We start from the raw sequence: 72,089 nt of genomic DNA, 5'->3' as shown, positions 1-72,089 counted from the left end.
TGCTCTCCAAAGGGCAATGCCACATCCGGTCCCTGTTTTGTGTTGCCAGGGCCTGGGTACATCCTGGAGCATCACTCATAACCATCTGTCACCCAGAGCAGCCCACAGACCTCTGGGTTTTAACAACTGGGGGGAAGGAGAAGAGAACAGGAGAGAGGAACAGAAGATGCACTGCAGCCCATGGACACACCTCAAGCACAACAGCATCAAGAAGCTGAATTTCGGAGTGACCTCTTCACTGCTGGCATGTCTGGGTTCACAGTGAGGCACTGGCAAGCACAGCCCCAAGGGGGCCTGACAGGGATGGAGGGCAGACATCCATCCCAAACTGGCCTGCATGTCAAGAGCTACTGCAGTGCCAGAAATTACCCCCTACAACTGCAGCAGCCAGTGCAGACCCTGGGACCTAGAGTACTGCAGCTGGCCAGTGCACTGGTGCTGCTGTCACAAGTAAGGTCATGAACTCCAGGGATGTGCCAATGAAGAAGGCTTGGGGAAGAGTGACTTCCCAACTCCACAGCTCACAGCCTGCCATGAAGTGTCCCATGAGCTGTTTCAACAGGAGGTACCTCAGAACCACATAGTCTGGTCCTGGGTCTACTGCTGGCAGTCAGCTTCTCAGGGAAAAGTGACCTCACAAGCACATGGCACAGCTCTGTGAAGGCTGCTGACAGAAATTACCTCAAGACCACATACTCCAGTTCATAGAATCAGAGCATGGTTTGAATGAGATGGGACCTCAAAGACTTGGTTTCCAGCTTACCTGCAAAGGACAGAGACATATTCCAGGTTGCCCCGTCCAGCCTGGCATTGAGCCCAGCAGTTCTGGCTTGTTTGGTGACTTACCAGGCAGAACTGGCTGCACCAGCACATACCAAAACCAGTGCCTACCTCTGACCCACCAGCTGGGCAGGCAACAGTGTCACAAGAAAAATAAACATCATCCAAGGTGCTCATTTGCTTTCCAAACACCCTGCATACACCCAGCCTTCACACCCTCCTTAGACCTCAGCAGGTTCTTTTCCTTGACAGGCTTCAATTCACAAATAGCATCTGATAATGGGTCTGAATACAGATCTTCTCATTACTGACAAGGAACCATCCCCAGCCACAGTCGCAGGGACTTCCTGACCATACCCACCACCATCAGTCTTTACTTTTCACCTTCATTCCTGAGGCACACTCTCCAGGTGTGCTACTAGTTCAAGAAGAGCCTCAGGGAAGTATTGCATAGGACTTGTGCCATCAGAGAGGCAGAAAACTTGCAGGAGATGAGACAGCTGCCACACTCAAGGAGTTACATGGTTCTTTCTAGGGAGCCACAAAGACTGCGCCAGGGAACCATCAAGGCAGGAGGAGAAAGCATGGAGTCTGTCAACCAAAACATAGGAACAAAACCATTTCCTCCAGACACAGAAAGAAACAGGGCACTTTTGTGGAAGAGACTGGCCAAGGGCCAGCAATGACCTCACCTCAGTATACTGGGTGTGTTTACCACTGAGAAGGAGATCTTCAAAAAGGAACGAAGGAAAAAAAATCAAAATCTGAGGAGATAGGTCCCATGTTCTCAGCAGCAACCTTGTTTGAGTGGTGAATGTTGGACTGAAATCCTGGGTAAAACAAAAAGTGCAGCCAGGTACTTGAGGCGACGTATAAACCTAAAATACATTTTTCTGTTTGGTTCTATTATTGACGTGGATCAAGCTCAGTTGCTGTAAAACTTTGCATCAGGCACCCTTTACCCTGTATTTTTTTATGGTCAACAAACATGGGGTTTTTTCACCAATACCTTAATTTAATGTACAGAGTAGTAAACAACAAAGGATAAACACCAAACTTTTATCTTGACAAAAATAATTAGAGGGCTGTAAACATTTTAGTTGACAAGTGAGGTCCTTGGCAAGACCTGTGTTGTGCCCAAGGACTGAATTCCCACTCAAACAAAGAATTTGTGGGTGAGACTTGGCTCCAGGCAGCTGCTTAATTGAATAACCTCACAAGCAGTGCAGATGTAACACGGATCTGCCATTTTTCAAATAAGAGAGGACTGGACAGTTCCCACCAAACTCTTCTGCAAAATGCCAGCACTTACACCCACGCGGCCCCTCTGTGCAGCACCAAACACCTCTCTCCTTATCTGGGATGTCCTGAGGACACCCTGGTTGTGCTGCCACAGCCCCTCAGTGGAGGTCTGGGACCCAGCCAAGAGCTCCCAGAGTGCCCCACAGGTAACTGAGGGCCTGGGGCCACGCAGGGACATCCCACCCTGCCCCAGCATAGTCAAGGACAGCAGGGACCCCCTTCCCAAGCATGGTGAGCCAGTTTCCTCCTCTCGTTTCCCCAGCACCTCTTGCAGGCTTATGTGTTTCCTCTCTCACAACAACTCAACTGCTGCCTCATTGTCTGAGGTACATCATTCAGAGAGCTAAAAAGTGAAAAAAAGACAACTCATGCCTCTCATGCAGTTCTCACAGCCTCTCCTAGCCCAAGGTTGAGCACCTCACAGGCTTGAGGAACAACAGAAGTGTCAAAAGCTGCTCCTCCCTTTCATTTTAAAAATTAGAAAACAAAATTCAAATTATTTTTTTTGCCTCCCAGGCAGGGAGTGACCCATACTCATTCTGCAGCATCTAGAAGTGGTAGGTTGGAGTCTGGGTGGGTGGGTGACTTTCATTGCTCCATGCCAGGATCAAGAACACCGAAAATAGTGGGTCTGCATATCAGGCAGCTTTAAGGAATCACTTCTCTGCCAGAGACGGGTGGGTTTGATCAGTACTGTTTATTGGGAAGAATTGAGAACTTTTCTTTAAATAAATATTTAAAAAAATTAAAAATTTGGAGTCAGTGTGTTTTCTCTCGCCTGCAAGATGCCTGTGAGCTTTTGTGTCTGTTTAGCTGCAATCTCCTGGTTTCTTTGTTGTCGGAGCGCATTTCACTCTCGTGTCAGAGTGTGTCAACTCTAACCTTTCCCTCCGCAGTGCTGGCACCCCTCCAGCCCCCGACCCTGCTGCCTCAGCCAGCCACAACACCCCCCCACGAGGCGAGCAGGCACCTCCTCCCCTCAGCACAGGCAGAAAGGTAATTAAAACTGTTTAGGTATTTTTGTTGTGGTGGTTGCTGTTGCTTTCTGAGCCTCAACAGCATAAATGTGACTTCTGCTCAATTAAGCTCTGGAATAAAAATAAAAGGTCTTAGAGCAATTCTTTATTTCTGTACATTAAAACTGGAGCTGGAGATTTACTGAGACCCCCTCCTCACACCACCCTCATTGAAGGAAAACTTCAAACAAATCTTCAAATAAAGATGTCTCCAGCCAAAATGACCATTGTTATCCACAAGCAAGCACATACATACATATATATACATTAAAAATATACATATATATACACATGCATATATATATAAACCCCAAATCTGTTTGTGCCTATTCCTGCTAATGCTAAGGGTACATTCCTCCCCATTACAACAGCATTTGCACATTTATAGGAGGAATAAAGAAGGAAAAGAAAAAAGATGCATGATACATGCGGAGGAGCCTTTCCTCTGCCATCCAGAGAAAGAAGAACTAAAAGGATTATAAAAGTTCAGATTAAAATGATATAAAATCTAGCATTTGGCTCCAACACTAGTGCCTTGGTCCTCTGTAGCTAATCTGTATGCACTCTGTGACCTCCTCGCAGCGAACCCTGCTAAATATATTATTCCCACGGGGGCTTTCACTGCTGCTTGGTGTCAGAAATCAATATGTATGAGGCGCGTGGATGGGAATTTCTAATAGATCTGCCTGGCCCTGTGCTGCTTTTCAATATCTGCCTTGGACTATTAGTGCCGGCTCGGTGCCTGTGAAATAACCGAGATAATCTTTTAAGGTGCACTGTTAAGGTGGAACCTAAACGTTGCCGTTTCAATTAAAACAATATATATATATATGTATATATGTATATTCATACATCAGTCAGCACTGTGCGTAACCTCACGTGTAGCCCGATTATAAACAATGACGGGGATTAAAGTATTAGGGCAAGTATGCTAATGTCTAGATTTCTGAGGAAGAGCTTTCCTTCCTTTCTTATTTTTTTTATTAACAGAAAATTGCATAGATTCACGGGAGGAGGGGGAAGGAATTAAAAGTGGAGGGAATGAGGGATGGCACATTGTCTGTGCAATTGCCTCCATGCCGGCAGAGGCGCCGAGGTGAAAGAGCGGGATCGCTGTATTACTGCAGATAATGCACCCATTTTACCTAAGCGACACCAGACTGTGCTTCTGCAATGCTCTCCATTTTAGACTGGTTCGTGCACAGCTGAGTTATTGCCTGGGTGATCCCGAGTGGATTTGGGGGGGGGGGGGTGTTGTTGGGTTTTCTCAATGGTGGGAGTGAGCCTTTTCCAGTTATTTGCGATCTTGTCCCTGGCTGTGGTCTCCCCTCACTCTTCTGAGGGTGCAGGCATGTGCAGGTTGAGGGGTGCCCCCCACAGCCCCCACACCCAGGGCAGGGTGTCCCCCCATGCAGGCAGGCAATGAAGCGAGGCTCAGGTCTGGGAGCTGGCTGAGGGGAAGGCTGCATCCTGCTCTTTCATTCCCCTTCTCACTCTTTGTTTTCAGTTGAATGCACAGAGGAAGCTGTCTCAGCTCAGTGCACAGAGGTGCAGCTATAAAAGCAATAACTTGCTAAAGGACCGCTCGCTCTCTGGTTTTTTTTTTTTTTTCCTTTTTATTAGGGGAAAGGTAATCACTAATCCATGCATCTGCTTCCCCAGCTTTACAGGCAGCCAGGCTGAGTTCAGCCCTGTGCTGGAGATGACAAGTGGAGAGTCATCACCCCAGAGGATCAGTTTTAGTCATATTTAGCTCTGCTGCCCTTGCGAGGTTGTCACCCTACCAGAGGTTGAAGAACCAGCACATAGCCCTGGTATTATTCTTTCCCCCGCTCTCTTCCCTGCACACTTCACTTAGCATGGCCCAATCCACCTGACAACTCTCCAAAGTGCCCTCAACTGATTGTCTGGCCTGAGCTAGAGGCAGCAGGGGGCAGGGCAGCATCCTGCTATTAAGGATGTGGGTCTAGGGAGAAATCTCTAACCTAGGAGTTCTCACACTGTGTCAGGCCTGTCCATCAGGATAAAAGCAAAAGGCTCCAAAAGGAGGTTTTACACATTCGAATTTCACAGCAACCCCTTGAAATGAGAGGAAGACGGAATTGGATCCATTTCGTTCTGTTTTACGTAATAACTGTGCTTTTCTCCACAGGTGCCATGACCCTGCACGATGCAGCCCTGCTCCCAGAAACAGAAAACCAGCAATGTTACCTGAGAAATAAGAACATGGCTTTTCACACACTTTTCTGGGTCTGCTTCAGTTTCTGGTTAAGCATTAGTGTGGTGCACAGACATAAAGGAAAAAACAAAACAAAAAAATACTCAGGGTGGGTTTTGGAGCTTATTGTTTTGTTTGTTTTCTTTTCTTATGCTCAGCCATAAATAAGCCACAAATCTCTCTAGTCCCTGAAAATTTTCACCTGAATATGCTTCTGCCCCACACACTGTACATAAATAGAACAGAGCAGCAAAGCTCAAGTCTGGATTTAAAATCCACCTGCAAAGATTGCAGGTATTTACACCCAGGGAACAGCTTTCCAGCAGCTCCTCTGGAAAAGAGGACCAGCCAGGGATGTGTGCTCGTCTCAGCTCTGTTACCTAAGGTCCTGGTCCAGCACAGAGGAAACACTGTTCATGGCCACGGGAACTAAATTCCAGGTGTGTAGTTCAGATTAACTATCCCTTGCATCTGGGAAAACACAAATGTTTATAAAGGGCTCCACTATCGCAGATGGTTTTATTCCAGATGCCGATAGCCAGCTCACTCTCTGCCTCACCTTCTCACAGTATTTATAATACAAACACTTCTAATCTAAGGAACACAATTCCCAATTGTTTAATAGGGCTGAAGTTCTCTTCCCACCTCCCCTTTCCCAACCCATCAATATGTGAAAACAAACAACCTATGTGTTTTCTGCATCTCTAAGGAGGTGTAATGGTGCAAAGTGCTGGTTATGTGCACTTACTAATGGGAAAAGAGGAGCAGAGTGGGTCTTTGCAAACTGCAGGTTTGGTTTTTCCATGAATGCTGAAAAAGAGCAGCTTTCAGCAGCACAGGGAGTGCTGGAGAAGGAAAAAGCAGGTGAAGAGCTTGCATGCATGCCACAGTTTTGCAGAGCCTGACCATGGTGTTGCTTATAGCAGAAGTGATGAGAATGAGACCCAGAACCTAACCCCGATGCCCTAGATGGGGCAGGTGTCAGGCTGTAGCCCAGAAAAATTCCCCTCCCTGATTGTGGAAATCCCTCATTTCTGTTTTCCTGATCCATTTAGTCTCCTGTCATATGTTCGTGGCAGCAGAGTAGGCCATGGGAATCCCTTACAGTCCACAGCTGATGGTCACTTCTAGTTTGCTTTGCTTTAGTCCATGCTGACTACCATAGCTCAGCTATAGACCTGAGTCCATATTTAATCAAAAGGATTCCTTTAATACATTTTTTAAATCCACACTCACGCTTAATCCCACTTATATAGAGAGGCTCACACCTCCAGTGCTCAAAAAGGCCTCCAAAGCAGCAAAAATCTATGTGTGGCTCCACCAAGCCAGCGAGTGCCACATGAGGCACCCTTTGGTCTTCTGAGTCATTTCTAACGGTGTAAAATATCACCAAGGTGTAAAATCACGGGTGCACATATCAAAACAGCACGTGAGCCATTACTGACAAAACCACTGGAGGTGCAGCAGCCTGCAGAAGGTGGACCAGCTGCTCCTCACGCTTGCCACTATCCCCTGCCATGTTCACACCATTGCAGCACCAGGACAAACACCCATCAAGGCAGAGCACTGCTTTGTCTGACCTTTTGCCACAACCTCTGCCTTATTGCCTCACAGACCACATCTGCAAAGATGGGATTTGACAAGAAGTGTCACGTCTCTTCCATCCTAAAGGCAAATAAATGTCCCTTTCGATCACGGCTGTCACACGCTGCTTGTGGCCGAGTGACACCCCAGCCCAGCAAATTACTCCCACCCTAGTTGCTGCCAGCATCGGGAATGCAGCTGGTTTGGAGATACTCTTGGATAAAAGCAGAACTAGAAGTAAACCCAGACTACAGTTCCATCCTGCAATACTCACACACAATGTAGATACCCTCAGCACCCCACTAAAACAAATCACTTTTGCAGTAAGCACAACCTTTTTGAAGGTGAGCATTCCACAGCCATGCTCTGAAGGGAAAGTTAAATCAATTTGGTAGAAACCAGCTGGTGGCTGTAAAGGAAGTCACACCAGTACAGGCTGATCAGCCCACTTGCTCTCTCTCTCCACACAGGTTGATAGTCCACACCAGGAGTGGTTTATTACCCCTTCCGCTGCACAGTGGGGCACAGGCACACTGCCACCTGCAGCTCGGCTGGCAACCACAGCAACCAGTGCCCAAGGGTCTGGGAAGGGAGTGGGAGAGGTGTGGTGGCCTGTGGCAGTGGCCTCTGCAAGGACAGCAATGCCTGTTTGGATCCTGACCTGGCAATGAAGCTGGAAGTCAAGCCCATGTCATAGATGAGGCATCAGTGTAGGAGGCAGCCACCACCCAGAGCAATCCCCGTCTGTTGTGGCACAGCTTTGGGGTTTGCTTGCATGGCCTGGGGATAAAAGCTACCACTTCTTGGTGGAGGTTGAAATCCTTTTTTCCACCCTGTTCCAGGGAGTTCCTGCCACACCACTTGACCACCATGGCAGCTCCCTGAATTCCTCCTCTAGTGTCTTGCTGAGGTGCTGCCCACACCCCTGTGGGCCAAGTAAGAGCCAGAGTAAAAACAGGCTTGAAAGCTGCTTGTCACAGGTGTCCATTTGAGTACAAATGAAGCAAAAATGTCATCCAAACCTGAAACAAAGATCCCAGAGCAGCCCCAGAGAGTGCAGAGCCATGAGGTCAGCACAGGCATTGTCTCACACCGCATCTCTCCTACGCCAGGCCCACGGCCAGAGCAGGGCATTTCCTGGAAACATGGGCACACACCTTACACTGCCAGACCCCTCAGACACTGGGAAGAGCAAGTTCCTCTCTTGAGGGGCCAGGGAGAGCCAAATGCTCTGATGCAGCATGGGAGCAGAGACCAGCAGGGGCCATGGGCAGGGCCAAGAGCCCAGGTGCTCCTACAGGGCCATGGCCATGCTTGCTTCCTCTACACACCCCCAGACGGCTCCTGTTGGGTTTTTTTCCTCTCCTTGCCGTGCTGCCACCTTCCCCCAGTGAAGAGCTGGGGGGCTGACTGACAGCACATTTCCCAGCACAGCAAGTGATGCACACATTCGATAAGGGATGCTCTCGGAGTTGGGGTTTTTTTTTAATACCTGCCTACGCCTCCAGAGCTGTAGCACCATTATTTGTGGAGGTGCATGTTTTAAGCAGTGTTTCAGCACTCCTTCTCTGGCTAAAGCGCCCTCACCAAAAGCTCTCGGTCCCTGCCACGGCTCTGGCAACGCTGCCGATCCTGAGCCGAACCTGGATTTCCCATTAAAAACCTCCCGGGAGCAGCTGCTCCCGGGGCAGGACCCGCCAGGGTGAGGGGCAGGCTCCGCTGGGCCCGGGCTGAGCTCCCCCTGCTCCTGGGCCTCTCGGGAGCCAGAGCAATTCATCTCCGCCTTTCTCGGCAAATTACTCCTGTGACCACACAACGCGAGCGGGCCATTCAGGCTGAACCCTGGCCGCGCATTATCCACACGGCGAATCCCGCTGAGCCTGGCATCTCAGCCCCGCTCCCGCAGCTCGCCCTGCCTCCCAGAAGGCAGCTCCCAAGAGCTGCTACCGTGGCAAAGGCGAAACTCCATCCAGTGGAAAACAGGCAAAGTTTTACATCCCCCAAGTCCCCCGGAAAATTATGAGCGCAGGTGCTGCCGTACTTGCATTCGCTCGCAGGTGCAAACTGGAGGTGCCAGCTGAAATACCCCAGGAAGGGGCTTTCTGCGTTGCTACACCATTGGTGCATGGGTTTCCAGGGAGAGCGAGGCCAGATCTCATGGAATTGCTCAGCTGCACTGATCAAGGTCTGTTTTCCCTCTTTTTCTCCCCATAAGGAAATGGGGGTCACAGAGCCATTCAGTGGCAAGGGCAGGAAGGGAAGGGGTGGGGGAGAGAAAGAGGGGTTGGAACAGAGCCAAATTACAAGTATGTCTTTAAAGAAGTAAAAAGTAGAGTTAGAATAACAAACCTAATCTCCAGCCCGGCACTGCCTGTTAACACTCACGTGTCCACACAGACGACAAGCAAATACAAATGCTCTGTGACATGGTGGCACTTTTGGGTCCAACAGCAGAGATGATCTTTGGGCTGTGCCTGGGCTGGCCGGGACACAGGCACAGAGGGGGCTGCAGGTGTGCCTGCGGTCGTGTGTGGCAACACATGCCCACAGTTCCACCCCTGCCTGGAGGTTCCCCTGGCCCCAAGCTCCAGGTGCAGCGAATCCCCATCTATACAGACCAGGAGAGTCCAGCAGAGCAGCTGCTGCCCTTCCCAGGTAAGCCAGGAGCCAGCCAGCTGCATTAGGTGATCTCACAATGCAGTACTCCTGGGCATGTTTCAGCCAAAAAGGGCAGTTTCTCCTTTCAGCCCCATGGGCCACACCAAGGATACTCAGCTCCTGTGGTTACCTCAGGCAAAAGCAAAATTACCAACCCCAGCGGCTTTTTCCTCTGTCTCCTCCCCAGTTCCTATGAGAGGTTTTGGGCAGTGCAGTCAGGACACAGCCTTGAGCAGCTTGCTACTGTTTTCCATGGCTATTGGCAGCTCTAGCACCCAGCTCAGCTGTGCCAGAAACTATGGGACCATAACAGTGATAGTATTAGGCACAGGCATGTCCCTAGTAGGCTCAGATAGGGAATAGCTTTGCTCCCTGAGATTGTCTCCTCCTGCAAATGTGGCAAAGACACAAGAGGTAACAAAAGTGCTCAAGGGAAAGGCACTACAAGAAGGGAATTCAGAAGACAACTATTGTTACAGCAGACCTCTTATTAGAGGGTAAAAATGAGCTGAGGCACAGACTTCTTGTTAAACACAACATTATAAGGGTCCTGGTTTACACCTCTTCATAGCTTGGGCATCTTAACTCCATGTATTCATTAACTCTGGCTGCAGCAATCTCCTACTGTAGGTTTCCCTTGCAGCCTCTGACTGTTGGTTATTTCCTGCTAAACTCTGACTGCAGGTACTGGTTTGCAGATTCTGAATGCAGGTTTTACCTGGCTAGATTGTAACTGGAGGTTCTAACAATAGGCTCTAAGTACACACCCTCATAGTAGTGATTCTCCCACTCCAAGTGGGAGTAGTGACTGACCTCATAGTAGTGATTCTCCCACTCCAAGATTCTTCTTCATGATTCTCTCCTTCATGCTCCTCAAGGTTCCTCCTCCACGATGCTCCTCCCCTCACCAGCTCAGCCCCTCTTTTATCTCACTCATCCTCATTGGCTATAGCTGTTACTCATCAAGGGCAAGGCTGTATCGGGTAATTAACACAGCTGTTACTTATTAGGGGGAGGTCAGCTGTATCCCTTCTCCTACAAAACATAATGTTCTGGGCTGAAAACAAAAAGCATTTCCCAGTGCGAGTTCCCCATTCCCATCTCCCTGCAGATGAAGTCTGACACTCCCCAGCCGCCTCCCAACTCATTTGCAGGCAGAAGCAGGGGAAAGCAAGCAACAGTTTGCATTTAGAGTAATCTAAGAAAAATGCTGACCGGCCAGACAAGATTGCTTTTGCATGGCTCTGGATTCTAGACTGTGCCACTTCGATGCTCAGAGCCTGAAGGACCACTGAGGCTTAGCACAGCTCAGTGCAGCCACTGCAGCAAGGGGAAATGCTTGTCCAGCAGCAACAGTCAAATGCAGCATCCCCAGGTGCCAAAATCTGCAAGTTTTGTCTCCTGCATCTGCAGAGGGGCAGGAGCAGACCTCAGTTCCATAGGTGTGGTAACGGTAGCAGAAGGCACTTGCTCTCCCCCCAAGAAAGTATGAAGAAAGAGCAAGGAAAAAAATTCTCCCTTTAGTTGAACAGACACCAGGAATTCCAACACCCACTTTGTTTAAGGGGAAGATATTTGAAGGAGCAGCAACAACCCACAGGAGGAAGAACCACGGTGCTGTACATCCCACATCTTGTGCAGATAGCTGCCAAATTGGTGGGAAGGTGACACACTGCAGGCAGAACAACAACTTTAAAATAATAATTAATGAATTATTACTGACAATTGGAAAAAAAATCCCAGTTGCTTATACAAATGAACATTGGCTTCTGGAGTTTCTAGCAATAATAAATATTTAAACACCTCCCTTGTTTTAACATAAAGCAGAAGAGAAATGTAGCAATCGTGGTGGGAGCAGCAAAGTGTCAGAACAGCAGTGTGGAGTGTTGGATCAAAACATGGCAGAGACTCGCACCCCATCAGCAGGGAGCAGGGAGGGGGCCACCCCACCCCTAGAATGGCACTGCCAGGACATCACCATCACTCCAGCATATTCCTATTAACAACCACCCTGGATATAACCTGCCTCTGTGCTCAGCACAGCAGGCCAGGAAGCTGACAATCTGGGTTGCTGGTTCTTTTCGGTGGAGCCAGAAACAGCAATCGTAGCCCTCATAGTGCATGTGCCGGGAGAGCATCTCTTCTGCCTGCTCCCTGGGGCACAGCTTGGCATCTCTGGGAAGCATTTTGGCTGGTGGTGCCACAGCCATGAACTTTCCTTACCCAGCTTTTCCTTGCCATCATACAAGGGGTATTTTATGCTAAAGGGATGCCCACCCCAAAATCCCCAACCCACTCCAGCTGCTTCCAGCCTTGCTGGTAGAGAACCAGACTGAGTCTCCCCACACAGCACTGCAGAATTGTTGCCCTTCTCACTCCCTCCTTTTCTCCTAGCAAAGCTGGTGGCAAAATCTGCAGTTCACATCACCTAAAGTGCCTATTACAAGGTCTCATTTTTGGCGGTTCATAGCTTTACTCAGACCTTTAATCCTGCAGGCTGAAGCCTTTCAGGCAAGACATCTGTCTCCAGCTCAGTGCCTGCCTCGAGCTAGGTGTGCTTTCAAATTCCTAGCAAAACCAACTCAGCTGTTTCCAAGGAAATAATTAAGGGAAAAAAATAGCTAAGACCTGGCTTTCTTTAATCTCTTTTCCAGAACTCTCACTGTGGCTGGAGAAAGTTTAGGACAGGCCAGTGATGGATCAAGCACATATCTTACTCTTTGCCTCTCAGAAGTTCCCCTAGATTTTTTCAGCACCAGCATTTTAGGGCACATGTAACCTACATATTCACTGTTATCATTGCAATCTGCATCAGCTTCCTGACCCTGCCACGCTGGGGAAGTAAAAAGTTCAACATTGACTGCTTCAGCCCAGTATCTGCCACCATCTCCCCCTGGAATCCAGTGGCACAAGCAGAAGAGCAGCAGTCCACACACTTGCTGGGGCACCACTCCACACAGCAAGCACCAACCTACCTTGCAGGTGCTCCAGCCTCCAGGAGCTCAAGCCTCTGTGCAGCTGCAGCCCTATCACCTTCCCAGGACACAAAGCACAGAGCTGCTGGCAGGAGCCACAGCATCTGCCATATCTGCCTCCCTCTATGGAAGAGAGGAGTTAAAGGAAGGAAATACAAGGGAAAGGGGAACAAAGGATGAGAAAGAGTGACCAAACGAGCTTTTTCCTCTGCCTTGCTGGGGAGCTGCAGTTTTATCTGGCTGCTGCAATTCTATCTTCTGTTATTGAAGGAAGATGAGCTGGGTCACAACAGGAAAAAAAAAATCATCAGCTAATAATCCTGCTTGTGCTTCATCTCTGTGGTGAGACTGCCTCAGGATCATCCTTATCTTCTAAAAGTCACTCTTTCCAGCAGAACTAGAAAGGCAGGGACCAGAGCAGTGGATCCCAAAGATCCCTGTCTAGGACAAGTGTGTCACTGGCAGGGTCACTGTACATAGAGGCTGCGTCCTGTCCAGTCCAGCTGCGCCATGCAGTGACACTTGATCTCACTGCTTGCATTCAAGGCCTGAAAGTTGACAAAATATGAGCCCTCCTTCTGCTCTTAAATTCCTGCTTGGTCTTTGGTGAGATTAAGATTACCTGTGTGACTGGGCCTCCAGTGACTGAAAAATACAATTTTTATGCATAATGTTTGTGACACACTTCAGATGAACATACAGAAAGGATGACATCTTCTTTACATAGAGAACTACATGTAGTTGTGTACAGACATCAGGCCAACCTATTTTAGCTTTGTTGCCTCCCTCTGCACAAAGTGCCATTCCATCCCAATGGCCTCCTTGCAGAGACCATGTAAAGGATTATCAATTACTGCCACCTTCCTCATCTACTGAGATCTCTTAAACAACTAATGACATAAGAATTCATGTTCCTTCTGTGTACTACACTTGGTATTGCCAAGCTGTTTGAGTCTGAACTAACCACCTAAAAAAAGAAAATACTCCACCACCTGCAGAGTCGTTTCTGACCAGACATTTGCCAGGCACAGCAGGTCAGGGAGCATCAGACCCCAGGAGCGTGAGAAGATGCTGGCCCCAGACCTGTGTGTGCTGAGAGGTCGCCTGCCCGCGCGTGCTCCAGCTGTGCCTGCGCCGACACACAGCCTGCAATGAGCATCACCCGGCCACAGCCAGTGAGCCACACTGGAGGCAAATGCTCTGCTTAATTGGTCTCAGCTGGAAGCTGCCCTGTGCATGTCAGCGTGTTTAAGAAAGCAGGTCTACAGGAGAGAAGACACCAGAGTAACCAATTAAAGAAAAAAAAAACCCGATTTCCCTTCCCCCTCTTTCCCAGCCCTAAGCTCTGGAAGTTTGTTTTATTTTTAAGAAGTGTTCTCACTGTTAATGAAATCAGCTTGAGGATAAGGTTTTGCTGTTGGTATTTCCAAGCTTAGTATGACAGCATTTGTGGAGATAGCTACAGAAACCTGGTTAAATCAAGTCAGGCTTTGCACCTTTATTTCTTCTTTTTTGTGTGTTGTGTGTAGTTTTGAGGTTTTTTTCTTAAAAAAGAGGAAAGAAGAGACACCAGGAAATGCTTCATCCAGTTCAAATCCAAGTTTATTAGCCTGTAAAAGTCTGTTTCCACACAGTAATCATAATAAATGAATGAATGTTTATGGAGCGTAGCATAAAAATATACGGAGTCAGCCATAGGTAGGAGTTTATGATTGCTCACAAAAATTATTCAGCAGATCACATGGCATTGCATCAGAAAGGCAAATTAATCCTAGGAATGCAAACAATCATGATAAAAAGGCAAAACAAGTAAGAGCAGAGTATCAGAAAGCAATAATTAGTTCACAGTTCCTAATGTGTGTGACAAATTTTGCTAGATCAGGTTATTTACTCCCTAATTCTCCAACAAAAGGTAGAAAGCCAGTTGTAATAATTTTGCATTAATCTCATTCAACATATCAGCTGCTCAAATCCACTATCAATCTCTAGGTATGACCATTAAAATGTAGGCATATAAGAGACTAGGTATATTCAGTCGCCCAGCTCCTTCTCCTACAGCCTGGTGGCCACCAACACAGCTATAAATCAAAAGCTAACATGGGACAAGTGGGTTGAGATATTCTAGTCCCTGTCTGGACATCTAAAAATCATCTCTCTTCTTAAATACCTCCAGCATGCTACAGGCTCCTCAGATCTGGGTAAATTCACCTCTCTGCTGGGCACAGCAAACCTGACCCTCTGCATGGGAAGGGTGTTGGACCCCTGGCATAAACCTGTCTGTGTCACATGTACCAGGGAGAGGGCAGTGGGAACATCCATCACTGGGTCCTGTTTGCTTTAGTGCTGATGTTCTGTAGGTTGTGTCCAATTGCCAAGCTGATGTATGGACTTTGCTCACAAGCACCATCCAATGCAGAGAAGACCCCTATTAGGAGAGTGGAGTAAGCACCAGGAGTTTCTGACCTAGACTAACTCTTCAGTCTCTTCCCAAAGGAAAATGTCTAGCCAAAAAGAGATGCATTTCTTCTAATGCTTTGGGCTTTCCTGAAGAAGTGCAGAGGGTTAGTCTTATTAACTCTGAAAAGAAAGCAGACTTAAAGGAGCGAGGGAAGAAAGGTGCTTTCTTTTCAGATGTAGGATGCTGATACACACTATAAACCAAGCTGGGGAGAACTGCACCAAAAAACTAATCCAGGCTCTGGCTGACATCATGACACCTGCAGATCCTTCTACCAGAATTCTGAATTATTTTCTATCAAAACCCTTGACTCTGCAAGTCAAGGCCCCTATGCAGGCCAATGAATCCACAGTCATAGCATCTTCTGTTGTAGGGAAGTCATATTACACTAAGAAGCACCTTCAGAGTTGGTTGGGAAATTAACCCATTAAGGCTAACTTCTAAAACTGGTTTTTCAGGAATAGGCAGTAGCATGACAAATTCTTCCTGATTATTACATTAATAATAATGTGACAATCCTTTAATATCATCTGAGAACTTAGAAGAGTAGTGAAAATCTTCCAGAACATCTTTTTTAGGCAATCTAGATCCTCGTCTTGCAAGAATAACGTTTTGCTACCTGCATTTCCATCATTCTGCCTGCCTTGGGCAAAACTGCTTTGCTGAAGCGCCCAGTGACCCAGCCAAGCATGTCCACCCTAAAAACCAAACAGCAAACCAAGACAAACCTACAGGAGGAGCAGATCCCACAGCACTTCATCTTTCTTTCCTCAGATAGATACAGTGGTTTCAAACATCATTGTATGTTCTGCAGTTATTACTGAGAAGAAGACTTTCTTTCCTTTATAGATTTTAGGGCCATCTATCCATGCTCAGTGCAGACTGGTAACTGAGTAGATCCTTACAGTGAAGTAAGATCAAACTTAAAACTAAGCCACCTATATAATATTCTCCAATTCCACAAGCTATCTGGAAAAGCCCATGAGAACGTGGGGAGGACTAGAGCCTCCCAGAAGGCACACTGCCCTGTATCACTAGACTGTTTATAACTTCAGACTTGTTCCTTGGAAATATATAGAAGAGCATTGGCATGGCTAGTGGCAAAACCAAACTGAGCCCAACACAGCCTAGAAGAACTGAGTTTCCACACAAAAGCGTATTTTCCTGCTTTTAATAGGCTCAGTACTAAGTTTGTCAGTTTTGGCTTTGAAGAATTACCTGCTTCTTTACTGGGTTTTTATTTTTAGTTGCTTGGTTTTTTTTTTTGTGTTGGGTTGTTTTTTTGGGTTTTTTTAAATGAAAAAATAAAAGCTATAAAAAACTAGACGTAGTTTTAAACTGCAAGGTTTATATCTGGGGCAAATATTTCTTCATAGCTGAGGGACGTTTTTTTCTTCAGACCAGTATAAAACAATACTTGAGGGGAAAAATGTTGAAAGAGAAAGCATTAAAAGAATAGGAACTCAGAGACCTCTTCCTGCTTCCAAATCGACCGTCTCATGAAATGAGTGTATTTCCTCCCTGTGAATTCTATATTTAATCCAGAGAGATCACTGAGTATGCCTGAGCAACCTAGCAGCCCTTTCCCTCCTCTTCAAACAGACCTCAAGATTCACTCTTGTCTAATGAGCAGTCTACGTCTCCCAAGAACATATATCCTTACGGATTTCGATGAGAGCAGACAGGATCAGTGGAAAATCCACTTCTGTTCCTTTTACTTTTGTTGCTTTCTTTAAAAAACAAAAGGATACACCAAGACTCCCCCTGGAAAATCAGCTGGCATTGAAGGCATCTCACAGACTAAGGACCTACCTCATCTTTCAAACCTGTTCAAAATTCTGTTTTGGCACCTAAGAGCAGACTTTCTGTTGATTAAAGGAATATTCGCAGAAAAATGACGTTCCAAATTTCACCAAAATCAGATTATGTGCTTGTCACGAACCTTCCCACCTATCTGAAGTTGCTTCAATGCCAGCAAGTAATATGGGGAAACAAAATGTCAAGAGGAAAACATTTCCTTAGCTATGTATAGTTTTTGAGACAGCTAGAGAGACGAACTTTGAACTGAGAAGCAGTAAAACAGAAATGAAGATAATGCTGTCATTCGCTCACAAACCATATCTGTAATTCCAAGTACTTCAACAGCAACAGGATGATCTATCCTCAGGACTACTGTTTGTTGCAAGAGCTACAGATGAGACTTTCACCTTTGCATGCTTCTCCATACAAAGCTAACTGCTAATTTATCACACCACTCTCACTAGTCCACTCTTTTTATACAACACAGGTCTGCATTAATGGGTTTAAGGCTGTTCTGTAATCAGTCTTGCTCCTACTTCACGAACCTTTCACAGCCCCAAAATCTCAAAGTAACATTCCTAGTTGAAAAAAAGGCAGTCTTTTCTCCTGCTATTTTAAAAAATCCAGAGTATGATGCTACCTTTAGTTATACAACTTATGGGGTTTCCATCAATTGCCAATTGAGAAGGAACAAGCTCTGTGGCTATTGTACCATCACTTCATAAGCATTCATTCCCATAAGCAAGACTGAGGTCAGCATTTGGACCTTCTCGCTCATTTTGAGGGTTCTTTTGTAAAAGAGGTTTTCTTTGTTTAAGATCCTACAAACAGGACCTGTTTATGGAAAAAGAGAGATATTTTGAATACTAAAGTCCTTTATTCAACAACACAGAAATATCACAAAAACAACTTTACTGGGCAAATTGAATGTTTTTATACAGTTTTGTACATGCCCCATAAGTGATTATTTTTTCATAAATACACTGTTTTCCAAAACTGGTTTTTTTTTCCATAATTGCACAAGCATACATACACCTTACACAAATATCTATTAGAAAATTTAATAGATAACTGCACAGTTCAGAAATAGGAGAACACTGTGAAAGGAGTACATTTCTGTGGCCCATGTTTCTGAAAATACCCTCCTAGTTCCCTGCAATTGTGAAAATGGAGTACTTTCTAACATAGGAGCTGTCTTTTGTTCACTAAGAATACAGTAGAGCTCAGCGTGAAACTGCCAAATTTAATAAAAACAAAATCTGAAACATTTAGCTGTTACATGAGAACCCACTGTTTGATATCACTATGCATCTAACCATGATCAAAGACCCACTACTGCTTTTTGCTGAATGCATTCGACCCTGAATGGTATGTTCATTTAACTACTTTCTTCATTATTTGATTACAGATATAGCCCATTTAAAGACTTTACATTCTTCAACATTAATTGTAGGACTTACATACTAGGGGGTCTGTACAAAAGGGAGTATTTTCCCTCATAGGGAGGGTCTGTTATTAATTGACAGAATGGGTACGTGTGCCCCCCTTTCAAGCTTACCATTTTTCATAAGTTTATCTGGGGTATGCCAAAAATGCATCCACTAGGCTTAGCACTCACACCTAGAAGACAGAAAAATTCTGCTTTTTTTTTTTTTGCCCACACCTTTTTTTTTTTTTTTTTTTTTTTACTTTTCACTGTGAGAATAGAAAATGAAGAAGAATACAAATTCTCACACTGGAAAACGGTATTGGACCTTGGGAAAAGCACAAATTTGGTGATTAGAACCTGACAATAATCTGACTGACAAATATGTATATAAATGGGGAGGGGTGGGGAGGGCAGTGGGGAGAGACAGGCCAGAAAATGGATTTCCTTATTCAAACATCACTAATTAAAATGCTCTATGTGCACTACATCATATAAATACTTTTTCAGCAGAATCTAAAAACCTGATGGTGCAAAGGAACAACATCTGAAACAAAAACCATACGGGTAAATCAAAGAAAAGTCACCTCTTGTTCATTTTCAGTAATTAACAGGTATGCTTGTTTGTGTGTTTAACCATTTTGAATTGACATGTAAAACACCACAATTACAATATACAGAGTCATCAGTTCTTTAAAACAAAACAAAACAACAAAACAAAAAAGGATCCACAAAAAGACATGCAACATTAGGGTATTAGACAGTAAGTACATTGCTATGGGTATCTTTGTACACCTAATGTAGCCTGAACTTAATTTTGCCTCTGCTTCTGTAAGGGCAATGAGAGTTTTCCAAAAAGCAAGGCAAGCTTACCAGCCAGATGTGCAAATAAGGCTTCAGTTTGTAAATCAATCAGCACTTTGGTAGAGAAGACCTTGCAGAGCTCGTATTGGTCTAGTGATCTGTAACAGAGGCCCCTAACCAAAACGTCTCTAACACAAAAAAAAATTCCATACACAGCTGCCATACAAACAGACACAAAGCTCATTGAATGAGCATTGGATGAGTATTCAGCTGAGGATCTCACAAACTGTAAGAGGGGCACCATGATAGAAGCATTTTAAGCGTGACATTCCACCTCTGAAGCCATGTATGTGACATCATGGGATGCAAGGACAGAGACACGTGCACTGACCCAAAGTTGAGGATGCAGGTGTAAGCCCAGCCCAACTGTGCCCTCCAGTTACCCTGGGTCACCCACACTCTGCCTGGTCTTTCTGACACACACATGAGACCTCAGGAGGTTTCTCCTCCTCCATCCCTTGGTCTTCACTTTCTGGGCAGTTCCCAGCTCCTGCCAGCCCTCACTTGCCAAAGCTGGCATCTTACCCACCTGCACAGGTCCCACACTGGAGCATTCCCAACCCAGTCCTCGTGCTTCACCAAGCGTGACCGGGGCCCAAAGGCTGAAGTGCTTAGCAAAAACTGGAGAAAGGAGATTTGCACGTGCTGTGCAACATTAACTAGTTATTTCCATGCCCAGCACCTTGTCTGTGAAACTACTGGTAGGTCGATCTTGTATAAAATTATAAATCTATCAAATACATGGCATAACAGCATTCACTTCCTTTAGTGGCATGGCCTTCTCACTTGTGAGTGGTATGAGAAAGCCAAGCAATAAAAAGTGATGACCAACTGATAGTAAGTGTCCCTAAGTAAAGAATCCTCTATATTTTTTAGAGCATGTCAGCTATATCCCTCTGTATGCTGCCTTTCCATGGAGTAGACATTTCTTCCATACAGCTAGCATAGGAAGAAGAACAGCAAAGCATTTTTTGGGGGGCCTAAGGGACCAGTCATTCAGCAAAGCCAAGATCAGTGGACCTAGAAATGTGTGGGGAGAAGTGGTCTTTTTTAAAAAGCATTAAAAAAAAAAAAAAAAAAAAAAAAAACCAAAACATTTTTTACCACAAAAATATCCAAGCTCTCAAATGAGCACAAGTGCAAGTGAGACCCAAAGCAGTCCAACTGTCAAAACTCCCTTGACTGTGAAAAGCTCCACCTGTACCAAAAATATGGCACTCCACTTTATAAAATATTTACTCCATTGACTGAAAATGTTACATAAGATCTTGTAAGTGAAGGGTAATGAAGCTGAGTCATCATTTTTCCTAAGGTTTCGTACTCTGTTTCGCATTCTAGAATAACCTTTATTTAGACGACTAGTTTTTGCACATCTGCCTATGCTGGGCACTCCAGCTCAGAGCACAGTGAAAAACGAGTCAGACACTAGACAGCATTTTGGAGAGATACCCCTCTGTAAAGCTCCTTTGGAAGCAATGCAAGTGCATAAACCACTATTCTAATATAGTGCTTGAAAGATTAATTTTAAGTGTTATGTTTTCCCCTCTCATAACAACACAACAGAAGGTAATTGCTAGATGCATCATGATCTTTTTATCTTGGAAAACTTGGCATCAAGTCTCTATGGAAGGATGCATGGTAAAACAGTGCTGCTGTTGCTGCTGCTGCTAAACAACTAGCAAAATAATAGTTAAAGCTAGAATTTATTGCTCCGGATTTAATTCGCAGAACCACACTGTTGTGTACAAACCGTATATCTCCATTGATGCTCAGACATGATTGTCTCCTTGTGTCTAAACACACAAAATACAAGCGGCTATCTGTACAGTTTACAGTACTGAAACACATATATTTGAAAATGAAGTATAGATATGTTACTTTTCAAAGATACATGACTTTATAGCAGGGGTTTACCCAAACTTTTTTTTTTTTTTTTTTTTACAGCCACTTTAAAAATAGACAACAACTTCACTAGTATAGCTAAGTTACATCAAAGAAAGAATTGGTGTACTGAATGTGAAGAAGCTGGCCAATTCCCCAGGCTCACAAATTTTTGTCTTTTACTTTTGAGGAAACCCCTATACATAAATGAAAATAGTATCTGAGTATATTCTTCAATGGTGGACTAAGCAGTTTCTTAAAACAAGACTTTAGCTTGCCATTCACTTCGGACTGCCTCGAAAATAAGATACACTACTGCTTAAAAGAACCATCGGAATGCTTCAGCGCTGGGAACAGGTGTTCTCTAAAAAAAAAGCAAGAAAACAAGTTAAGCTTTCTTTTGTGGCATTGGCATACTTGATTGAGTTCTAGTTGTTCTTTTCCTTTACATTTTAGGCATACTTTCAGTTATCTAGGAACAACACGATGCCTTCCATTGCTTGACAATTAATAGAAACATTCTTCTCCAAACACACACCATTTTAGGATCACATGCAATACATTGTACTCAGTATGTAACACACCTAACACGCTGTCTTCTCCTTAGTTTGTTAGCAAGGTAGTCATGAAAATGAAAACATTGGTAGAAAAAATATCTGGAAAACAGACAGTGCTTTTAGAATAACCACACGGTTGTACAATGGTTTCTGCCTAGACCCAGTATACTGGGCACATAGTTACAGCTTAGTGGGTTTGTGGGTTAAACAGACACTTTGGCAAGACCATGCTCATGACAGGGGAGTGGCAAAGGCACTGCTCTGTCACTTGGGAAGCGTGCTGTGTCTTCAGACACCTTAGGAGGAGACGTTGGCATTTTCAAGCCTCACCTTGTTTCACATTTAGGTTGCAATGCAGAAAGAACTGAAAACACATCCATGAGTTCATTCCAGTGAAGGAATCACCGTGCTGACTTAGGGGTACTGCCAAACTGCCCCTGTCCTTTCTTTCACACACGTGCAGGACCTTTGCTTACACAGAAACAGTCCTGTGTAAACAGAGCTACTACCCGCCTCCTTCCCCTACCTGCTGTACCCTGAAAATGATATCCACTTGCATCCATGTGCCTCCATACACATTTGAGTAGCAGCAAATTTCCTTCACATCTTTAAAGTACAACCTACATGAGAGGCTGAAGGGGCTGAGCCTGCAAAGGCTGTGTCATTTCTGTGAGGTACTTCTTGTCCTCAATTTCCTTCAGTCAAAACATGATGGAAGCACCCTTGAACCCATGCATCTCGACCCACATGTCTCCCCTCCAGAATTAATTACTGCACTGTCCAAGGAGGGGAGAGTGAGCCCTAACATGACACTATCAGTCCGTCCCAGCTCACAAGTACTTGCTTCATTACAAAACACCCACAAAAAAAATAGTGTTATATCTGAAAAAATTCTCCTAAAAGCAAAACTCTGGAAATTTGCAAATAAATACTTGTAACAAAGAAGTTCTCATGGATCTTGTGGTGCCACATTTAAGTACCGTCTCTTTTTGAAAAAAAATCTTTCATTTGTGTTTCAGGGAAGACCTTTTTAATGTTTTCCTAGTATTTCCGCAAAAATCCAACAAACCATGGACCCTGCAGTGTAACACATACATTGTACTCAGTGTCAGAATATTACTTTCTGAATTCCAGGGAACTGCTCATTAGTATGGCATGTATTTTTTGTTGAATAATTAGCCCAGTTTGTGATAAACAGGCTGAAGCAGTACACAGCTTCTCTTTTTGTAAAAGCCATATGAAAGGGGAGCTGATATTGTTATGTTTATTGCTTCTGCACTTGGAAATACCAGAGATCAAAATAATTCTGCTGTATTATCAGAACTCTGACCCGTTGTCAATTCAATATCCACTCCCCCTCCACAAATGTTACACTTCAATAAATCATCCAAAAATTAACTTCCAAGGACAATGAGCTGGTGTGTTGAATACAATCACCCTGACTAGTGTGAGTTCTCTTTGTGTCGGTGGTGCAAAAGCAGGAATTGCACAAATCCATCTTTACCATGCCTGTTCTGCCTTTTTACGTGAGGTGAGCACGAGCACAGGTAGTGACAGAGCACAGCAGCCCTCACACCCAGGTATGCCCAGGAGAGCTAATGCAATTTCTAGACCATTGACACCGGTCTGTGTGGGCTGTAAGATGGCTGCTGAGAGTGAGGTTTACAGATTTATAATTTATAAAGAGCTTGGCTGCAGAAGAGACTGGAGCTCGGAGTGGCAGAAAACAATCATATGACTAAATTGACCTCAAAAGAACAGTCAAACATGCAAACATATTAAACTCAATACATTGTCTTCACTTGAAAACTAAATGTAATATTCTGCTGTGGGTCCATCTGCCTGAACACAAAACCACAGCTAGACACAGAGATTTAGAGATGTAGTGGCTGAGACGGCTTTTATTTATTTTCTTGCCACATCAGGTTGAGTTACTGTCAGACGTTGTCATATCAGCTGGAAGTAAAGGTGTAACGTCTGATTAAAAGGTCATCCAGACCTTTAAATACACAGAATAGTATTTTTGAAGGGCAAGGCTGTGGTTTAATATGTGTGCTTTTGAAAAACTGCAAGATAAGGAATTTTTGCATCTGTGTACCGAGTTCTAATTAAAGATATACATTTACAATTAAATATCCATTGTGCTAACTACCAATTTGGAAATGAATTATTAATCCACCCTTTAAAAAAATCTTTTAAAACTTAATAGCTAGATCAAGTATATGCAGTGAAATCTACTGATTTCACCACTCCAAGAATCAAGGTTATTTCCAGGCAAAGAGAGACCCTTCAGCCCATTTAGAGGTTCAGCACACCAACACACACAAGTTTAAGTGCAATGACCATCTGCTGCTTGGCTGTATAAATCCAGCAGTCCCAGATGGGGAATCAAACTCTTGGCAAGATTACAGTGCATTTCTGGATCTCTGTGCTGCTGGTGGGGAATCATTATCCTGAGTGACAGGAAAGACAGATCTCCCTGGAAGCCTAGGGAGGGGTGGTGAGGAGCAGAACTAGAGCTGATCAGCGCCGTTTTGCTGTAAAAGCCTTCACTGCCTGTGCTGGTGCAAATGCTGACAAATGGCAGGCTTGCTCTCAGGAGAATGCTCAGAAACCTGCAGCCCTGGCTCCTCCAAGCAGGTAATGCCATAAAGCATGGCACTGGAGAGGATTTATCTCTACATAAACCTGGGATGAAATGTCCTCCACACTTCCAAACTTTCTATTCTGCTCCCTATGTGCCAGCTTTCACTGCAGAAGTAGCTTGAATATTTGAAATCTGAAAATCTAATTATTGCCTAGAAAAATGAGCTTCATATAGGGAACGAAGCATGCTACATTTTTGGAGGAGGAGGTAAAAAGCAGGCAAGAGAAACCAACAGAAAATCTCCACAATTAAGCAGAAAAATGACACCTACTTATCTAACCTGGAAGCCCCACAGGAAATGTAAAAGCAGACCCTTGCTATACACAACACAAGAAAATGGCATGCTGGCATGAGCTGTAAATTCCTCACCAAAGTCCGTTTCAACACTTGCATTTTCACAGCAAAACTTGTCATTAAAGAATGATGCCTCCCACTGCCCTCTAGGATGACCGACCGATGGAGCAAGGCACAGGATGCCAGACAGCGGGATTTGCTCATCCAAGGCCTGCCCGCTTGCCCAGCCCAGCCCTACCACACCTGCCAGAGAATCCTCTCTCCTGGCTCTTGGAATCACAGCTACTTGAAAGATGTGATACAGAGACAAGGAATCAGGAAAGTTGGCTGCACCAGCTTGGGATGTTGCTGCTGCTTAGGGTGCAGGAAAAATTCAGAGCTACCCAACCAAGACTCACTATAAGTCACCTGTATTACTTGGATACTATTTTCTGCAAGGCTAGGGGATCATCTGAGTCGAGGTGAACACATTCAGAAATAAAATAGAATAATATATCAGAGCATTACATGATTATGACCTAATACTTTACCAATGTTAAAAGATGTTGTATTATGTAAGAATCCTTTGATGTTTGATCTATGAGCAAAAATCCTGCTCTCACTGAAGTAAATTCACATGTTGGCTACAGAAAATTATTAGCCAGATGTGGCACTCCTCATTCCTCCTAAGGAGCCCTGGAAACAATCCAGCTCAACAGAGGCTCTTTGGAAAGAATATGGCAACTGGGATGTGCCCCAAAAAACATGGGCTACTTGGTGGTCTTTACAGAGACCCACACAACCACAGAAATAGACAGCGCACTAATGAATCTCAAATTCACATGACAAATTAAATTAAACTGGTGGATTTCCCAAAGCAGCGGGACTGCTGCTAGCAACACAGGGAAAACTGAGCCTACCAAGATCTGCCAATAACCCATCATGAGCTTCTCAACCTGGGGAACAATCCCTTCTTGAAATGCCTTGCACAAGAGGAGAAGTTTGGCCTGGTAAGTATACATGTACATGTACATACACATATACATATACATATGTGTTTATGTACATCTCAATATATCTATATATATTGAGAAAGAGATATGTGATCAGATTAGAGAAATCTTGTGCTCTATGGTGGCCAAAATGATTCAGCTGGAAAGTCCTGGTCCCTGCAGGAAATGCAATTTGAATCAATCAGCAGCCCAGCCCAGCAAACACTGACCACCACTGGCCATAAACCAGTGCCTGTATGCTTTCCTTACATGTGTGAATGCAGGCTATGCACCTCATCAGTCTGACAGAGCCCACATTATTGCCAGCAGGAAAGCAAACTGGCCTTTACTTCATGTCACACCTTGTATTGCTAGTGCCGCAAGCTAATTCAGGTGTCCGATGGTCACCCTGGAAATTACATCAGAATTGCTCATACATAAACAGTGCAAACTCTGGTGCAAGTTCAAAACTCACTTTCCATCCCCGATTTCCCTATCTCGAAAGACCCTCTCCCAGACAAGAGCCAAGCTCAGGGCACACATGGTGGTACAGGCACAGTCTCATTACTGGAATGGAGCTGTGTCACCCTGTGATGGCCTAAAGCCCAGCAGAGGGATGTGGTGTCCTGACCTGCAGAGCACTGTAAGATCACAAAATAATTTGGTTTGGAAAAGCCCTTACAGATCACCTCCAACTCACTTGCCATGGGCAGGGACATCACCCATTGCACCAGGTTGCTCAGATCCCCATTCAGCTTGGCTTTGAACACTGCCAGAGATGAGGCACCCACAGCTTCTTTGGGAAGCCTGTTCCAGTGCTTCACCACCCTCACCATAAGGAGTTTCTTCCTATTATGTAATCTAAACCTACTTTCTTTCAATCTAAAGCCATTTCTCCTTTTCCTACTGCTACATGCCCCTGTAGAAAGACCCTCTCCAGTTTTCTTGTAGGCTCCCTCTAGACACTGGAAGGATAACCATCTCCTGACACATAGGAAAGCAGGTGGAAGATGCCATCTGTCCTGCACCAGCCTGCTCTGCCACTGGCAAATGCAGTCTGGACAGCATCTCCACTCCTTACTTGCCTAAATGCTAAGCCACCCTGAGAGGAAAGCAGCTTTTCAAAGTATCTGCAGCCCACTTTGTTCCGCTCATAAATATACATTACCTACAGCAATGACTTTGGGGAAAACCTCATGACGCTCAGATTCGGCTCACACAGTCTCCTTGAATGTTTTTCTTCAGGCAAGGAGGCTTGGGGGCAAGAAACTACTGTGTGAGCTGCATCCCCTGGAAATGCAGAAGGAAAAGGCAGAGCCCAGCATGTGGCACATTTCTCCCAGCCGTTCCACTCCCTGTCCTGGAGGTATGCCAGGAGACCCACCATGCTGACCCGGCACCGAGGGGACCAGCTGTGGCTACAGGAGGGTGAGGCTTTGGTGCATGTGCACACCAGCTGGCACAGGGGAGCTCCGTGCAGGAACAGCCCTCGCCTCAAACTCCTGGCATCCTCCCACCCAGTCACAGGCCCAGGGGAGGGATGTGCTGCCCCAGCTCTGCATGAGGTGTGAAACAGTCCACGAAGCTGCTGCTCCCCACCGCTGCCAAAATCCCTGGCTGCCCACCAATGCCGTGCTCCCGCTCACTGTACATGTTATCAGGCAGTAACAGATGTCCTCTAATAACAAGCTTATTATTGGACTTAGCAGATAAAAAGGGACGTGTACTCTGGGTCAGAAGCTTGGTGGTAAGCTTTCTTCCACAGCCCACCTTAAAATATCTCTCCCCATACCTGAGCTACAGGCCTGTCTCCCTTCATACCAAGGATGAGATTTAACATTTATTTTAAAAGTCAGCTTTATTTGCTCCGAGAGGACACGCATCTGCGTGCTGGCAGTTATTTTTCCACTTGCGCTGCATATCTCTCAAGGCTGTATTTGAGACAAACCAGATTTAGAACATACCAGATTAGGAAAACTCATTTGACTTTCTCTGCCGCCAGCTCCACCAAGTGAAAAGTAAACCTTTGCCACAGGACATTGCAAGTAGAAATTTTAGAAATGTACTCCTAAGTCAGGGTCATGGTTTGAAAACCCAGCTCTTCTCAAATAGCTCAGAGGAAACCTCAGGAGATTTCAGTGGAGTCAGCTGGGGAATAAAGGATTTGTGCCAACGGCCACAGAGACCTGCCACTGTACAGCCGGATCCTGCCACTTGGACTTGACATCAGCAGCAGGCCATAGCTCCCCAGCCAAATCAATAGGATTAGTCAGAGGAGTAATGTGTTTCTCCACGGGAGAAAAAAGGAGCAAAGGTATCCCTCATTTACATTCACTGCGCACCACAGTTTATTTTATATATTAACTTTTTTTCACTATATAGATGAGATCAAATTTGGGGGAATGGGATCTTGATCTGAAAAAATGCTTAATGCCATTGGGGAAAACAGATGGCAACTAGAGACTAGAAATCATAAGGAATCCAGACTAATGCTGTCAAAGAAAAAACAGCTCAGTCCCAGGAAATGTTAGTGATGGAGCCCCTCGAGCCCCTCTCTGTGCCGGTGAGCATCACCTTCAACTCTAAGGAGAGCAGCTCACACGCTCCACCAGCGGCCTCAACACCCCCAGGGGTCAGCTCGAGTCACTAAAGCATTGCAGCGGTGCGCAGAAGGTACCGGCACACGGATGCAGGCAGAGCCCTAGAAAGGAACACATCACCTCTGCCCACCCCCTCCCAGGCTGGGAGTAGCTGGCTGTGGACGACTTCCAGCACACTCCCTCCCTTGTGCCAGTGCAGCCCTTTTGGCCAGCGAGGCGAGGGACGGAGCCAAGTCTCCACCTCTGTCGTCTCGCTCGCTCCCGAGGGGAGCGCGGCTTGGCCGCCGGCTTCCCCGTGCCTGGCATCCCGCACGCGGGGCTGGCAGCGCCGGGCCAGCCGGCTCGGGAACTCCTCCTGCCATCTGCCACCCTGCCGCCGAGCTCCAGCTGGCCACACTCCGGCCTCAGGCGGGGGCTCCTAATGGCTTCCTGGCAAAGGCAGCAGGGAAGGTACCAGAGGTTTGGCGTTTCGGGTTAGGGGTCTCCCACATCTCACCGTCAAAGGGATTCGCGTTTCTTTCCCTATTTCTACATCTCTCTCGAGCAGTTCATGCAGTTCCTTCATTTTTCAGCTACCCCTGTACCTGAGGGTGGAGGTGCTAAGCCTGCCGGAGTGCCTACTCAGCTTATGTTACTATTTTGCCTTTTTTCATTTATTATTTGCATTCCAGCAGCGTATGAAGGCCTCAGGCAGGATGAGGGATTGTTTCTGTTGGTTCTGGCTGCCTGGCCTCTCAGTCGGTACGTCTGACCTAACTCCTGCTTTTTCAGGAACTGGGAAGAGCTCATAAAAGCTTTAGGAGCATTACTTCAGAGCCAAAAATGGTGCTAAGCAGGTCAGAAAAGTGTCATTCAGTGCTCCCATAATGACTGTGGGAATAAATATCAATAGTCAAATGCTTTATTAGCAGAAAGCAGAAAGCTCTGTTACTGACAAAAGTTTTATAGAGAAATTCTTGGATACAGGTTTGTTACCACTGTGCAACATAAAACCCAAGATCCTACAATGCACAAGACAATAAAAATTAAATAGCCACACCAGTGCTCAGCTTCTGCTTTTGCCTAGGAACTGTCTGGTTACTTCTGCTGACTTCTCTGTCAGAAATTATCAACTAGAAGTGTGCCTGCCTACTGCAATGGATGTACCACCTGCATACATCTCCCCTCTCTCACACACACTGCCATTCACCTTCTCCCTAATCAAATCTCTGTGAAGACCATCCATCAGCCCCTATCATTTATCCTTCCCACACACACCAGCTCACAAAACAGAATTATTCTTGTTAACATTCATTCCATTAATGAGAAATCCCTGCTGGTTCATCATCCAGTGGTACAAGTCTTTGCACTCGCAGGCTGACATCTCTATCATCCTCCAAACTGCCGCCCTGGGGTACAGTAATCTCTTACAGACTGGTCTCCAAGCAGAGGAGAGGCACGTTTCTCAGTACCAAACCTAAATTTAAATCTCTTCCCCCTTGAGCTGCTGGGCTTCGGTATCTTTTTCTCCTGCACGGAACCTAAAATCAGCTATGATGCCTCATTGGTTAGCTAACTGCTTCTGTCCTTTGGGATTTTTCATATGCTGTTGATAAAAGAGCCAGTGAAAAATATATCCATTAAATTCTTGGTATCTGCTTGCTTGTTTCTTTTTCTGCAAAGCTTGCAAAAAAAAAAAAAAAAAAAAAAAAAAGGCGAAATATAGAAATACATCACTCAAATGCAGCACTTCATATCTGAGCTGAGGGAGTATAATCAGCCAATGCATAAGACTCATCACAGGTGCCAGTTTGGCTCTCTTGTAGCCAAGCATCAAGGTCAGCACCATGTATTGTCTGACTCTATGCAAGAAGAGGAGCAGCAACACATACTCTTATACAACAGGTCACCACAGTTCCTGACTGGTGATGGAAACATTAATACATTGCAAATGGTTTTGAATCCCATTCTTCCACAGGTACATCTTCTGAAATTTGCAAGGATGACAATTATGGCACATCTCAGTAATCATTTTGAAGACACTGTGACCTCCACTGGACTTTGACCTCCAATTTACTCTACATCAGCTTCCAAGCAACCAGCCAACCATTTCACCACCTCCCAGAGCTCAGATGAACTGATGATTTAGAGGGAGTGGGTTTTAAATTATTACTAAGATGGTGTCATGGAGTCCTCTCTCACCCCCTGTCATGTGGGTCGTACAACCCCTCCAAATATATTTTTCTCCTGTTTCGTTCGCTCTAAAACTAAAAGCCTTTTTTTCCACCAATACTACTTGCTTTGGAGATCATATATTTAAGAATGTATATTCCTTGAATTTCCTTCTGTTTCCAGCCTCTTCAATTGCCTCTTGCTCTGCCCTCTTTGTAGCTTCTACATAGACTCTGAGAGCCCTTCAGCTCTCTTCCAAACCTGTGACTGCCAAGGCTGCTGCACTCAATCTCCAATCCCCCACCACAATTAGGATGTGCAGAAGGACTGATGTTACTGAACTGCAGTTGTTTCGAGGTATTTTTTCAGGACAATTGGACAAATTCTTTGTGTTAACACAGTGCCAGACTGATATGCTCCAGCTTTCCTAGGAGACACAGTATACACCACCCAAGAAAACCTTTAAGACCAGGAAGTTCTCATGCAAGAAATCATTTTCAGCCTCTCCTTTGCAAGCTTTCCCTCTCTCTTTCACATCTGTTGGTTTTTCTGTATGTATGCCTTTATAATTTTCTTACCCCTCGAACAACTTGTTTGGATGACAAGACTCCACTCATAGCAAATTTCGGATACCCTGATACCTGAAATTCTCCCCATAAACTCCAGTCAATTTTTTGAAAATTAATTAAAGAAACTGGTTTATGATATCAACAAGAGCATGAGGTGCTCAGTCTGTCCCATGGTAACTGAATCACCCCTGTGGAGGAGCAGGCACACCCTTACTGAGGCTTCACACATCATAACCAACCCTCAGCCACTTTGGAATCCTCCTCTGTTTGAGCACTCTGCAGCTCTTCTTTCCTCCTCCTCTGCCCTCATCTTAAGTGATATCCATTCAGAACTCCCTTGGATTTACTCCATTTTCCAGTATTTATTAAGTTATTCTCCCCACCTCAAATTTTAATACTGCTTCTCCACTTCCTAAAACAGTGAGTAATCTCTCTCATCTCTGTCATAGATAGCTTCTTAGTCAAATATATAGAAAGATAACTTCTAGTCAAATGAAGTCTGATACCAGCTGATGGGGCCCTTATGTAGAAGTACAACAGACACCATGACCACAGCAGTCTGGAACAGAAAACAATATTGTCCTGAGAAAGGAGAGGTGCAAAGTTTTAAAATGCCCAACACTTCAGAGACTGAGATGAAGAAAAATACTGAGTAGAGCAAGGAAAAAATAAGATCCTATGGTGAGTACAGGAAAGGCACTTGATGAGTATGCTGCTTGACAAGAACACAGTATCCAGCATGACCCAGGCTGCCTTTATTCCTTTTATGTTCTCATATCTCGCTTGGCACCTCTGTCTGGTTAAATAGGAAGGAACAGAGAAACTCTAGAAAACTGTAAAAAAAAAATTAAACAGGCTTCACGCATACCTGGCTATGGATTTTTATAGTGTTAATTAAGAGGATGCCGAAGAGTTCCAGGGAGGAGGAAATATTTCCCATAACGTCTGAGAGTAGAAGTTAACAAGCCTGCTGGGATCTTTTTAGCCCCTGCAGAGCTAAGGCTTCAATATTATTAAATGGCTGTCGCATCTAAAGTACGGTGCAACATAACACAAACAGAAAGCACAGGATGCTGAAATGGGGGATGACTTTAGATTACACCACAGAGTAATTCAATTTCAGGACAGGTGTTTGCATGTGACTGAACAAGATATGACTGTGGAAAACAATAAAAGTACCCAAAAGAAGAGAGAAGGCAGACATGCTGTCAGGGCTCTCAAACAGCAAAAAAAAGCGTCAAAGGAAACTGCATGCTTCAAGACATTGTGGTTCAGTACAATCATCCAAGCAGGCGAGCTATCAAAAACACAGACACTACAGAAGCAGAGAAATGCTTTCCCTGGGTGGTGGTACTCCTCAGGAGACATGGTGTCTTGCTGCCAGTTTTTAAGCACATAGTTGGTGGCTTAGGAATTATTAGCCACCGAGGCTACAGTGACACGAGTTACTTACTGCTCCCAACTCGCCTGAGCACATCCAAAAAGCTTATCTTAAAGCCTTTCCCTATGCAAGCAGCAGACATTTCCCATTGCAACCAGTGATCAAAAGGATTATGCTGTATTTGATGAGTCTTTAAGGTGTACATCCTAGGTTTGCCTCCTTAGAACTATTTCACCAAGCCTAACCCTTACAATATATGCATGTCAAGAGTTGGAAGACTACTAGTTTTCTTTTTAACAAATACAAATTTTTAGAATATTTGGAAAAGACTCGTTCTTAGTCATTGCCACGCATAAATGCATGACACAGCATACAGAAATTATTTTCAACCTTTTTTTTTTAAACTCTCTGGGGCACTTTTCTTTGAAAACCCAAAAAGCAGTACCAGGATGTTGCTTTCTGACACACACACACAAAAAAAGTTTCTGTTCCTTTTCTTTCCTCAGTACTAAGGGATTGCTTGCTGACATCCTAATCCATTCCCCAAGTGAGTACGTTCTTCCCTGACTTCAGTAAAGGTGTTAGGTGGGCATTTCGCAAAAAGAATTGCACAGAAAGTGATCTCAAAATCTGATAATATGAACATACATGAACAAGCAGAAAAAAAAATTGAGATTGTTCCTTACTGTTACCCACCCATGGTATGAAGCATGACATTCACATATAGACCAACTTCAACACAGTCTCCCTATATGAATCAGGCATGATGTCTACAACAATTTGTACAAAGACAGAATTGGAAAAGATTTTCCAAACATCCTGCAGCTGGCACAGGACTCCAAGTCATGATGGTTTTATGTACGTCTAACTGAAATATCTAGTTCAAAGTGACCTAGATGATTGGGGGGGTAAAAAAAAAGAAAAAAGAAAAAAAAAAAAAAGACACTTATGCTAATTACTGCTCAAAAAACCCCCAAACCACCCTCATTCATCATCTTTCTCATGACACATGCAGCTTGCCCAGCCTAAACGATACATAGAGATTTCATTATGTCAGCTTAAAAAAATAGGCTAACCAGTCAAAACACTGAAATCCAGAGTCTGGCACAGAATCTTGATGCCCCAAGTGTATAACCTATACTAGTACTTAGAAAACCATGCAAAGAACTACTCAGTGCAATCAAAATTTGGAACCACCACAACCAATCAACCTCTCTTACCATATGGACAATTTCACTAGCAAAAAAATCATAGTTCAATGATTTAAAGCAAGAGATTTTCAATGCAAGTAGAAAGCAGTGTTTGTATGAAGGAGGCTGTTAGGTCCTTGACTGACCTACAGTTTTGCAGAATTTCTTGAAATTCTGTTCAGTTCAGTACCAAAATCCACCACTAAGAGATTTTCTTAGGCAGGAGCAACTTTATTCTTGTCCCCCCTTAACAACAGTACACACAGTCAAGCAGCCATTTATACTCCAAACTGAACAGTAATGTCATGGGGTTTGGACACTTACTCTCCTTTGCAAGTCTCACACAAGGGAAGGGAAATAACAACACATGAAACGGTAAACCAGGCACCATCCAACCATATTTCAGAGGAAATCACTTGCACTCAGTGATCTGCTAGAACTTCAAGGAGACCAAAAGTTTGTCTCCTTGGGCTCCAAACATATTCCTCCACTCCGTGACTCCCACCAACTGCAGCATGTTCCTGCCTTGCAAGACGTGAACCTAACTCAGAAGGTCAGCTCCCTTCAAGGAGATTTCTGAGCAGCAGAGATCAGGCATTGATGAGCAAGATGTAGCTGCTCTGGTCTCTGCTGGAGGTGGCAGTAGGTGGCCTGGTGTGTCCCCAGGAACCCCCAGAGGTCAAAAGGAAAACTCATAATTGGATATATGTTTATCCCAGACATGCAGCATCTGAATGAAAGTGACAAAAATGCATGGCAAAATGTTCAGTAAAGGTCAGATCTTGCCCTGCCTCTCACTTTCTCCCCTCCCTGCTCACACTGTCACAGCAGAATCATGCACCATCTTGGGAAACCCAAGCAAGAGCATCACAGTCACCCAGTGAGGGCTCTCTTATGGTGCTAGCAGCCAGTTCCAGCACCAGGCACACTCCCTGCAGGCTCAGGCCTTGGAACAGAAGAACAAGAGAACCGTGGCAGAGCACCAGGGACACAAATGAGGAGGAAAGAGGGGAAAGAAACAGCACTCAGGTCTGATCAGGGCTTCGCAGCCAATGCCAATGTAAATTGTGCTCCGGGCAGACGGCAGTTCTTGCTCCAGCTGTAAACGCCCAGAAACAAGGACTGCTTTTTTGCCCTTTTGCAAAGCATTCAACACATGCACAGAGGGATCCTTGGCCAGATGGAGGGCTACAAGGCAGTGGCATGCAGGAGAGAGAGCCTGTTATACAGCAGCACTGCTGATGTTTAGTGATGAACAGCAACATGAGCTACAAGGTGGTCTTTCTTTCCACCTTCCAGTTAGCCCGTTGGATCATGTTAGCCGCCTGCTTCTTATCAGACTTTACAGTTCCCCCTCACCACTGCTCAATTCCATCATGCCGTCACTTAACTTGTGCATGTAATTTAAAGCCAGATAGACAGCGGGGAAATTGCTTCCTCTGAGGCCCCTACTAATTGACCCCTATCCACAGAGCTCAGCAGTCTTCCCTTAACAGCGCTCACATGCGCTACCGCAACACGAAGTGCAAGTTCGGAGGTTGCCAGCGCAGCCTCTCTCCCCCGTGGCAACGCCATATGGTGTTAAGACTTTCAGGATCAGACGCCACTCCTGCTGAAATCAATCATCACAACCCATCCCTGGAGAAGGCCATCTCAAAATCCCACTGGCTTGAAGCTCAGCTCAGCGAAGTGCCTCGGATTTGGAGGCAGGTATTGACTCAATCAGGTTGGTATGCAAATGCTCACTTTAACAGCGCACATATCAATTAGCTGGGCTGTTACAAAGGGAGCAAGTGGTGCCCGCTAGGATGACAGCATGCCTAAACAGCTGATATTTCACATTTGGCAGGACCCTTCAGCCCCTGCCAATGCAAGTCAGCCTCTCTGCCTGAACTTGCTGTCATGCTAATAAGAATGAGCACTGGGGCAACTGAGATTCATACATTGAATGGGGTCCACTTAAAAGAGAGAAGGATGTAAACTACCGTCAGGCACCTAATCTTCATAACCTGCAGCAGAAGTTACAGACATGTACACCAATCAGAAGAAAATAAGTAGTCTCTATGGGTAAATAAAGACTATATCTCTTTATAAACTGATTGTAAATCTGAATGAACACAGAATATACATACACAAGTAGGCAGCGTGCAACGTGACGTCAATCTGATTTTTATACATTTATTATTGCCGTACATAAAATTTCCTAGTAATAATAACATTCTATGAAAAATACTAGAGCATTGGGACACTTTTAATGTGAAAACAGTACAAGGAAAGTAGGAAAAAATAATTCAAGTGCTTTTAAAAAAAATGCTGGGTGAGAAGCATTCCATGAAAAATGCAAGGGTCAGGAACAGGAAAGCATTTATGTGAATCTGTCTTCAACTCCATATACTGTCTTTGAGAGTTATATCCTATGCCTTCATTGCACCAGTAGAAGAGATTTAAAGGAAAAAGAGAGAAATAGTTTCTGTGGGATCAGCCAGCTTACGGTTTATTGGTATTTTTCTAATTTTTCATTTTTTTTTAAACACAAAAAAACCCTGTTCCACCTCCTGCCATAAATCACCCCTGCACTTTGCAGCCACTGTTGAGCCCAATTCATGAATCATCTAAGAGTGTAGTGGAATGCGAGCCCCTAAATCCGTGACACATATCCATGGGAGCGTGCCTACCGAGGTGCCAGGGGATCACGCATGCAGAGCAGTGCATTCCCTGCCAGCACAGGCCAAATGAGAAGCTTCAGCCACTCACTCCACAGGGAGGCTGCCCTTGCCCGCCCCCAACACCAACACCCTTGTGGAGGCCCTGTCACCCTCTGACACCCTTCCAGCTGGTGGCTGTACAGCCAGAGCACTGCTGCTGCACCTGTGCTGTAGGCAGCCCTTCTGTCACTTTATTAGCTAATTTAAATTTTTTATAAAGAAGAAAGAAGACATAAGGAAAACAACCATATAAGGAAGTTATTCTTCCTCTCCTACTGACAAACCACGCTTCTGTAAAGAAATTAGCCACATCCTGTGACAAAACTTTGTGATGGGTCATGACCTGCATAGAAGTGATGCCTTACTGACATCTCCACAGCTGGAAAGAGAAACCTGTTTCCTTCGAGTCACAGTACAGCAGCAGAGGAGCTTTTGTGTTTACGTATCTGACAGAGCACAAACAGGAGAGAGCAAGTGGGGGAAAGACAGAATGAAGAAAAGAAGTGAAGGCAGGTGGTTATGAGAGCACACAAATGGCTAATTAAACCATGGGTTTTACTAGTCACAGTGGTTAAACAATTTTAACAGGAAGCATTCTCACAGCACGCCTGAAAAGTTTTTGACACTACTGAACACCTTTGTCAGGAGAAAGGAAGTTCTGGAAGTGTGCTCAGAGATGCACACAGATCCATAGGAAGATCTGATAATGTACAAATTCGTTTCTTCCAGAGATAGCTCGCTTTCTGCACAAATCGATAAACCATCAGAACCTATCATTTACCACAAACATTAAATCCCAGCAGCACCGTAGTTTGCAAACCTAATGAGGGAATCGGGTACACAAAGGCACTCTCAGTGCTGGGTCTTCTGGGGGGAATTCTCCATGCCTCTGGGTCAGGGAGTCTCTTTTAGGCTGTACTCAGCATTAACAGACCAGGGCATTAACTATCCTTGTTGCAAACTTGCTACAAAACCAACAAAGGCATATTATTGAGAAAAACAAGAGCTGAAAACCCAGTCTAGTTTCTATCCCCTGGAGAGTCCATTCTGGTTTTTGTGTTAGCAATGCTGGGTCACCATTCACAAAAAAAAGAGCTAAAAGGATGCAGAGCTATGAATTACACTTTCAGCAAGGACTGTTCACTCTTGCAAGAAGGAATTAATTAGTTGTTTTGATGAGGCTGGTTAGGAAAGAGTTAATGCTATCAGCCAAATGTCAGTTAACCCCCAAATGTTGCTTTTGTCCCATGGCAGTGTCAATAGTAACACTATTATCTCAATTTATTTAACACAGAACAAATTAATTTGCTCTAAGTGTTGCTTTTTCCCTGGAATCCCTCATCCCATCTCTTCCTGGAGAGAACTCCTGCAAGAAATGAGCAAGGGAATAAACCACTATGCAAACACACACAGGCGCACGCACACACACACAGAGGGAAGTTACAATTTCTCACTTAGTTGCTGATTTCTGTGACTACAAATCTTGGTGTCACCCGCCACACACTACTGCTCTGTACTAAATCCATCATCCTCGACACCTTCAGACGCATCTGAGATGTGTGTCGAACCAGCAACACTATAATTTTAATAATGACAAGGAATTAAGTATGATTACTAGTCTTTCCTCTCACTTGTTTCTTTCCCCTAACGATACCATCCAATTGCCATTTTCCTCACGGTTGTGTATTTTGGTTCCTATTGTCTGTCATACCCAATACAATAACCGAAATGTCTGTGACACGGGATCTGCCTGTCTCTCACACGTCTGGCAAATCTGAAAACCTGTTGTTACAGCTTTGGGGAACACAATACATTGTCAGTTCCGAGGAAACGTTGTAAAAATAACCGTACATACAGTTCAGTCAGAAATCAGTTCAGTCATACCTGTGCTATTCTTCCATTGTGTTTAATACACCACAAGCAGGTTATTTCATAAAAGACATTGCCAAAGAAATCACTTGGGTGCGTTTCACCTACTACTGGGCTCCATGGCCCGTTATCTGTCTGGGACAAACTGCTACCAGCCAACCTGAAGATGAACTTGCCATTGCTTTCCCTGAACTTTCGACAGCAAAGAGCCTGGTGTTCGGCTAAAACTTTCCCTTTCCCACCTCCCCGTTCTTTCAAACCGCCCCGAATCGTCATGATTGCCGTTAATTAAAAAAGAAAGGAAAAAAACCCAAAAAAAACCCACAAAAAAAAACCCCCAAAAAACAAAACAAAACAAAAAAAAAACCAAAAAAAAAAAAAAAAAAAAAAAAAAAAGAGAGAGAGAAATAAAAGAAGAAAAAGGAACCAGAGAGCCAGCAGTCTTATGGAAACAGCACGGCAGGTAAACCAGGTTAGCTTCGTTCCGTAAGGGCCACGAGCCGGCGGGGCGGGGGCCGGCGCCCCCCGGCCGTCCCTCCTCGGCCCGGGCCCGGGGGCCAGCGGCCGGGGCCCGGCTCGGCGGGGCGCCGCGGGAGGCGGCGTTTCTCTTCCCTGCGGGGCGGAGAGGGGCGGGCGGCGGGGCCGCGCCGCGGGGAGCCGCGCCCGCGGCGGGGGCTCCCTCAGAGCCTGAAGGAGGCCTCGGAGAAGGGATGCTGCATCTTGAAGCTAGACAAGAAGCACTGGAGGGGCGGGGGCAGGGGGTTGAGAAGGGACGGCGGGAGGCTGGGGAAAAAGAAATCATCTCCTCTGACCTCTAACGAAGTGCCCGGTTTTTTCTTAAGCTCTTCACATTTCCTAAATTTGCAGATCTGGTGTCCCGTTTTGCGGTTCCTGCAACTGCTGCAGACTCCACAGTTGATGAGCCGCTTGCAGGGCACGCACACCCCGCAGCGTTTCCGCTTCTTCTTGGCGGGGTTACCCGCCCCGGCCCCGGCCCCGCCGCCGGTGCCGCCGGCCCCCCCTCCGCCTCCGCCGCCACCACCGCCGCCGCCTCCGCCGCCCCCCGCGCCGGCGGCGGCGCCCAGGGCGGAGGCGGGCGAGGCCGAGGCGTGGCTCTGCGGGCAGTCCGCCAGGTTGGCGATCTGGAAGGCGCTGTCTGTGACGGCGGCCGAGGCCGCGGCGGGGGAGTGCAGGGCCGTCATGACGATGACCCCGGGGGGCAGGGAGAGGCCGCCCAGCGCCGGGATAGCCGAGAAGGTGCCGACGCGGTCGGGGAGGTTCATGATCTCGGCTTCGGCGGCGCCGCACTTGAGCTTGTTCATGCACTCGCCGGCCAGCGGCCGGCAGTGCTCGGGGGCGAGGGTGGAGAGGAAGTTGCCGTTGGCCATGGGCAGGGCGGGCTGCTCGGCCGGCGGGCAGCCGGGCTTGCCCAGCCGCTGCGAGTCGCTCCGGTGGTGCATGCCGCCCCTGCCGGCGTGCAGCGAGGAGGCGGCGGCGGCGGCCGCGGAGGCGGCGGCGGCGGCGGCGGCGGAGGAGGAGGAGGAGGGTTTCCTCGCGCCGCCCGCCGCGCCGCCGCCGCCGCCGCCGCTGCCCCAGAGCATGGCGGTGGCGGCGGCGGCCGTGGCGGTGTCGCAGTTCCAGGGGGACATGCCGATGCGGGCGGCGGCGGCGGCGGCCGCGCTGGGGAAGATGGGGGTGGTGATGCGGGCGATCTTGGCCGCCTGGGGGAAGGCGCCGCCGTTGGTCTTGTAGAAGGTGGCGAAGGAGCGGTACCTCTCCATCTCCGAGTTGTAATCCACAAGGCTGTTGAGGGCCCCCTCGGGCAGGTGGCTGTCCTTGGGCAGCCCCGGCGCCTCGGGGTTGGGGCCGCTCTCCACGCACACGTTGGTGTTCATGGTGGCCGGGGTTGGGGGGGCGGCGGGAAGGGACGGGACGGGGGGCTGGGGGCCGAGGGGAGAGGGACGGGGCGGGGGGGTCGCTTAATCCTCCTCCTCCGGACGCATCCCCGAGGTCGGTGCTTGGCCGGGCAGCCGTTCCTCCGGCATCCTCACGGGAGCTGCCGCAGCTGAAACACAAAAAGTCATTTCCAAGGGGGTGCGCGCGCTCGGGGGGCGCTCACGGCCGCCCACGGCCACCCCGGGGGAGGGGGGAGCACACACGGGTGGGGGACACACGCCGCCGTACCCCTGGGCAGAGGGCTCGAGGCGCCGACCCGGGTGGAGCAAGCCCGGTCCCGGGACAATGTGGAGGCGGGGGACACGACACGGGGGCCGGGAGCTGCCCACCTACCAGCACCGGGAAAAATGAAAAGGCAGGGAGAAAGGGCGGGGGAAAAAAAATAAATAAAAGGAATTAGAAAAAAAGAAAAAAGAGGGAGGTGGGGGAGGGAGCCGCCAGCTGCCACGGTGTCCTTCTGAGCCCGGCGGTCATTAGCTGCCTGCCGGCACAGCTGGCTCCGCCGGGCGCTGGTTGCGGCGGCACCGGCTCCCCCGGCACCACCCCCGCCGCCACCTCCGGGTACGGGGGGGCTGCCTGCAGGCCGCGGGGGGCACGGGACTAGGTTAAAAAAAAAAAAAATCTTAAGCAATTTCACAGCCTGTGATCTCGGCGCCTGCAGCTGTACTAAAGACGGAGTATTTATCCCAGCCTCTCGGGGAGGATTCCCCGCCGCCGGGGGCTGCGCAGGGAGGGCTGGGGACACACACCGAGACGGGGACAGCCCCTGTGTGGGCGCCTCGGGGCAGGGGGCTTCTCCGAGAGACAGCCCGGGAACGCTCGGGAGGGCACGTCTCTGTACCTGCTGAACTTGCCCTCATCGGAGAAAGATGGCTTTCTGCTTCAAGCTACGAAAGTTTGGGAGGAGGCTAAGGACACGGCGTCCGTTTTATTTCCCACCGCCCCCTCTCTCCCCGAGAGAGGCGAAGGGGAGTATTTTAGTTCATGGCAATGAAGAACGTGTATTATGGCAGCCTGCGCGAACTAAAGCAAAACATAGGCATAACTTAAAAAGCCCTTCAGTTTATGAACACTGCCTCTTTGTTTTCCAGATGCTCTACCTGAATAGTTCAGATATTTCCAGCATCTTTTCTGATGTAGGGCGATCAGAAACGCTCACTCGTGAGGCGCTCGTGGGGCTACGTCTAGTTTCCAGACTCCGGTATGTTTAGTTCAAAATGGTTATCAATTACGGTAATTACGATCATAATTAGATTAATGAACCGTTTGCAGCCCAACCTACCGAGTGCAAAAACTTCGTCTTCTCCCAACGCCGTGCACTGAAAGCGGGCTTTATGTAAACAAATCCAGATGAAGGGAGCGTAAATCTACAGAAGGAACCTCACCCCCGGCTGCACAGGGGACTGGCGGGCGTCTTTCCGTCGGAAAAAAAAAAAAAAAAAAAAAAAAAAAAAAAAAAAAAAAAAAAAAAAAAAAAAAAAAAAAAAAAAAAAAAAAAGACCCCGAGCTCGCAGGAGCCACCTCTGCGTTTCCACGTCAGGGAAAAACCCAGACTCTCGTTGGCTTCAGAGGTCTAGTGGCAATACAAAGGCTGCCCCGGAAAGCTCTAGGCTAAGCGTCGTCTTGTGGAGGGATGCGAAGGATTTGCTTACAGCAAAAGAAAAAAAAACAAAACCTTTCCCATTTCCAGAAAGGAAAACCTAGCTCCATGTCCTCGATAACAACTACTCAATAAAACTAGTTTTGCCAGCCATGTGTACGAAAGCCACGCATCTGGTAAGGAATAAAATGTTAGCATTCAGCCTTTAATGCCAGAAGTCATATGCATTTTCTTGCCCTATTTCCCCCAGTATTAAACTGGCTTCTCTCCACAAAACCTTCGCTCGCTGGCTACCTTTTCTCTCTCCGCGATCCCCTCTCGGGCTTTATTGCCACCAGCAGCGAGAAAATGATGGTGCCCACCAACCGGGTCATTATTGTTTAATCGATGCATCTCCGGAGCATGAAAAGGGTACCCGAGACGCAGTTATTGATTTCTCTCCCCCTCTAACTATCGCCCTCTTTTCCACGAATGAAATAAATAAATAGAAATTGCTAGCCGGGCTTTGGGATTCTGTCCCTGCTTAAGCTAAATGTGACCGTACATGTTCAATATTGCATATCTGCTCTGCCAAAGACAGAGAGATCAAAGGTCATATTTAACATGCAGGAGGAGGGGCGGGTGCAGATTAATTAATAAATTAATATAGCGACGCCTTTTATTGCCCAAGTCTAGCATTAATCTACTTTTACGATCCCAGAGGACAAGAACAACAGAAAAAAAAAGCCCTCGACAAATCCACAAAATTAAAAAAAAAAAAAAAAAAAAAAAAAAAAACACAAAACCAATAACCAAATAACTCACCCCGCTGAAAAAAAACCCCCCACAACTAAAACCCAAAATCACACATACACACAACCCAAAAAACAAAAGAAAAAAAAAAAACCGCGAAGACTAAGGGGGGAAAAGATGAGGGGGGAAAGCAAACCAGTCACTTACCAGGCTCTTTATTTGGGGGGGCTTGAGTGTGCAGACGCTACCAGCCTGTCTGCCTTTAATTAGTTGCACATCAGTCCCTAACACAAAGAAGAAGAAGAAGAAGAAGAAAAATATCCAGATGTGCCTTGGCAGCTCCTCAATTACAACTTTGATACTTGTAAACAAACTGCGAGGGGCGGTGGGGAAGGTGGGGGGGGCGGGGGGGATAAATTAAGCCGCCGATCCACTAAACAAATACCTGTAAGTGGCTTTTTTCCCCCCTCTCCCTCTCTCGTTGCAGAGAAAGGAGGAGGAGGGGGGAGCAGGGGAGGCGGCGGGGGGCGAGGAAGGAGCAGGCACAGAGGGAGGGCGGGCGGGAGGGAGTGTGCGTGTGTGTGTCTGTGTGTGTGTGTGCGTGTGCGCGGTGGTCTCCTCTGCCGGCGCGCTGCTCGCCGCCCGTCTCCCGGCGCCCGCCCTCGCACACAGCGCCGGGAGTGCGTGTGCGTGTGGCGCTGCGGGGGAGGGGAGGGCGGGGGCGGGCGGGAGGCGATCGCCGCCGAGGTGAGGGAGCGCGCCGGGAGGACGCAGGGATGCGGACACCCGCCGCTGCCGCCGCCGAGCGCTGGCGGGGCCGCCGCCGAGCGGCGCGCACGGGCCGCGGCGCAGCGCGGGGGCCGCCCCCGCCGCCGCCCCCTGCGCTCCCCTCCCGCGGCGGGGGCGCTGCGGCCGCGGCCGCCCGGTGCGGGGCTGCCGGCGGGGCGGGGCCGCGCCGCGCCGCAGAGGGGAGGGGAGGGGGCGGCGGGGAGGGCGCGCCCCCCGCGCTGCGCCCTGTCACCCTCCCCGCGGGCGGGCGGAGAACTGTCGGCAAACTTTGTGCCCCGGGAAGTTTGCGGAGGGGAGCGGCGGTACCTCTGCCCGGCCCGGCGGGCTGGAGCGGCAGGCCGGCGCCCCGGTCAGCGCACGGCCACGCAGCATGTAATTTTTCACGCGCGTTCGCAGATCTCTAATGACTACCAACCCCCGCGCACGCTATAATTTTTTTTTTTTTCCAGACGCGTGAGTTGCTGCAGATTTCAGGCATATTTAGGCGAAATGGAGCCAGCTGAACCGTGGATGTTACACAAGTGTCTCGGCACTCACTAGAAGTGCTGTCCCAACATTTGCCCTTTGCAGGTGCCAGAGCCCAGGAGGTGCATGGCACCTGTCCGGGCAAGCCACGCACACCCCTCACCTGAACTGCCGACACTGAAACGCATCTCTTAACAAGCCACTGACGTACAGGTACTGCATGTAAACACACTACAGTTCCTTTAAGGATTTCAGCAAACTATTAAAAAAAAAAAAAACCAACCAAGCCCACCTGCCTTCCCCGGAGTTCTTGCAAGCACAAAAAAGCGCCTATATTCACTGAATAAATTATGCATCGCAAATTCTTCATCCAGCCCCTCTTGGTACCTCCAGAGCGAGCGCTGGTACTTACAGAGCCATTGCTGCAGCCTGGTGCTGCCAGTGTGGGCACTAAGCAGTTAAGAAATGTATGTTTCTGGCAAGAAAATAATTTTAAAGGTTTGTAAATTACAGAAAAAGAAGGAGAAATTGCACTGTTTCACTGGTTTTACATATAAGTAAATGAAGGATTTATGTGCAGACTGAAGTTTTATTTCCTTCTGCTCCAAGCTGAATTCAAGCTTGGGGTGCTCAACTCTACAGAATTACCCAAGGGAGAGCACTGCAGGAATCTTTTCCCAGGAGCAGCAAGACAAGGTGGATTTGAGCAGTGGGGTTTGGCAAGGACCAGCAGCCTCGTGGCTAATGCTCCATCAAGTGAGACTGGTACAGATGAGGGACAGTTTTGGTCAATCAGGTAGGTCGCAGATCTGTAAGACATCATGCCCCTGGCATTTATGTTATGGACTGGTATGGTTTATTTGGAAGCAGTGTAGTATATCTAGCTAATTAGCTGCCTCTAACTATATGATATGCATTTTAAAATACCCTCAAACATGGATTTACATAATAAAGCACAACCTCCCAACTAGCTAGCATCATCCCTTATGACAGTTCTCCTGCCTTTTTCAAAGTCTTTTCTGTTTTGATACATTTTAACACAACCTTATAGGGGGGAGGGAGAGATACAAATGAGGGGAAACAGTGTTTCAGTAATGTCACAAAGTGACAAAAAACAAGAGCTTTTCCTGTTGAGGTTCACGCTATACCACTTTTCTCCCAAATTAGTTGTCATAAGCCATATGCAATACTCCAAATACTGAGGACATTTTTCAAACACAGACTTCTCCTGAACTCTAAATTTCCTTTAATCACAACCTGTGTCTCACTTAAGCAATCCTTTCTGAGTTAATTCATTACTCTTGAAAGAGTTACATTTTTAATAAGCTAGAAGAGGAAAAGGGGAAAACTCCGATAATCTTTTCTCATGCATAAGGAAGACCATTTCATGTATTTTTTAACTGTCATGTGAAATAAATTGCAGTGCTATATACAACCTTTCTACTCCATCCTGGAAAGTTGTACACTTTTTTGGTGTTGGGAAAGAAGTGTGGAATCCAGTTCTGTTGTTTTTGGGTTTTTTCTGAGACTTTTTTTTTTAGAGTTTGGGGACTTTTGGTCGGTTGGTGGGTTTGGGGGCTGGGGAAGAGGGGTATTCCTGGTTTTGGTTTTGAGTATAAATCTGTTTTATCCTGCATCCTGCCCTCAGCCTGGGACCTGAGGAGGACTGTTATGTTCAGAAGTCCATCAGTGAGGTAGCTACAACTGTCTCATGATGAGTCTCATGAGAAAGCAATTCCAAATTATCCTTTTCACCATAATCTGTGCTCTGATGGGAGCAACAGAAAGTTAAAAATCACAGGCTCTGATTTTTGTTCAGAAGCCATTTTTGCTTAGTTTTTAGCATGAACACAGCTAGAGCAATATGTTTTGTCATGGGAACATAGGAACTGCCCTGCCTTTGTAAATATTGAGGTTGTTCTGAAAGAAAGTTAAAAAAAAAAAAAAAAAAAAAAAAAAAAAAGAAGAAATTCACATTTTTTTCATTCTATTACTGACTCTAGTGTGTATCTACAAAGTGACCACTGTAAACCTAAACCAGATCCATCAAGTATTCTAAGCATTGTACCAGAAATAGAAAAAGAAGGTGAAGCAAGCCCATGGGGAATTCAGCAGTTCATTAGACAGCAAGCTAGAGTTTTGGGTTTTCCAATATCATTACTCTTTCCTTTCTTGTGCTCTTTTCCTAGGCCTCTTAAAGCTCATGGGTCCATTGTCAGGGCTAGACTCTCACCCTGTTGCTGTGCTGGGTTCCCTTCTGCTGGAGCCAAGAGCCCTAAACTGGAAATGCTGCAACTCTGGTTCTCCTCTGGGTGGTCCACGTAGCAGAAATCCTGAGCAGGCTAACCTTGGGGTGTAGGCCTTTGTTACAGAAGAACTGTGGATAGGGACTGGAAAAGTAGCTGCCTCTGCTCCCTTCCCTTTCTTATTAGGAAATCTCCCACCTTGAAATGGATAATGGTAGGTTTTCATTCAGGACCATGTCCTTTTACCTGCCTCCAGCTCTGTGCCACACCCCTTGATAAAAATAGTGGCTCAGCTGCTTTCCACCCTTGGGAAGAAACACATTTCTGGCACAGCCTTTCTTCTAGCACCAGTCTTGGGGGACTCTGCATGTACGGTGCTTTCCCTCTTAGGTGAAGGGAGATTGAAAAAGAGATGCAGAAGTTTCCTCAAAATTCCCAAACCAAATTCTTTTCTACTTCATTGGTGCAAGAAACATATGGAAACAGGTAAATGTCTTGTACACCACCCACAGCCGTAACAGCACACCTGAACCCCATTGCCTGCAATCCCTCATAAGTCCTTAATATCCTTTGAGCTACAAATTATTTCATAGACTCTCAGGAATCTGGGCTCCAATCAACCTAAAAGCTTTCTGTTTGCACTGCTATGATACCAAATCCAGCTCCTCTTGACCTGCAGTTCATCTTTGTCACTTACAGCAGTGTTAGGCACCTTCTTTTGTCTCTCTTCCTGCTGGCACCTATGTATCATTCCTCCTTCTCATAGTTGCAGTCAGACATGTCCTATTCACCTCACTCATACCTGCCCCTCTTGCTTTACATACACACAACCCATCCCAGCTCCCTGGCAAAGGAGAATGTTTCACTGCTTGCCAGCTACTGTGGAATTCTTGCATTGGTAAAGGGAAAGACTAGGCACAAACTAGTTTTTGCGTGCTGCAAGAAAAGACACCTGAGAACTGCTGAAAAGCACTATCTGCCAGCAAAAATCAGGTTAAACCCACCCATTTGAATCCCTTGCTTTCATCCAATATTACTGAAAACTACCCTCTTTTTGTTTGAAAGGAAATGCAGTGATTACTCCCTATTACAGACACCTACAAATATTTACTAAAATAAAGTAGCAGAGGGATTTTTTTAAAAGTTATCACAGCTTAAACATTCCCATTACTTTGAATATGGTTTGATTCTGCTTCAGGTGCAGATGCTTTCCTGATGCTTCCTAGGCAGGAATCCAGATTGCTGATCTCCAATTATGCCGACTCCCAGAGGGCTCAATCCGTCACCAATGCAAGTCAACAATGCAGCTCTGCATTTGATAGGATGCTGCCAGATGAGAAACAGCAGTGCCCAGGAAAAAGAAAGCACACAGGGATTCTTATTGTCTCGATAGTGGGACTCTGACAGGACAGAGATGGAGAGCTCTGAAACCTGGGTCCAAAGAGCTGGCTACTAGAACCACCTGGATTTGCTCAGCTCAACTCAGAACCTCCAGGTGTCTCTCCCCTGTGACTGATAGCACATGCCAGTTCTACAGTTTAATTTCTTTTTGGTTCTTAGGAACCACCCATTTTTGGAGGGGGACTTGAGTGGCTTTTACCCCATGAATGCGGTATGAATCTAAATGTCAAGCCAGAGATGTCATGCCAGCAGCTAACAAGGGACTTTAGACTAAGCACTCCCTGGCCAGTACACAGTAAGCATGGGCTCATTCACCTAATCAGCTTTTGGGCTCCTCAATGCTAAGGCTGCATTCTGTTGGTGGTTTGTGGTTTTTTTGTTTTTTGAGGTTTTTTTTTGGGGGGGGGGGTGTTTTTTTGTTTTGTGTTATGGGTTTTGGGGTTTTTTTTTAGTTTAGTTAGTTTAGTTTAGTTTAGTTTAGTTTTGTTTTTTTTTCAAATGACATTGCACCAACACTCTTCTAGGGCAGCTACTCAGAAAGTGTAATTGTTCTTCAGGGCTTGCATGTCCCCCCGCAAAAAAACTCTGAGAAAGGTTTGAATTGCTGCTGCTAGTTCAGGATGCCTGACAGTTTTTCTTTCCTTCTGGGCCCTATTTTCAGATACTTCTCCATTTGCCAAAATTTACCTCTTTGATCTAAAAGTTCCCTGTTTGAGAGGTATGCAGTCTATAAGACCATTCAGCTGGTTTCCAGAGTTCATTCTTAACTAACACATTTTCTGTGCTAAAATAATAACTATCTAAGAACTTCTTTTCTAAGGAACTGTAATGCCTTTGCACTTAGAAGCAAAAAGTTTGAAATTTGGTCATCATGAACATACCTCACTTGGCCAAATTGCACACATTTCCGAGTTATAAGAAAGAAATCTTAGTTCACACACAAGAGAATTGCTAGAAGTGCAACAGGGAAAAATTCTCTGAAGTGTCTAATTCTGGCTGATCTTTGAATTCCTTCTGTAGATACATTACCTCTACTGGAACTGCTAAGTGATGTGAGAGTAGCAAAAGGTCAGCATCACCCATGGAGTATTCAAATTTAGTGATCTCTTTTTATCAGATTATCAAAGCAAGGAAGATATCCCAGAAAATGGAGATAGACCCATTGGGGCTTGAGAAGCACATAGGTATCACAGAGAGAACCTGTACAAATAGAGAATTTGGAATTCAAGTTTTGGAATATGGTTGTGTGAAGTTGGGGCAACTGTGTGAAGGAAGAAAAGACTGATACTGAGAATGGACCAGGGACTAAATGAGGAAACAATCCGGGAGGGAGACTAGTATGCAATCAGACATATGTGCAGAACTGGTACAGTAAAGATTTCATGGATAAGCTCAACTCAGGCAACCTCTAGATTTCCAGCACTTTAGTCTGTGACCTTTGCAAACATTCTGGAGGTCCTACCTCCTTGGCTTGGCTGCCTTTTGAATTTTGGTACTTGTCTTAGAACAAGTGACAGGTTTTGCTTTAACCCCTGTATGTAAGTTTTTGATGAGTTAGTTCCACTTTCACATTTAATAAATTGGGGAGAGTAAAGACTTAATTAAAAAGTGGAGGTTTGTCAATTTAACATCATCTTCAGATGAATGACAGTCATATCATGGCAGGTTTTTATATCACTGTGATAAGACACCTCTGGTAAAACACAGCAATGAAAAATCAAGCTCATACCACTGAACTGTGACTTTGGCCCTGGGATGCCCAGGATAGCTACGTCAAACTATTCTGGGTTCTGTTGGTCTGGGAGAGCATCTGAAACCAAAGTAGTAAATACATCAAACTTTTTCAGTGCGTCATAAAACAACATAAGAAAAAGTAGTGTCTGCTTCAGGTAATTTCTATAGGAAGGAAAAATTGAGTAGGGTTTTTCTGTAGAGAAAAGTCTTTTCTCTTTAGTTGTAATGTTGCATCGCTTTGGCTACCTTCTCAATGAAATAGCCTGAGATTCTGCTTTCATCTCAGTTCTCACAGTCTGACAAAAGACATGTGTATTTTACTATCCAGTTTTGTTAATGCTTTGCTCCCCTCATCTGTTGTCACACTTTCACTGTTAAGACTAGTCTGAAATTAGCTTATGTTTTTAAATACTTGATTTCACATACTGCTACTATTTATGGTTAAGGCTTCCTTGAGAAAAATGACAATTACTCATGACTCAAAGATGGTCTCAGTGCCAGAAGCACTTGTATCATTCTATAGGCCATCATTCTGACTTACAATAAGCATCAGCAGGCAGTGGATGGCCATTTCCCTTACTGTTCCCTGAAGTCGTGTTAATCATACTTTGGGGCTTTATTGTCAGAAGGTATAAAAATGGGACTCCACTGCTGCACAGTATAGGACTGACGGATGACCCCAGAGGAGTACTGTTGATCCTCTGCTGATATCCCCAGAACCTCCTTCTTTGATTTCAGAGGTATTCTACAGATGAACAGGGGTGCAGAGGCCAGGTGGCTTCTCCACACATCAGGTGGTTTAAAAGGTGCTGCAAGTAGCTAGATGGTCACAGCACAATGTCTGACATTTAGATGACCACAACTAAGCAACTCCTTTGTAAGGCAAGACATTCAGCAGCAGAAATTGTCTCACAGAAAAGGAAATTGCTGAAGTTTAGGTAATACCAGTTTCCATCATTTTACCCTAGTTCTCTGAGTGCTTTTCAATATTCACATACTTACAGCTGTGGACCCAGAGGTTCAAGAAAGAGGATGCTGGGAAAGAGAAATGATATTCCAGATGCCAGCGTGTGGTCAGAAGAATACACTACAATCCCAAAAATGGCAACAAAATGTGAGCTACTGGACTTGGGAAGAACAAGAATGAACACAGTGAAAAGCAAACACAAAAACCTCCACAAACTGGTAAAAGTCGAAGAAATATGGATACAAAAGTATCGTGATGATTTAACAGGAAAATCAGGGCAGAACAAAACACAGAAGGCACCACAAGGGACATAAGCAAACTTTCTTGTTTCAACAAGATAGCTATCCTTTCTCACGCATGTGCAATCCCATCCAAATGTGCTGTCACACAAATATTTTAAGCTGCTCTCTCCTGCCAGTAAGAGTTGTTATCATGGCAGGCGGTGCTGTGCTGCTGAGATGAGCCCCCAGAGAAAGCCCTCTCGCCTCTCACTCACACACTGGTGTGCCGGTGTGATTCCCTGCCATTCCCGGCACAGCGCCCTACGTGCTCGGAATGGCAGGCACGTTTCACTGAGCGCTCCAACCCTTTCCGGGTGTAACTTTAGCCCCCTTGAGGAGTCACATACCTGCTTTACACTGCATCTGCAGAACAGAAGAAACAAAGCCCTGAGCGCAGAAATCTTGTTAAAACATGCTATAGACAGACCAGGAGATTTTTATCAGCCAACTGAACAAGGACCAATATACCGTCATTCCTGAACATTTGTTTGTTATCACTGCTCTGCTGAATCTGCTTGATTCCAAGTTGCAAAAGCATTAGTCTAAGAAGATGACAGAAATACCCATTGTTAATTAATGTTATTATTTTATTACTCTTGGTTCTTAATGGCCCAAGACATTTTAGCTGATAATTGAGATCAAGTAACAGGATTATTTATTTCATACCTGGACTGTATGTAAGTCTGTCTGTCTATCAATCTATCTATAACACCCTTGCAAATACTTTAGGGTTTTTCCTTAACACTTCCCAAGCCCATTTAATATTCAGGTTTGTTGTTACAAAAAGCAACAAACTGACCAAAAAACAATTGGCCTTATAGATATAAAGTGAACATTAAGGCTTTAATCAACAATGTTGTCAAAGTATCTAGAAGAAATTAGTTTATCATGCATAGCAAAGATGGGTTTCTTGAGACTTCTAATGAAAGCTGATATAGCCATTATCTGATTACTGTAACATACACTCAATCATTAATACAAAAGTCCTCTTTAATGATCTTCATTTTATGCCCACAGCCATCCTAGGAGGAAGCCAGGAGGTGGGAAGGGGAAAGTAGTGCTTCTTGCTTTTATTTATGCCAATTCTAATGGGGTTGTGACACTGAAGAATGCTAATTTGAGACTGATGTGTATTTCTTGGCCCTGATCACAAGATGAGAGGTCAGCAGTATTTGATATCCTGAGGGCAAAATGATGCTATTCAAGATTAATATAGAGGCTGTGCTGGTCTTCTCCGGTCCCAGGGACTGCCCTTCAAGACAGTGTAAATCCATGTTCTCTACTGCAGCTGTGCTGAACCAAGTCTTGCTATGAGAAAGGAGCTGTGCCCTGGCACATACATGGAAGTGATGATCCTGCTCTTCAAGAGAAAAACCATGGAGAATGTAAAGATGCATAAGGGGTTTGGTAATTATTTCTCAAGTTTCTTATGGCAAACTGTATACTGTTGTGATTTTGCTGCTGGCTTCTGCTAATAATTTATTCTCAGGTTTTAAAGAACAGATCCCCCAAATTTTTGTTGGCATCTGGCCCAATCAAAACAGAAAAAGACACAATAAAGAAACTATCTTTCAAAAAAGGTGAGGACTGTGTTCTCTGAATGCAGATTTTTTCAAACTATTTTGGATTTTGCAGATTGTTGTCATTATACAGCAATTTATGAAGAAGCATTATTGCTGTCTTTGTCATCAAAAAAGCCTTGGGAACAGCCTGTCACCAAGGATTAGTATTGCCGCAAAGTAAAAGTTCTCTCAATATTTTTGTAGATGTTTTCACAGGTCTCTAATGTTTCACATTTGAGAACCTGAATCCCACAATTATTGCAAATTAAAATTATTTAATAGCACTGCCTGTGAAAGACTGTTGTTTTTACAGTTGTCAAATGCCTCAAACATTGATAAATTTGTTTAACAATACATTATTTCCCTTTAGTTCTTCTAGACATATTGCAAGTGGTACCTTATGATTCTTTAAATGTCTGTTATTGTAAAAGTACTAGTATGCCTAAAAAAGGCACTGATTTTGCAAGTCTATAAAAGCAAAGCTATAAAAGCAAGATACTGAGAACACAAATTATATGTTTACCTCAGAAATAATAATGTCTTTATGCACCATCCAATGCACGCTGCAAGTTGTAACTCTTTGGACATACTATGTATCATTTAAGTCTCAAGTAAACCTGTAGGTTAAATGGTACAATAGTCTCATTCTGAATCAGGAATTAAATATATCATTCAGGAAGGCTTCTAAATATCTTGACTTTAATGACTGGAACATTTTAGCCTTTTGGTTAAAGTCAGCCTCAGAATTAGCTTTTTGTTGCTTCCCCTCCCCCACATAATTCCTTCTCCTGTCTGGAGAATCTCAGCTGCTAAAACCTACCACTGCCAAATCTGCTGCAAACCGTGGACAAAAGAGAAAGTTCAATGAAACGGGAACACTCACGCTTTCTGTTTGTGCCATGCTGTGACTGTAAAACAATGTAGTCACAGCAGACCTGCAGAGTATGTAAAAGAAATGGATCTTTAAGAAGTGTATGTTTTCACATATTGACAGGGGTACTAAACTCCCATGTTTTCCTATCCATATGAAATTTGTCACTGTGTATAATTCTATCTACATTCCTGTGGTTCACTTCCTGCTGCAGCCATGACAAATGTCCTTTTATATTTAGGGATTTTAGGGTCATTCATCTTTCATTTCTGTTATCAAATCTGTATTTCAAATATCTGTCTGCATCCTGCTCATTCCAGTATGATATATTAATCTACAGATAATATATGCACCCCATGCTTAAATATACTCATAGAAGCATCCAGAATTGAATTCACTGTTCTCTTTGGCTGATAATTCTTCCTTGCACCCCACAGCAATCCCTTCAGCACCATCAGTTCACCTGAATTTCCTCTGCATTTGATCCAACTCAACAACCCATCCATTTTTCCTAACAAAACACTGGAAGTTTATGAATGAGTTTTGCCTCCTAGGGTAGACTTCCAAACAAATACCTGGATATACATATGTACATTTACATATACACATTGGCCATTTGCTTGTGCTGTGGTCCTTGGGGAGACTAAACCTGAGTTGTCAATAATCTAACCTACTTTAGAGTACAGGTCATAGATAAGTCTGACTGACATCTTAATGATTCTGATCTCTCTCTGTCTTGACTCAGATTTATATGTTAGGAGGTCAAGACAGGTGAGATGAGTATAAAACCACAGTGCTGAAATATCAATTTCAAATAACAAGGCCCATGCATCAAATGCTGTAAGATGTGAGGGAAACGAGAGATTTCTAAAGTGCAATCTAAGACTGATCCAGAGAAGATCCAAAACTAAAATACTGATTTATGGCAGATTACCTATCATGCTAGGTTCCTTTAGCAAGGATTTTCCTTCAGGCATTACAGTGAAAAAAGTTTGGTTTGAAGAAGGATTTAATAAACAGCAGATGCAGCTGGCATGGATTAGAGATCCTTATGGAATAAAAGAAAATACTGTCATGGGAAGGAAAAGTGGACATGATTTGACTCACTGGTCTTCCTTCTAGATGTGATGTCTAGCGGAAACATCACATCTGTCACTTTAGAAGAGTCTGCTCCAGTTGTGAGATTTGACTATATAAGCCATTTCCAGGAATTTCTAGTTTGCAATCTTACTCTCTTCCTCCATCAAACACCTGTTAACATTTCCCTCAAAGTAAATTTTTGCCACCAACATGAATAAATATTTTAAGAGTAATGCATAGTTATTGCAAGTACTCCAGCCTAGCCTGGACACTTGAGGAAGTTTCACAATCCATTCATGTACAGCCACAGTGTGTTGTATTCTCCATCAACCCTCACATGTTCCTCACCCGCAATATTTAGAAGGAAGAAAAAGGGGAAAGAGGGAACATGCAGAATTAAATGTTGGCCATAAAAAGCAATCAGGCTCCAGAAAAATAATCCAAAGAGCTAGTTTTCCTATTACAACAGTTTCCTCTGGTTCAATTGCATTTTTTCTGCTTGCTGTATATTTTCTCTGTAGCTTTTAGGTTTTAGCATTTCAGGTCATTCAGCAAGTCAAGAGTTGATCCTTACTATGTTTCCTCTTACTGAATTAAAAAAAAAATATAATACTTTAAATTTCATATGTACCATTATATTTAGGAACTCTCTCTTATCTCCAAGTAACTTAAATGACAGGATATTTCCTCCCTGTTTCATGTGATTCTAATTGATTATATATTTTGCCAATAAGGTAATTAAAAAGACAAAACTCACAGTTATTCTAGAGTGAGAAGCTGTCCTAGAGCTTTAGATCACCCTAATCTGAGGTGCTGGAGACGTCAATGATATAATTATGAAGGTCCTGCAGTCTTCATGAACATTCCAAGGTTATTCTTCCCATACTGGTATTTTTTTCCTTGCCTTGTCACTCCAAGCCCGGTACTTGCCCATACATGCTACAGGGAAAATAGAACCCTCACAGACGGTTTCCATTGGGCTCCCAGCAATTTCCGTTAGCTGGACAAAGGATATTGAGGGTGGCTTTAATTCACTCTTTCCCTTTTATCTGGTATAGAGGAGCAATAGGGCTGAAACTCTCACCTTTTCTCTCTTTGTTAAAGATAATCTATTCAGAGCTCTCAGAACTCTGAAAATGAGGGAAAGAGTGTTACCTCTTGCACTGCTGGAAGGTCCAAACACATTTAAGTCAAAAGCAAACAAGTTTCGAAACCCTGCTGCAGTCTCCATCCTGGAAGAAGAATTTCCTTAAGAGGTACTAATAAAGACTGCCCAATAAGGGCTTTCTGGAGATCACTGTTGTATGCTGGGTATATCTTCTAAGAGTTTTTTAAATTGCTAGGAAGAATCTTAGAATACACAGTAATATGCATATACTCACATGTCTCTAATAGCACTAAAGGACCTCTGGTCCTGTTTACCTAAAAGGACTTACCCTGTAGGCTGTGAAATAGACCTAGCAAGCTGGCTCAATAACAGTGATAAAAGTTAGATATCATAATGTTACTATTTCACTAAAAAGTGATCTGTCTCCTGGTTGTGGCTGGTTATGACCCAGGAAAAGTGGATATATGGCTTGACACAGTATAGAAAACATAAGCTATATATTAATGATCACCGGCTGTTTCTATCACAAGGACAGTTCTCTCATTTCCAGTTGTACATTGTTTGATTTGGTAGTAGTAGGAAAGTGGAACAGATTATTCAGTTGCTGTAATTTGTAAAAAGCATCAACCATTTAAACCTGCATTTTCCCTTCAGCCATACTCTCATCTCAGTTAAAGCTTCTTGTTTGATGTTTTTCTTTACTCTGACCATCCTTTAAAGCACTTGAGATGAAGTCAGGTAGATAAGCAGAATACAGTATCTTCTGTGTATGCTCTAACAGCATTAGCATACATCAGTAAAAGCAATGGATTACTTCCCCATTCAACCTAAACTCATTTCTGCCCTCAAGTGCCATATGCATATGGCAGACTAAGGACTAAGAAGATCTAGTGACATTATTGTACAGCTATAGTTTGGGGCACCATTTAGACCAATCACAGCACATAATTAAACAGATAAAGGTTTTCATTTAGGTGTTTGTATGTTGTATGTACAGTCTATGAGTCGGTCTAACTCAGTCTCCCCAGTATCATTTTGGTTGGGGGAGTGATGAGTGCAGTGTTTCTTCTTGAGTTCTAGATTGAGAACCATACTTTAATAAGATATTAAAGCTTTCTCTGCAAAGCCTTGCTACTTTTTCCACATATAGAAGCTATAATAATGTTCAGTCATATTGCTCAAGAAGAAAACAATACATCTAGCTAATCCCATGTATTCACTTTGCATTATACTTCGCTTCTCATTTATTATAAATTTCTCTCTCTCTGCAATAAATTGATTCTTTTTTTTTTTTTTCTTTTCAGTTTGTTTTTTTTTTTTTAATTCCAAACCTCTTGCTAAGCTTGATTTGCTGCTTCTGTTGGGCCATCCAAACTGTGCCATGTGTATTATACCTCAGGGTAGATCATTAATTCTTACCTCTTTGATTTAGCTGCCATCTCAGTCAGATTCCTGCATCATTCTATTTCCCTCAATTTTTTTCTGCCAGTTTGAAACTCAGCTTTGGTTCTGCCTTCTTAAACATTAGAAGAAAGTACATTTCTTTTCTTTGACCTCATTTTTTCACCTGACAACACTCAGCTTTTTTACTGATGCCTCCCCAAATCATGTTTTTTTTCCATTTAGTACTAAGGTTAGTATTTCCGTGTTTCAGCAAAAGCAGCTATTTGCGTTCCTATGATGTTCAGAGTCATCCTATGTGTCTGCCTGTGCAATTCTGAGTTCAGTGCCAAAACAATTTGAGAATTTGTATTAAAGCTAGAAAGCCTTTCTACCATCTTGATAGCTTAGCTGTATCTGCTGTCACAGTACTAATAAGAGCCAGTTGTTTCTGCATTCCTCAGTACACTTCTGTGCAATCTCTTGCACTCTGTATCATTGTTGGTCACTGGTTTCTAATAAAACATTTTCATATGCAGTGATACATTCATCAAATAGCTGGTAACATTTCTGTTACTATGCAAAAAAATCAGGCTAAGCTTTCTAAGTAACTTTACTCTAAGTAAATCAACAGTTGAACCATTTTCAAATTTAATTCAAAACTAACTTTCTTCACATTTTACTCATTTAGTCTGAGTTCACATTCATACTCTCCTCAGAGTCAGGTCCAATACTTCACAACATTAGCAGTCCCCTCAGCAAAGTTAAAGTAGTGTCTCTTTCTTTTATCAAATACTGCCACCAAAGCTTAATTGTTAATGCTATTCATCTTAGATGGTCCACAATTGCTTGTCTCAGTAGTTTTAGCTCAGTGTAATACTCAACAAACCACCACATCCACTGCAGATTCATAAACAAACCCATCTGATTTAACAAAAGCTGAAGCTGGCTTGGCAACCCTGGAGATCAAAGTACACGAATATATTTACAGGAGCTGAACATGGAACCATACAACCCTCAACCATATTTAGCTGTGTAATGTGTATAACTTTTTATTCTGGAAGCCCTCTTTTGCAGGTCAGTCCTTGAATCCCATAGCTATTTAGTCCTTTTGAGTCCAGAGAGCACATCATGTGCTAACTATGGTTATGATTTTGTTTCATTTTGTATATACTTATTAATCTTCAACCCTTATCAACTCACCCAAACCACATCAAACTATCAATCTTCAGCTGATGCTAAAGTGAGCCACCATAATTCTGACCTCCTCATCTTCACAACCACCATCTACTTTTTAAATTAATATATAGAACAGGAATATATAGTGCCTAGGAAAACGTTCTTCTCCTTGCCTTCTGAGTATGGCTTCAGTGCACAGACAAAACAGACTGTGATAAGACTAATTAAATACAAAAGCATTTAATAGAACAGCAAATATCTCAACTTGCCATTTGGTCTAACCAGAGCCAAAGAGGAGCAGTCCAACGGCTTTCTGATATAGGAATTTTAGGGAGAGTGGCACAGGAAAATGAAATGCCATTTAATTGCTTTGACTGGATGAGACAGAACTTGTCAGAGCAGGCAATGGGCAGGTTACTACGAATGCCGTGATCAGTACAGAACTGGCAGAAGTCACTAGGTTTTGGCACATGGGGCGTGACAGATGGAGTGACATCATCCTCCGGTCCCTGGTAGGGTACTTTTCCTATTCTGCCTCCCTTTCTTCCCTGACATTTCTTCCTGGGTATGCTTGGCCATGCTGTGACCACCAGTGCTCAGAACCTCAGCTGAACAGGCATTCTGGCTCACGGGAGAACGTTCCCTGCATTATCTTGAGCTTTGCATTACTGTAATGCACTAAGAGCTTTTATTTTATTTGTTTTGGCTGGAGAGGGGGTGTGGATTAACAGTGCATAATACTGATTTACTCCAAGGCTGTTGTGTGATCTCCAGCTTTAGAATCCTGCTATTGATAGGAATTTACCAAAGGCCTTGCACCCCCTACAGCTGGGACTAAATTTTCAGAAGATTTCTTCTCCCTTGTAAGCACCTAAATAAATGTCAAGATTTTCCCAGAGCTCCACATGTTCAGTGCCAGTGTGGACTGGCACTATGAGATTGGCTCTTGAAAGAGTCCTGTGAAGTGGGGATTGTGCTACTTAGTATTTGTGGTGCTTTTTGAAATGAGACTTAAAATCATTCCCAGTATTTTCAGTCATTAGAGATCATAAGGAGCTATGTGTCCCATAAATAATTACATTTCTGCCTGCCCCTCTCTCTCTGCAAATCCCTGTAGAGAAGATACTTCTTTCCTAACAGAGACTGGCTTGCTCATCTGTGACGCTGAATACCTGCAATTCATGAATGGCTCACCAGAGGTAGTGGGGAAGACTGGCTCTATACAGCTGGCAGAGATGCTTGAAACAGTGGCTTCATTTCTACAAACGATGCTTTACTTTGGGATTCATGCTAGTGAAGGATGGATCCTGTATAGATTATTATTTATGCCATTATGTCAGTAATATTGCTCAAATATATTTAAATAAATTAGTTTTTCTAAAATTTGAACCAACTCCTGAATTAGATGAATTATTAAGTAGTCTGCATTCAAACTTTTTACAGTATTGTCTGGTTCATAGTTTGAAGGAAGAATTTCATTATGTAGGAATGCCACATTAATTTTGCATTTAATGGTGATATTTCACTGCTTCCAAAACTTTTCACACTATCTCATTTCTTGTAGTCATTCCCATTTCTTGTAGCCATTCCCATGTCATGTTTTTATCTGCCAAGATGACACAATCAAAGAGCTTTAGCAAAGCTTGTACAGAAAACTTGTATGAAAAATCAGATGTTGAACAGCACTGTCCAAATGTCAAAGATATATAGCAGTGTTTTAAGAGGCCAATTAATTATGGAATAATTCCTGCAAATTGTGGCAGTAATTATTGAGTTAGTTACATGCAGTATTTAGAAGTGAACAGCAGTTAGCAAACACTATGTATTGCTTTGTGTCTGTAATACAAGAAACAGTCCTGTACCCATTTATTGATTATGAGTATTAACAGATTCCTGTAGTTAATGATGTGTCTTGTGCTTATATCATCAAGTTCTAATCTAAAATGACTAGATTTTAAAAATAGCACTTTCTTTCTTGCATGCATTCACAGGAGAGAGAAACAAATTTCTGTAAGAATTTGCTTGGGTTGAGAAACCAGCTGTGATTAATTCAGAGGACAGTGGCAGAACCACACTGGCTCAGAGAAATAAATTAAGCACATCAAGAACAATGCATGATATGACAGGAGGGCTCAGGTGGCTTTCCTCTTACTTATTCCCTGGGGCACAGGCAGGACTGCACCCTTTCCTGTAGCCCCTGTGAGGTACCCTCTAGGCTTTGTCAAGCAGCTCATACCCAGCCCTGAGAACAGAATGAGTGAGACATGTTCCGTTAGTATATAGTGAGGAAGGTCTCCCTGACTTCTCCACACATCTCTGATCTGACACTGAATAAAAACCTTGCAATTTGTGTACTGCCAATGACATTTTTTTCTAGCTTGTTCAATCAAGCCTACCAGTGAACATCACTGACCTGCGAGGCCTATTTTAGTACATCTCCATCAGCTCCTTCTTGTTTTAGATCATCAAGAAAGGGATCGTTTCTTCCTCTATGTTTCTAGAGCACTTAGGACAGGAGACAACCAGTATTAATTGGCAAGTGTTCGAAATAAGTTTACTTCATCCAAAAAAGAAGAAAAAAAAAAACGTGGTGATGAAAACAAAAAGAGCAGAGACATGATGACAAGAACCCAAACAAATTTGGAGAACTGGACAAGGAAAAGTAGCATTTTTAACTTTTAAATGGAAAAAATCTTATTGTTTATATCATTAGCAACATACAGAAAAAATCCTGGAGAAATTTTTTACATAAAGTGTCACTATGCTTTAAAACTCAAGGTTGTTTTATCATTGCCTTTGAAAGATCCCAAAGAGAATCAGCTTATTGAAATGCATTAAGACTGGTGACTTTCCATTAACTGCTTTCAATAGGATGAAAAAGTAACAGAAAAAAGGAAGCCTTTTTTGAGGGAGTTTACACCTTATCAGTACAGGCTGGGAGATGAACAGACCAAGAGCAGCCCTTGAGTGCTGAGAAGAACATAGGGGTGCTGGTGGGTGACAGGATGGACATAACTCAGCCATGAGAAGTCCTAGCCCAGAGAGCCAAACCTGTCCTGTGCTGCATCCAGAGCACTGTGGGCAGCAGGGCCAGGGAGGGGATTCTGCCCCTCTGCTCTGCTCTGGTGAGAGCCCACCTACAGTGCTGCATCAGCTATGGGGTTCCCAGCACAGCAAGGACATGGAACTGTTGGAGCGAGTCCAGAGGAGGTCACCAAAAGGATTAGATGGATAGAGAACCTCCCTACAAGGAAAGGCTGAGACAATTGGACCTGTTCAGCCTGGAGAAGAGAAGGCTACCAGGAGGCCTCCTTGTGGCCTCCCAATACCCACAAGATTTAGGGACTCTGCAAGAAAGATGGGGAGGGACTATTACAGGGAATATTACAGGGGCATGTAGTGATAGGCGAATGGGGAATTCTCAAACTGAAAGAGAGTAGGTTTACATTAGATAGTAAGAAGAAATTCTGAACTGTGAGGGCGGCAAAGCACTAGAAGCGATTACTTGAAGAAGCTGTGGATGCCCTATCCCTGGAAGTGTTCCCAGCCAGGTCAGATGGAGATCTGGTGATGGAACTACATGATCTTTAAAGTCTCTTCCAACCCAAACCATTCTATGATTCAGTGAGAAATTTTGGTTGTGACTTCTATAATTTCTTAGATCCTCCTTTTTTAAACTGAGAGGATCAGAATTTGGTTAACAGTACTGAGGACTTCTGTAACACTTCCTGAAATTTCTGTCCCATCAAGAAAGCCATCTTACTACAAAATTACTTTTAGACTTGAATGACTAACTTGAAGGTGCTCAAGTCACAGCAGACCTCCAGGCAACAAGCTCTCATGCCTAGGGCATCTGTGTTTTGCTCTTGCTTCATGGCTACAGTTTAGTGGCCCTGGAACTGGACAAGCAGTGCTTGGCACCCCACTCCACACTGAAAATGGCCCAGTTATCAGCCATGAGGGAACTGTAACAGTTCCCCTGAAGTCAAACATGTAGGTGCCTGCTACTCTAGATGGGCAATTTTATGTAACCAAGACTAGTTAGTTGGACTATTTAAGACACATTAAGCATGCGTTTGCACATCATTCTAGGAAAACTATGTGATTCATGTAGTATTGTCAAAATATTTACAAGATGACTGCTAATGAATTTAAGCTCTCATGCGTGTTTTTTTTTTTTTTTTTTTTTTTTTTTAAGTCTATTAATATTTGGCAGGAGGCGTCAGTATGAACCCAGTAGAAGGCTCATCTTTCCTCACAATTCATTCTTAAATAGCGGAAGCTTCAAATATGAATTATTGACAGGTTGAGATTAATCTGTCACAAGAGCATTAGGAATTTATTGTTGATTTCTGTTAAAAAAGCAGCTACTTTTAGATGCCTAAATTACTTATTTTGTCAAAGAAGAAGAAAAAAGACAAATGCTGCACATATGTAAAAACAACCATGGGACTGAATTTCTTTTTCCTCGTTTCATTAGGGGAAGGAGGGGGTTAAACTGCCATCCACTAAAAACAGCGATTTTATGCTGAGGTCTCCAAGTCAGTGAATTTACATTTCGTAAGAACACCCTGAGGGGCTTTCAGTTACTTTGCTTAAAAGGTAGACAGATACATTTACAGCAGCACACACAGAGCTCCATGTGCTAGCATGGCCATAGATTGGCTTTCTGTAACATGTGTGCTCGGGGTGACTTAGTTCCAAGCAGGTAATGCACCAGGACACTTTTATGTTTTGGCTGGGAATACAGATCAGTAAAGAATGCGACTGTAATTACCAGTAACGAGGGTATAAATTTCTGATCCCTGCCTTGTTGGCTGAAGTTTGCTAGTGTTTCTAAGCATTTACATTTTACAATTGCCTTATTTATAGCCTGGAATTTGGTGCACTAGTTTTTCATGCATGTGAAATGCTTTTTATTGCATATGGAAGGAAACTACTGCCTTCGTAAACTAGCCATTTGTAAAAATATTACAGCCAATTTAGTTTGAAATATTTTAATGATTTAATAATAGATTATTTGAGATTTTTAGTTGGATGGAACACACCAATTCTATATTCTTCTTTTATTTCAAATAAGTAAAAACCCTATATCATTGTGTTCAAATTCATACAATCACTACAAAGAAAGAATCTGTAAATAAAAACCAGTATCTCCCACATTATTCCTCCAAATAAGGCTATATTTGCAATGTAAAGTTATAATAGGAAATGGGACATATTAGTTGCTCTGTAGTTTCAAGCACACAATGTGCAAGACTGCAGTTTTCACTTCTATTCCTAAGTCATTCAAGCAACTTACCTGTGCAAATAATACCATCCACTGCTTCATGTGGATCAGATGAACTGGGTTTGGGGCCAGGGTGCCGTTCACAGCAGGACATTTGGAAAAGTGCCTTTTTTTGAGGGATGAGCTTTCTAAGACTGGACACTTGGACAGTCTGAATGTTACTGGGCTTGAACAACAAGATACAGAATAAAGATCTCCTACAAGGATTGTAATAGTGAACTAATATCCAAATATTATATCTCCCCTGCACCTGGAAGAGTATGTGGGACTTACTGTCCTTATTCTCTTTTTTTTTTTTTTTTTTTTAACACCCATCATACTTGCATCACAGTCTGGGAATAGGTTGCGCAGTCTCTCAGTAATAACACATTTCAAATCTGTGCCCTTCTGCAGTTAGAGCAGTGCCTGCCTTCAAAAGTATCTTATGACATTTTAAGAATAGCTCAAGTTAACCTAACTCAATGCTTTAGGGAGTCACCTTGCATCACCAGTTAAGTTCTAAATCAAATTATCAAATTATTATGAACATTTGGTGTGGACTTGGCTTTCCTCTGCCATGACTCAGGCCCATTGTAGAGTCCAGATTTCTGAGCCAGAAGATAAAATTTCCAGGCCTTATTTCAGTTTTAGCTCTTGATTTCAGTAGAGTTGCACCAGATTTATAAGCATATCAGGGAGAGCAATTTTCCTCTTCACATTTTTCTTTGAAAATGATTTCAATGGAAATGTCTAAAGATGAGTCTTTGATTCTGTGTTTAAGTGGTTTATGATGAAGATGTCAGTGATACACAATTCTACTGGAAATACTTCCTGGGGGATAGGCTGTGGAAGGAAGGAAAAAGAAGAAGAAAAAGATGAGATCATATCTCTTGTATGAGTTGTTCCTGGACCAGCCTCTTACAACAGCAGGGTCCAAGATGAGCTTCCTTGCCTCTTACCACCTGCTTCAAACAATAAATGGCATGAAATGAGGCAAGAGGAAACAGACTACAATCCTGCTTCTTTCCACTTTGATACATAATTGAGTGAGAATGCAAGAAGGTGCTCTTGACCTGAAAATATGGTTGAAACCACAACTGTGCATTGTTCATGCTAACACTATTTTCATTAGCATACTATACAACTCAGACATAGCAGCAGCCAGAACCTGGTGCTGACTTCAACCCTCTCCTGTCTTCAAAGTGAAGTTAAATTTTGGCTTGTACTATAAACATCACAATAGCAGCTACTCCTCATAGAAGAGCCTGCACCATCTTCAAACTGTTGAGATTACATGAGCCCAGATGACTCCTTGGTAGGCAGGATTTCCCCTTCTGCTCATCCAAACACATAAAACTTTCTTCCTGACTGCCAGCAAGGACTGCATATCAACCATGCATGACTGGGTCCAGCATCTACTGGACTAGAGACTGTTTCATGGTGGGTTTACCTGATGGACAATGTACTTGAGAAGCAAATGGGAATATAACAAAATTATTTTGGGGACAGGAGGGAAAGCTCAGTTTCAGAGCTGACTTTCACTTCAGCATTGAACGAAAATCTTTTTAAAAGTGAAAAAGTTAAGAGGGACATTTGGACCCATATCCACCATAGGAGTAATAACAAGATGACCAACTTGCTTGCTTAGTAGTGGGAAAGGTGAGTTTAAATTCAGGTCCTGCTTTATCCCTACAGGAACTCTGGCCTTTATGATGGATACCAGGAATCTAACCCATGACTTACAGAGTAATTCTTTGGACTGGAGAATGGGGAACCATTCACACCACAAAATACCTCTGACAAGGCTCAGAGAAATCAGAGAGGCAAGTAAATAGGCAAACACGCAGTAAAAATCACCTTTGCACCCAGACTGGACATATACGGGGTCATCATTACGCCAGGTGGGCACGCTATTTCCCAGGGAGTCATTTTTGCTTCTATCTTTCCTAAGAATTCCAGTCTAGCCCTGCAAAATTTCCCTGAGAAATTTTCATTGAAACAAACACTTCCATAAAACATTTTGTATTTTTGTAAAATGCTGTATTTTGACAGAAGAATGTTTTCTAGAAGAGTTTGGGTGGGGTTTTTTTTTCCCCAAACAATTGTCATTACAAGGCTCTAATGCATTCTAGGTGTGGTTTTGACAATCTAGATAACAGAGAGAAACATCAGCTCAAAAACAACATCAAATATTTAGGCCTGACTCTGGAAGATTCCACTGCTCATACTGACACTATGACTGCCAGTCTCAGTACACCACCTCAGATTGTTACTCTGCCATCCTTACCACATAACAACAGAGAGTTTTTGTCAAAATACACCACCCCTCTATGCCACTTTTACTAGTGAAAACTTAATTCTCAAAGTATTTAAGCTAAGGTTCAATGCAAAATTAATATAAGGAACAGAGAGCTAATGTTCCTGACCACATGGACTAATCAAAGATACCACATCTTATTGATAATAGATTTTCGTAGTATCAGCAGCTCTGTTCTCCCAAAACTTTAGCCACAAGTGTGAGGACGTTTAGAAGGGATGACCTTTCATGCAGTAAAGAACTTTTCAATGTAATAGTGGAAACAGAAATCTTTTGCTTTCCTCAAATCTCAAGACGACAGCTTTTCATCCTGTGTTCAATCAGGCTCAGCAGAAATATTTAAAAGGAGAGAAAAAAGGCTTTGTTTTCACATGGCCCTAAAGCTGCTTTTCCCTCCTCCCTCTCCTCCTGCCCTGTACTTCTAACAGACTTTTACACTCCATAACATCAAGGAAACTTTATTAGACTTGGAACTGCCATGATTTTATAGAATGGATGCTGCAATTAGAAAAACTTACCATGCCCATCTTCATACATTTATGTGAATGTAACCTTCTTGAAAAGTCAGATTACTATGTAAGGCTTTATTTCCATGTGGTTCACACCAGCAGAAGTATGATCAGAGTGTAATTTGCAGTGTTCTGAGCAGTTTTTTAAGGGGCAGAAACAGCCATATATAGGCTTTTCCTGGATTTCAAGTTGACTTTTGATTAGCTTTTTGTGCAGGTATTCCAGGTGTTGTCATTAGTTAGACACTCTTACTTTCTAATTATATAGTCCACAATTACTATCACCTTCCATTTCATTTTTGACATGACATGATCTATTTGTAGATGTATTTCGGGTACTCCAGGCACTAGAGCTCCAGCTAGGTATGATGTGACACAAATTGTGTGTTGCAAATTATATGTTCAGGTCTCAGGAGTGCACAGCTTCATTCGTCAGTCTCCTGGGGGGCTGGCAAATGTAACAGCGACAGTCACTTACCTGCTCAGGGAGAAAAGGGTATGGAGGCAGCTGGCCCTCTTCTGCAACAAAAAAAGCGTGAAAAGATGCAGGCCATGATTTGATGTGCTGGTTGCTGCTGGAGAACAACCAAGGGGACTCCTTGAGAAGGCCCTTCAGCTGGAAATAAAAAAGGAAAAGCCAACTCTTCCAACCTCAGTGTTGAGTAGTAGAAGACATCCTTGACCCTCACAATGTCTTTCTGGCTGTGGTGATGGCAGGTACATGGGCAGGCAGTGATGTGGATCTCTCTTCTACCTAGGATTTCAGTGTAAGTTGGCCACATGGAGATTTCCAATGTCGTTTCTACACTAACATTCAAAGTACTGCCTTCCCTGGTAATCCTGACCAAACACAATATGCTCAGATCTCAGAGAATTTTTCTTGCTATTTTAGTCTCTAAATACTATCAGATCTGAAGGCAAAACACTGCTATTGCTTACACAGGTCCCTTACAGACCTTCATGAAACCAAACTACCAATGAAGTTGTATGTCTTCTCATGTGGGAAAGAACAGAAAGTGCTGTACTAAGGTACAACCATGTACTGTTTGAACTTTAACATAAATACCAACATTTAGTACCCTGCAGGCACTAAAAATACCTGTACTGGTTGGCAGAAAGACTTTTGATGATCAGGTATCAAATCAGAGAAAAACACAGACAGCAAAATGAAAACAACTGAAATGAGAATTTCTGTATTTCTTTTTCAGAAAAAGTTGGAAGTAGGTCATGTCCTGAGATAGACCAACATATTTAAATCTCTAACAATGTCTAGTGGTATTTCTACTACAGAACATGATAAAGAGCACCAGAATTTGTTTCCTCCAATGATATAATATTTTACATTATTTATGCTTTCGCTGACTGAAAAAGTTCAACTGGGAAAACAACCGTGTACAGAAGTACAACACCTTATTTATATTTTGAAATAAAGTTTGAACAATTTTGAATTTAAATTACTAAAGTGTTGGCTAGAGATGAGCATGCCTTGTGCACAAAGAATCAGAGAAATATTTCTGGTTTTCCCTCCCTTCCTTTTTCATCTCTACAGGCTTCTAATGTTTCCAAATGAAAATCTGCCCATCTTGAAAATTGAAGGCTGGGATAAACTAGGTTGTAGCAGAGCACTATGGATTATACCTACACTGGAGATGTACTAAAACGAATGTGTTGTGCACGGTTTGACTGGGAAGGAGGTGTGAAGCACAGCATATAAGAAGCAAAACATGTGAAAGACCGTGGCAGCAATAGCAGGAGAGTTTAATTATCTAGACCTCAGAGTAGATTAAGGGGAGGAAGCAAAGCTTGATCTTGTAGAGGACTGCTTTCTAATTTAATGTGTACATAAACTGACAAGGAAGGGAAGAATGCCAGATGTGGCATTAAGCAACACAGGGAATATGATTTAGGACATTAGGGTACCAAACTAAAAAAAGAAAGGTAGAAGGTGCAGTGACTACTAAGCTAAAAGAGCTTCTGCAGCAGCATTCTCCACACCAACTACAAGGTGTACGTACGCTTGAAAACAGAGGGCACAGGTACAAGCTGCCATGGCTACATGTCCTTGCTGGAGTAACAGGTGGTCCTACAAAAAAAACCCTCACCCCATACACAGCTCTGCTCCAGTGCAAAGTGCTGGTACAAGGAGTGTGCCTTCTGCAGCCCACTGGCAAACCTGCTGTCTCTCAAGCAGGCTACAGAGATCTCATAGATAAACTATGGTCGTTTGACATCACCTCTGCCCTCTCTTGATCAGCTTAATAATCTGCAAAAGCAGGTGAGCAATACCTGCAGGCTTGGGGGCCTGTTTATGTTTTAGCTACCTCTCAAAGGTGCTTTCTGGGTCACAGAGCTGTCAGAAGTCACCTCAGTTGCACACCAGCAACATCCCTCCCAAGACAATTCCCTCAGTGCCCTCTCTGCATACAGGGAACCTCACAGCAGGTCTCTGGTTTGTAACATATTCATATGTGAAAGGAACAAGTTTATCAGAAGGGGACTTGAGCTTGTAATGACAGTGGATGGAACACAACACAGTAAATCAAACACAGCCATGTATTCAAACACAAAAATGTACAGAGGTGCCACAAAAAAAACTAGCATAGCCATACAGCAATTATAACCTTCTAAGAAGAAAAAGGAATTTACTTCAGAACCAGGTTGGATATTTTTCTGCATGAGGAAATATAAGCTTTTTTCCAAAAGGTGTTTTGGCAAGTTTCATGTTTCTATGTAATTGCCCTACAAAACATTGTTTAGAGCCCTTAACAGGATGCAGCATCACCATTATGCCATGCTAAAAAGCCTTGGGTAATTTATGAGCTATTTCACATACTAGGCCACATTTTGGTCTTGCACCACATGCTGTAAAAGTAGTGCCACTTCCACATATCTAGATCCAGAGAAGTTTGCCACCCAGGCCCCAGCCACAGTTTCAGTTTCCTCTATTGCAGGAATTTATCGTTATTATATTACTTAGCAGGTCTGCAAATGACATTGCATTCAAAATGGAGCAATTATAAACACTGGCAGGAAACGCTGGACTAGCAAATGCTTTTTAAAAAATGGCAAGGATGTGAAGAAACTCAATGGAGATCTTTCATCTGATACATGAAAAGCAGATGACATGGGATGGAATCAGTCAGGCCATGAAAGGGAATGAATGAGAAGTCAGTGACAGATGAGACTGATGCTGCACTGAGCCTGAATTAATATCCTTTGCCTGAGTATTTACAGAAATTGTTGAAGGTCACATCCCGGAAACAGGGATCCATTTTCATGAGGGGAAAAAATGAAATGTTAAAAGGCTTTATCATCCAATCTGGACAGGTAGTTAGTTAATTAGAACTATTAAAAGTTGACAGGACCTGAGACTTAGATTAACTGCATCTCTGAATTTGGAAGGAAATAGCAAGGGAAATTGGCAAACCTTTAGTAATACTGCTTGATAGCTTCCTGAGGATGGTGTATCTGGAGGTGCCTAGAAAGTAACTACTCCAACTTTACCTTTTAAAAATAATAGCATCTAAAAACAAAAGAAAAAAGATATTTCCTTTTTCATGTCAAGGGAGGATTTAGGAGTCCATTCACCAATAATCCCAGCTGCAGCCACAGAAGGGATATTGGAAACATTAATACGGGGTGGGGTTATGCAACATGTAGAAATGGCCAGCCAGGGAAGGAGAGGCAGCTGGATTCGTCACATCTGTCAAATGCGCTTTAAGTTCTCTCAGTACATTTCTCAACAGTGAGCTGAAAGTGAAGTGATGGGCATAATGTATCCAGATGGAAGAGATTCATCTGGCGCTGCACCCAACACAGAGAGATTGTTCTGTAAAGCACAGCACAGAAAAAGTGCAACAGAGAATGCCTTCGAAATTATCTGTGGGGCGAGAAGCAAGGTGTCAGCAAAACAGAGTGACTAGAGGGACAGAAACAAGGCAGTACTCTCAAATTTAAGCACCCTACCAGTTTTTATTCAACTTTTATATAAATGGCCCGTAGGGGACATAATTTTTAAAGTGGAATTTTTTGCTGATAGCACGTAAGTGTAAAATCGTGCACGGAGCAAGCAAATTCAAAATTATTTGAATAAATTAGGCTTATGGACAGATAAAGGGCACATCCAGTTCAGTGCAGCAGAGTAAGACATAATGACTGCAAGGCACCAAATATAATCATAGGCAGGAAAAAGGAAGGAGAAGAGGGAATACTGTCCAGGCGAAAGGATATAAGGTAATTACTGATCAAATACTAAATGAATGCTTAGAATAACTGAGAAAAAACCAAAGACAGACAAATTCTTCATGCTTAAAAGGACAAACACATTCTTCATACTACATGCTGCATTGCCTCTTGAATAAAGCTGAATTGAGACATCTTTTCCAGCACTCTAATAACGCTGAGATAAAAATTTAAGAGTTTGAAAGTAAAGAACTGGATTGTCTCAATAAAGACACAACATGATCAGACTTATAAAATACATTGTCCCCTCCCCCCAATAAACAAACATGCAAAATTATTTTCCTGCATTCTGAATGTTAATTTGGGTCTATTTCTGTAAAAAAAAAAAAAAAAACAAGCATAAATGAATTGAAAGGTAGTTATTATCGGTGAAAACAGCCTTTTTACTGCAAAGGTTATGACATTAACCCAGGGAAAAATTCATGAATATTCACAATCACCATTTGTCATTAAGAATCATAAAATTAAATGTTGAGTAGGGCTTTAGAAAACTCCTCCAGCCTACTAAATTCCCTCTTCACTACTTGCTATTATGCTAGCATATATCACAACTTCTTTTTCTTTTCTTTTTTTTTTTTTTTTTTGCATGCATGCATTTTAGCACATTCCTGCAAGTTTTCCTTATTCACCTCCACAAGGAAAAGAGAATGAAGATAAGAATCACAAAGACCTGTAGAAACCTGCTAAAAATGAACAACTGAAAATTCAGTCAAGGACATCTTCAGGTGTTTGTAATAAAAGAAAGGAATTCCCTCAAAGAAACACAAATATTAAATGTGGACAAAATTGCTGGGTTTGCTCTTAAATATCTCAGAAACTATTTCGTTTTCAAATTTGCACCTGTCAGATTTGCTACAACCACCAGGTGCTATTGTAATATGTGTGCAAACACAACAAAGAGCCTTTTGCAAGGAAATAAAAGGGCTGGAAACCTTAGGGAGGGGGAAGGAACTACAAGGCAGATGCTTCTCAACCAGGAGAAGCCATTGGCAAGTAGAAGAACTCAATAAAAAAGATGAAATCAGGAGAAATGCTTCAAATTCAGTAGGCAAATGGCTTGCCAATATCCCACAAAGCAAAGAAACGGCACAGGCGTGGAGCACGAAACTGGGGGTCTGCTTACTGAGCAAGAGCAAATTCTGTGGAAGGCGGCTCTAATGCCACAGGAAAGTGATGAGAAGCCACAGCAATAAATGAAGAGCCACAGTTAAAGCAGAAACCATCCACATTTAGAGAGCAAAGTGGTCTCCCACGTGGAGCAAGCAGTCCATGTGTGGGTACATGCACCGAGACACACAATAGCTCCCATAACATTTATGAAAGCTCCACTGTTTATCTACATATCCATTCACCCTCATTCCATGAAAACAAATGTCCCAGTGGAGGCCTGCCTGTCAATCAGCAAGGAGAATAGCTGTCCCCAGTGCTAAAACATCCCAGGCCATTTGCATGTTTACTGTGCTCAGTGATTAACACACTGAGAGGGCCAGGATAATCCACAGAAAGAGAGCAACTACACTGCCAGAGAGATGGGGACAGGCACCAAGGCATTCAGATCAGGATAGGAAATAGGGAGTGCATTTCTACCTGTCCCTATATTTTAGAAATAAGGGAAAGTACAAAGCAGAGAGTTAAAATTCTGGAAGCCTGAGCTGTGTCATTTAAGCTGAGACTGGTTGTCTGGGCTCAGCCCCTCTGGGGCATGGCAGCCCAGGTCTGTTCACCAGGCACAGAGGGTAGCTCCCTGCTATGGTGCCCTGAGGAGCAGCTGGAGCTCTGAAGTCATCGGCTGCAGGCCGCTCTCTAACCCCAGCCAATAAAGGCCATCCTGACGATATAACATCTGTCCCCAGCTGCTGCAGAGGCTCAGCTCCACTGGGTAATTTTGCACTGTTAGCTGCATGTTACCTAGTCTCACCATCACCATCCCCGACTCCAACCACAGAATATCTGGCCTGTCTTTGGGAGGCACATTTCCAAAATACCTGAACAGTCCTCTTTCCCCAGAGAGAGCGAGAAGTGCAATCAGATGTCAGTTTCTCACCCTACTTCCACATATTGCTGATGATAGAGCTCACTTTCAGTAGCTTGCACTCCTGTTGCATTCACATCTTCCCTCTGGCCTATTAATATATACAGCCACTTGTGCTCATTGGCATGGTGACTGTGCTTATGTCAGTCATGCTTCTTTGTATTCTCCCTGCCTAGCCACTCGCTGTTGTGCAAAGGATGTGTGCATCAGGCTCAACACCTGCTAGAAATCTCTGAGCTCTCTGTGCCTTTCCACCCTTCTCAAGCACTCTGCCCTCACATCAAGTATTTTGCATTCTTTTTTCAATCTGATTCTCATTTTTATTACTTTCCCCACTCTCATTTTCCAGCTATCCAGTTTTCCTGATACCTCTTTCTTTGTTATGTTTGCTGTATCACTGCATTTGAATTGCAGTCATTCAGAGCCACATTGATGGACAAAAATTTTTAAAATGCCTAAAAAATCCCAGCTCC

At 44.0% G+C, this 72,089-nt stretch overlaps 1 protein-coding gene across 1 annotated transcript; it reads right to left on the bottom strand.

Annotated features, from left to right (window-relative positions):
* Positions 1 to 20,193: 20,193 nt before the first annotated feature.
* CXXC4 (CXXC finger protein 4) lies at positions 20,194 to 39,966 on the bottom strand. The gene is made up of 2 exons (XM_066317856.1): positions 38,709 to 39,966; positions 20,194 to 21,326 (listed from the first exon to the last, which is right to left on the bottom strand). Exons 1-2 carry the CDS (start codon positions 39,789 to 39,791, stop codon positions 21,282 to 21,284), a joined length of 1,128 nt encoding a protein of 375 aa, XP_066173953.1. The 5' UTR covers positions 39,792 to 39,966; the 3' UTR covers positions 20,194 to 21,281.
* Positions 39,967 to 72,089: the final 32,123 nt, after the last annotated feature.

Source organism: Sylvia atricapilla, chromosome 4 (assembly GCF_009819655.1).
Source record: "Sylvia atricapilla isolate bSylAtr1 chromosome 4, bSylAtr1.pri, whole genome shotgun sequence".
Lineage (NCBI taxonomy): Eukaryota > Metazoa > Chordata > Aves > Passeriformes > Sylviidae > Sylvia > Sylvia atricapilla.
The sequence above is the reverse complement of the archived record's forward strand: the minus strand, read 5'-3'. Positions and strand labels throughout refer to the sequence as shown.

Excerpts from the sequence above, each read along its gene's own strand:
- CXXC4 (XM_066317856.1), bottom strand. The coding sequence starts at position 39,791 with ATGAACACCAACGTGTGCGTGGAGAGCGGCCCCAACCCCGAGGCGCCG. Across the intron at positions 21,327-38,708 it reads AACCGGGCACTTCGTTAGAG|AGAACACCTGTTCCCAGCGC; the intron begins GTCAGAGGAGAT and ends CTTTTTTTTTAG.